This window comes from Oncorhynchus clarkii, chromosome 23 (assembly GCF_045791955.1).
Source record: "Oncorhynchus clarkii lewisi isolate Uvic-CL-2024 chromosome 23, UVic_Ocla_1.0, whole genome shotgun sequence".
NCBI classification, from domain to species: Eukaryota; Metazoa; Chordata; class Actinopteri; order Salmoniformes; family Salmonidae; genus Oncorhynchus; species Oncorhynchus clarkii.
The window spans coordinates 43343055-43415143 of record NC_092169.1 but is presented as its reverse complement, the minus strand read 5'-3'; the positions used below and the strand labels follow the sequence as shown (position 1 = coordinate 43415143).

The following is a 72089-nucleotide window of genomic DNA, read 5'->3' as shown; positions in this document are numbered from 1 at the left end:
CTCAAGGTACTAAACGATATCATAACCGCCATCGATAAAAGACAGTACTGTGCAGCCGTATTCATTGACCTGGCCAAGGCTTTCGACTCTGTCAATCACCGTATTCTTATCGGCAGACTCAATAGCCTTGGTTTTTCTAATGACTGCCTCGCCTGGTTCACCAACTACTTTGCAGACAGAGTTCAGTGTGTCAAATCGGAGGGCATGTTGTCCGGACCTCTGGCAGTCTCTATGGGGGTACCACAGGGTTCAATTCTCGGGCCGACTCTTTTCTCTGTATATATCAATGATGTCGCTCTTGCTGCGGGCGATTCCCTGATTCACCTCTACGCAGACGACCCCATTCTGTATACTTCTGGCCCTTCCTTGGACACTGTGCTAAGTAACCTCCAAACAAGCTTCAATGCCATACAACACTCCTTCCGAGGCCTCCAACTTCTCTTAAACGCTAGTAAAACCAAATGCATGCTTTTCAACCGTTCGCTGCCCGCACCCGCCCGCCCGACTAGCATCACCACCCTGGACGGTTCCGACCTAGAATATGTGGACAGCTATAAATACCTAGGTGTCTGGTTAGACTGTAAACTATCCTTCCAGACTCATATTAAACATCTCCAATCCAAATTCAAATCTAGAATCGGCTTTCTAATTCACAACAAAGCCTCCTTCACTCACGCCGCCGAACTTACCCTAGTAAAACTGAATATCCTACCGATCCTCGACATCGTTGATGTCATCTACAAAATTGCTTCCAACACTCTACTCAGCAAACTGGATGCAGTCTATCACAGTGCCATCCGTTTTGTTACCAAAGCACCTTATACCACCCACCACTACGACCTGTATGCTCCAGTCGGCTGGCCCTCGCTACATATTCGTCGCCAGACCCACTGGCTCCAGGTCATCTATAAGTCTATGCTAGGTAAAGCTCCGCCTTATCTCGGTTCACTGGTCACGATAACGACACCCACCTGTGGCACACGTTCCAGCAGGTATATCTCACTGATCATCCCCAAAGCCAACACCTCATTTGGCCGCCTTTCCTTCCAGTTCTCTGCTGCCTGTGACTGGAACGAATTGCAAAAATCGCTGAAGTTGGAGACTTTTATTTCCCTCACCAACTTTAAACATCAGCTATCTGAGCAGCAAACCGATCGCTGCAGCTGTACATAGTCTATCGGTAAATAGCCCACCCAATCTACCTACCTCATCCCCATACTGTTTTTATTTACTTTTCTGCTCTTTTGCACACCAGTATCTCTACTTGCACATCATCATCTGCTCATTTATCACTCCAGTGTTAAACTGCTAAAGTGTAATTATTCGCTCCTATGGCCTATTTATTGCTTACCTCCTCATGCATTTTGCACACTGGATATGGACTTTCTTTTTTTTCTACTGTGTCATTGACTTGTTTATTGTGTTATTTTCTTGTTTATTGTTTACTCCATGTGTAACTCTGTGTTGTTGTCTGTGTCACACTGCCTTGCTTTATCTTGGTCAGGTCGCAGTTGTAAATGAGAACTTGTTCTCAACTTGCCTACCTGGTTAAATAAAGGTGAAAATAAAACAATCAAAAACACTATGCATATAGCCTCGTTATTGTTATTTTATTGTGTTACTTTTTATTATTTTTACTTTAGTTTATTTGGTAAATATTTTCTTAACCCTTTCTTGAACTGCATTGTTGGTTAAGTACCTGTTATATTCGACGCATGTGACAAATACTGTTTGATTTGATTTGATTTGTTGAGCTACAAGGTCTTGGTGTAGTGCGTTTCTCAAAATACAGAAAATAAAATGTATTGTGTCTCATCTGAAATATGTGATGATAATTCTCATTAGTCAAGTGATACACATGCTGGGATATTAATGTGCTGCCATGATCTACTAAATGTATCAAGTCAAACTTATCTGCCATTATCTACCAAATGTATCAAGTCAAACTTATCTGCCATTATCTACCAAATGTATCAAGTCAAACTTATCTGCCATTATCTACCAAATGTATCAAGTCAAACTTATCTGCCATTATCTACCAAATGTATCAAGTCAAACTTATCTGCCATTATCTACCAAATGTATCAAGTCATTTTGCTGCCATTATCTACTGAATGTATCAAGTAATATTCCTGCCATTATCTACTGAATGTATCAAGTAATATTGCTGCCATTATCTACTGAATGTATCAAGTCATTTTGCTGCCATTATCTACTGAATGTATCAAGTAATATTGCTGCCATTATCTACTGAATGTATCAAGTAATATTGCTGCCATTATCTACTGAATGTATCAAGTAATATTGCTGCCAATACAGTATCTACCAAATGTATCAAGTCATTTTTGCTGCCATTATCTAGTAAATGTAATCTAGTCAAATGTATCTGCCATTATCAACTAAGTGTATCAAGTCAAACATATCTACCATTATCTACTAAACATATCAAGTCATTTTTGCTGCCATTATCTACTAAATGTATCAAGTCAAACATATCTACCATCATCTACTAAACATATCAAGTCATTTTTGCTGCCATTATCTACTAAATGTACCAAGTCAAACATATCTACCATCATCTATTAAACATATCAAGTCATTTTTGCTGCCATTATCTACTAAATGTATCAAGTCAAACATATCTACCAATATCTGCTAAACATATCAAGTCATTTTTGCTGCCATTATCTACTAAATGTGTCAAGTCAAACATATCTACCATCATCTACTAAACATATCAAGTCATTTTTGCTGCCATTATCTACTAAATGTATCAAGTCATTTCTGTTGCCATTATCTACTAAATGTATCAAGTCATTTCTGTTGCCATTATCTACTAAACGTATTAAGTCATTTTGCTGCAATCAGCAGATTTTGCCTGTACTCTCTGAGCATTGTCTTTATTTCTTGAGTGCATAATTTGGTTGTTAGTGACCCAGCATTCTGCCACAAAATACAACATTCTAACTTAATAAAGTGTGCATCTGTTTCTTTAGTTTTTCTGTAATGCATTAACTATTTACAATTCTTTAGATTTGTTCCATGAAAAGAAATTCTGATTTAAATATATATCTTTCCCACAAGCTGTTGTCTCCGTCTATGTTTTGAACCCCTCCCCTTCCCTTTGGAGCTGTCTGTGGGAAAAGCCATCCAGCTAGCAGGGTAGAGAAACCATTGAAATGGGTAATTCAATTTCAGTGTATTGCAATGAGGAGAGAGAAAGGGAGACAGGGAGGAAGAGGGAGACAGAGAGAGGGAGGGTGACTGGGAAGAGGGTGAGAGAAAGACAGAGAGAGTATCTTGTCTGGCTACTGCATTTTGAATTAATAAAATAACTGGTGGATCACTTAAATCATGGAGTTGAACCAATGCGCCACCTATTGGGGATGTTGTGTAACACATTTATTTTTTCATGTTTGTATGATACATTTGCCACTGCTTGGTATAGAGAGGTTCTTACATACTTTGTTATTGGATGAAGTGAGTGACACTACCACAATGTAAAGCACTTTGACACATTGTAGAAATAACATCCCTACATGAATGCAGTCATTTAGTGTTATCACTGTATGATAGTAGGCCCCTCAGTGAACATCCAAACCAGTTCACAACAAGCAGTAAGATTCAGTTGGAGCACCTCTGATACATCTCAATATGGATATGCAAAACTGGTATATTATGACCCCTTGTTGACTGCAGTAGTCTGAAGAATGATGGAATCTAATGCCCAAACAATCAAAATATTACACTTCACTATAAAACTCACAAAGATGTTTGATTTTAGCGAACAAGAATGAATAAGTCAGCAGGAAAGAGAATGCCATGTTGCATTCGGGCTCTACTACTGCAGTAGCTGAGAGAAGGTAGCTGGACCATGTTGCAGCAGGGCTCTACTACTGCAATAGCTGAGAGAAGGTAGCTGGACCATGTTGCAGCAGGGCTCTACTACTGCAGTAGCTGAGAGAAGGTAGCTGGACCATGTTTCAGCAGGGCTCAACTACTGCAGTTGCTGAGAGAAAGTAGCTGGACCATGTTGCAGCAGGGCCCTACTACTGCAGTTGCTGAGAGAAGGTAGCTGGACCATGTTGCAGCAGGGCCCTACTACTGCAGTTGCTGAGAGAAGGTAGCTGGGCCTTGTCAACAGTTAGTCTCTCTTGTCACTGAGTGTAGAAGAGCCCTGATAACAGCCAGCAGGTTGGTGAGAGGTGCCGTTAGAGCAGACAGGGCTGAGCTCCAGCCTCACTCCACCAGGGTGTTAGCCCCCCCCCCCCCAGCCTCTCCCCCTCTGCCCCCACTGCCATGCCCTGTGCCTCTTTAATGAGTGTCAAAAACAGGGATGATCAATATAAAGTGGCCTTGTACAGATACAGTGTGAGAAGTGGGGGGAGCAATGGTGTGTGTGAGTGCAAGTGCATGTAAGTGTGTGTTTGTGTGTGTGGAGGACTGAGACGGTATTGCAGATCAAAAGAGGTCCTGCTGTGGACCTGTAGTATGGACCACAACGTCCTTTACCATCATCCCACAACAACAATGGGCTTCCTGAAGCTGTGGAGGAATACCACAAATAACTGTCTCCAATCAGCCAGTCTGCCTCGGCGTGGAGTGTATGTGAGCCTACAGGTCAACCTGAACCATTGTAACCAAAGTCTATACTTCTAAACAATCATGTTGAGGGAGTGGTGCCTAGAATGGTGTCTGGGAAGTAACAGATATGTGTGGTTTGTTAAAAAAGCTGAGTCAAATATTTCAAATCAAATCAAATGGAATTGGTCACGTAAACATATTTAGCAGATGTTATTGCAGGTGTAGTGAAATGCGTGTGTTCCTAGCTCCAACAGTGCTGTAGTACCTAACAATTCACCACAATACACACAAATCTAAAAGTAAAAGAATGCAATTAAGAAACATATAAATATTAGGACGAGCAATGTCAGAGTGGCATTGACCAAAATACAGTAGAATATAGTATATACATACAGTGCATTTGGAAAGTATTCAGACACCTTGACTTTTTCCACCTTTTGTTACATTACAGCGTTATTCTAAAATGGATTCAATCGTTTTTTTCCTCATCAATCTACACACAATACCCCATAACGACAAAGCAAAAACAAGTTTTTAGACAACATATGGGATAAACAAACGTACAGTCAATAACACAATAGAAAAATCTGTAAACAGTGTGTGCAAATGAAGTAAGGAGGTAAGGCAATAAATAGGCCATAGTGGTGAAGTAATTACAATTTTGCAATTAACACTGGAGTGATAGATGTGCAGATGAGGATGTGCAAGTAGAAATACTGGTGTGCAAAAGAGCAGAAAAGAGGGTTCTTCGGCTGTTCCCGTAGGATAACCTTTTGAAGAACCCTTATTGGTTCCAGGAAGAACCCTTTTGAGTTCCATGTAGAATGCTTTAGACAAAGGGTTCTACATGGAATCTAAAAGGGTTATACCTGGAACCGAAAAGGAGTATCCTGAGGACAGCCGAAGAACACTTTTGGAACCCTTTTTTCTAAGAGTGTATTAACCCATACACGACACGTGGTCCACAGAGGGTGTACACACCAATTGAGCATCTTATACAAGGTGGCTGTCATTTGGTGCATGTGATGCCAAACGAATAGATCAGTGGAGATGCTGTCTGAGCCCCAAGCCACCATCTGCAGTGGAATTCCTAAATCTGGCGTGAACGTGCACCCTCGTAGCTGTGGAGGCTAATGTAGTCAACATGTTTGTGTTGGGGTAAGTTGAGCATCAATGGCCATGGGTTTGAGCCAATGGTTGAGCCAATGGCAAGTTGAGCAAATTGAGGTGTTTAATGCATTTATTTCTATTGACTGATTTCCTTATATGAACTGTAACAGTAAAATCTTTGAAATTGTTTCTATATTTGTTCAGTCCGGTGATGGAGTGATGCTGAATGCATAAACTTACCCCACTCCCCCCTACTCCGAAAGTCATGAAAAGAGAAAATGAATCAGATTGTCCCCACTTTTTCATGTGAATTTAACATTCCCAGGGACTCAGTCCTTAAAAGAAAATTCCACTCAAAAACTATATTTAGATATTTGTTTCAGTAGTCCCTTGTTGATAAAGTCCCAAAATCATTTCAGCGTCAGCAATCAAGTTTTCAAGATACAGAAAGTATCAGTCTCTAAAGTATATCTTGAAAACTTGATTGGTGACATTCAAAACATTTTAAACAGTTCTTAACTTGATATGATAGTTCTAATCTAGATATGTGTTGATGTAGACTAGAGAGGTATTGAGGGAACACTGGAGAGCCTCTACGTATGACAAGTAAGGTAAAGGATATCCTGGAGAGAGGGGTTTGGCCCGTGCCTTGCGCCTGTCACAAATAACAATAAAAAGTATTAATAACTCATAAGGAGACCCCTGATGTCCTGGGGAAGTTGTTAGATTAAAGGCTAAACAACATTAGTAGCTCAACGTGTGTGTGTGTGTGTGTGTGTGTGTGTGTGTGTGTGTGTGTGTGTGTGTGTGTGTGTGTGTGTGTGTATGTGTGTGTGTGTGTGTGTGTGTGTGTGTGTGTGTGTGTGTGTGTGTGTGTGTGTGTGTGTGTGTGTGTGTGTGTGTGATAGATAGAGAGAGAGAGAGAGAGAGAGAGAGAAGAGAGAGACAACAAGAGAGAGGGGGGAAAGAGAGCAAACAGTCCCTTGTCCATTCAAAGACAAAAACTTGGGCGGGCGTTTCAAGTACTGATTGAATAAATGAGCCTAGTGACAGTGTGAAAAGAGACTGTGAATGGAGAAGGGAAAGGTGGATGGCAGTTATTATATTTCCCTCTGGATACTGGTGTTCCCAGGGGATGTAATTGATTTAGATGGATCAACAGTGGGGTTCCCACAGCCTGCGTCTGTTTGTTCTCCAACAGCAGACCCCATTGAGCAGACTGACCCTCTCCACGAACAAGAGGGGAGAGAAAAACAAAAACAACTACAAAACCCGGGTGGAAGAGAGCAAAAGGACTGTTCACACTGGCCCATAAATCGGTCCCTTTCCTCTCCAACATTTGATTGTTTTCCTGCCCCTCCCCACACACCCTTATTTTTAGGACTTTGATAGACTTTATTCTCAGGCTTCTATTTGAGACTGTTTTTATTGAGTTTTTACATGAAATCGCAGTAATGGCCTGTTACATTCTGAATTTGTTGCTGTAGCGTTGATAAAGAAAGAAAAAAGAGAATCTCAGACCACTTATTTTCAATGCAACATCAAGCCGGGTCAACTCCCCTTTGATATAACAGCACCACTAAGCAGTTCTAAGTTAACTGAAATATGCTAAAGTTGCACTGTAAAAGCTAATCTACCTATGGTTCAGCTACAGTAGTAGCTTATGTTAGCATTCAGCTAACTAGTAGCTAATGATCTATGACAATGCAGAAATAATTTTGTTAAGTTTGCTTAGCTCTTTATAAATGGCACGGTATGGTAACATTACTGCACTTTCATATATGAGGGGTAGTAATCGTTCTTTTTAATCAGCTAACGTTATTTGATTGTTAGCCAGCTAGCAGTGCTATATGTGCTATTGTCTTGTAATTTAGCTAATGAGTTTTACGGATGAGAAAATAACCCCTTTATTTGTCTGCACATGCTTGTGAATGGTTGCAATATGGTTAAGATGGGAAGTTGCTCACATAGTTGATTAATAGTTAGTTAAAGCATGCTTACTGGCTATTGTCACAGTAACTGTGATGTTTACAGTAAACATTGCTGCTTAGCAACGTGGTGTTACCAATCCACATCCAAATGTAAGGCAATAATGTAATGTAAATTGTAGAAATCTCTTTGCGACACCTCTCCTCCAACTCTCTTCCAACTCTCCCGTCAGTCTGAATAGGCCCTTGACTATCAGCAGAGGAACAGAAGGGGAAAAACATCTGACCTGCTACTTTTCACAGCAATCTTCTCCAAAACAATGCCGACTCTGCCGGTTAAACAAGAGGTGAAAAAAGCAAACGTATTAAATAAAGTTTCTCCATACTCTGCCAAGAAACAGAGTCCACATTAGCTTAGTACACTGTTATCTAGAACCTTTATTTATTTATTTTTTATTTCACCTTTATTTAACCAGGTAAGCTAGTTGAGAACAAGTTCTCATTTACAACTGCGACCTGGCCAAGATAAAGCACAGCAATGTGACAAAAACAACAGAGTTACACATGGGATAAACAAACGTACAGTCAATAACACAATAGAAAAATCTGTGTACAGTGTGTGCAAATGAAGTAAGGAGGTAAGGCAATAAATAGGCCATAGTGGCAAAGTAATTACAATTTAGCAATTAACACTGGAGTGATAGTTGTGCAGATGAGGATGTGCAAGTAGAAATACTGGTGTGCAAAAGAGCAGAAAAGGGGGTAATTCGGCTGTTCCCGTAGGATAACCTTTTGAAGAACCCTTATTGGTTCCAGGAAGAACCCTTTTGAGTTCCATGTAGACTGCTTTAGACAGAGGGTTCTACATGGAATCTAAAAGGGTTATACCTGGAACCGAAAAGGAGTATCCTGAGGACAGCCGAAGAACACTTTTGGAACCCTTTTTTCTAAGAGTGTATTAACCCATACACGACACGTGGTCCACAGAGAGTGTACACACCAATTGAGCATCTTATACAAGGTGGCTGTCATTTGGTGCATGTGATGCTAAACGAATAGATCAGTGGAGATGCTGTCTGAGCCCCAAGCCACCATCTGCAGTGGAATTCCTTGCATGAGCTCAGTCTGATAGTAGGACACTCAGGTCTGTCACTTTTTAATCCCCTCCATCAACACCCTCGTGTATGTTTGTGTGTGTGTGTGTGTGTGTGTGTGTGTGTGTGTGTGTGTGTGTGTGTGTGTGAATGTTGAATGTTGATCAAATATTTTTTTTTAAACAGATAAGGAAAATGTTATGACTTTAATCTCTTGAAAACAATCATGTTTAAAGCTAATTCATAATGGTTTGATCGTCCTAAACTGAATAAGCCTGTAATAAAATCACTTCTCCATTGCCATGCCCTTTGACAACCCACTGGGCCACCCAACCATAACAATATGTATGGATTTACTCCCACACTTCAAACCAGACAAGAATACCTTGTGGCATGGTCAAGGAAATGGACAGCTTTTTATGGTTAGTTTATTTTTTCCCAAGTACGGCTTTATTGTGTCTAGGAGCTTATGCATTCAAATGAGTCTATCTGCCCTCTTTCTCACACTCTGGCCACAGGCAGCTGGCTAGTGGACAAACTGAGGGTGAATCAAGGGTGCTCTAGCTTTTAATCTTTGTTTTATAGCTATTTCAGCCCAGGCAATGCTTATTTAGGCTTCAATAAGGAGGTGATGGGACACTAGGACTCTTGTATCAGTTTGAGGGAGCATTCAAAAGCACATGACCAACATCAATCACTGATGAATTGTAGGCCTGCTACAACAATGAACGATTGTCACTGGTGCTGTGAAATTCTGTATGTATCATTATCTTATTCAATCCATGTTATTTCCCTCATCAACAGGATCTTTGAGTCTACAACAAGAGCGCCATATTGCCAGAGGGACATCCATCATTGCGTGGAAAGGTGCCTTTTATTTTAGTATGGCACTTAAAATTCTGCCTGATTCTTCTGGTTCAGTGCCTCACGTGCAGACAGTCGTTTTTTTCTAGGTGACTACTGAGGTCATACTGTCCTGGGAAATTTAAGTTATCCATTTAAATCAACAAATGATCGCGACCTCTTCTGAGTATATGAATGTGCCCGGTGGCAGATGGCAGCGTTCCATAACCCATAGACTTAGAGCACTACCCCCCAAGGGGGATCATGCATCCCTGGGTCATCAGTTGGTCACACCAAGGAAGAGGGAGAGAGTGAGAGATAAAGGGAGGGGAGGGTGGAAGAATGAGATAGAGGTGACTCTTGTTCGCCCTTAATCCCCCAAATTGAGCAAATACATTTTAGAGTTCTGCATATGCAAACAGAGGGGTTTAAGACTCTCTCCAACCCTGATTAGGCCTCTATCTTATCAGGGATAGGGATGCACATGAATAATTACGGACAGCCATGTAGACTTATTTTACCCACTTGTCTTTTTGACAGCTGCCAGCAGTATTTTCTATTTCAATTTGACCAGGCAAGTCAAACCCAAATAAACAAGACAGCTAAGTCTATTCTATCCCAAATAAACTAGGTAGCTAAGTCTATTCTATCCCAAATAAACTAGACAGCTAAGTCTATTCTATCCCAAATAAACAAGACAGCTAAGTCTATTCTGTCCCAAATAAACTAGACAGCTAAGTCTATCCTATCCCAAATAAACAAGCTAAGTCTATCCTATCCCAAATAAACAAGACAGCTAAGTCTATCCTATCCCAAATAAATAAGACAGCTAAGTCTATCCTATCCCAAATAAATAAGACAGCTTAATCAAGGCAACCAATAGTGGTGCATCAATATCATAATTTTAAACAGATTGCAACACTCCAGTTATGGCTTCTTTTCCCATGGAGGAGGCACACTGTTGTCTGACACTCATAACATGAAGGAGCCAGTTGTCACGACTTCCGCCGGAGTCGGTCCCTCTCCTTGTTCGGGCGGCGTTCGGCGGTCGACGTCACCGGCCTTCTAGCCATCGCCGATCCACTTTTCATTTTCCATTTGTTTTGTCTTTGTCTTACACACCTGGTTTCAATTCCCCAATTACTTGTTCATTATTTAACCCTCTGTTCCCCCATGTCTGTTTGTGAGTAATTGTTTGTATGTAATACGGTCCGTTATGTGGGCTACCTTTATTGTATTGTATTTGTCTATTTTGAGTAAATTACGTTTATTTACTCATATCTGCTGTCCTGCGCCTGACTCCTCTACACAAGCTACACACAGACCACATTACACCAGTGGTTTAGTGGAGGGTAAATGCAAGTAAATGCATTTTACCCAAACTTTTTTTTGCAAGACAGTTTACCCACCTTCTGAGGTAAAATGCTTTGAATGTACAGGGAGCATTGCTTAATTCACTGCGACCGGCAATCAGAGTTTACTCAGCTATTCCTTTACCACTACATCACTGGTATGAGCCGTGTCTGTGTGTGTTGAGACACATCAGCTGCTATCTCAATTAAAACCAGAGATCTCTGTGACTCAGTAGTTGAAGGAAGAATTTGTCCATCCCCCATCTCTGAGAGAGAGAGAGAGAGAGAGAGAGAGAGAGAGAGAGAGAGAGAGAGAGACGAATCAACAAAAGAACAGTGCAAACTAGAATGCTATTTTGCCCTAAACAGAGAGTACACAGTGGCAGAATACCTGACCACTGTGACTGATCCAAACTTAAGGAAAGCTTTGACTATGTACAGACTCAGTGAGCATAGCCTTGCTATTGAGGAAGTCCGCCGTAGGCAGACCTGGCTCTCAAGAGAAGACAGGCTATGCCCACAAAATGAGGTGGAAACTGAGCTGCACTTCCTAACCTCTTGCCAAATGTAGGACCATATTAGAGACACATATTTTCCTCAGATTACAAAGACCCACAAAGAATTAGAAAACAAACCCAATTTAAATAAACTCCCAGATCTATTGGGTGAAAAAATATCATAGTGTGCCATCACAGCAACAAGATTTGTGACCTTTTGCCACAAGAAAAGGGCAACCAGTGGAGAACAAACACTGTTGTAAATACAACCCATATTTATGTTTATTTATTTTCCCTTTTGTAATTGAACTATTTGCACATAATATGACATTTAATTAACATGTCTTTATTCTTTTGGAACTTATGTGAGTGTAATGTTTAACGTTCATTTTTATTGTTTACTTCACTTTTGGTTATTATCTACTTCACTTGCTTTGGCAATGTCAACATATATTTCCCATGCCAATAAAACCCTTAAATTAAAATTGAGAGAGAGAGAAAGAGAGAGACCACAGATTCCAATTGTCTATACTTAAACTTTAATATCATCCTCAGTTCTGGCATCTTCCCCAATATTTGGAACCAAGGACTGATCATCCCAATCCACAAAAGTGGAGACAAATTTGACCCCAGTAACTACCGGGGGATATGCATCAACAGCAACCTTGGGAAATCCTCTGCATTATCATTAACAGCAGACATTTCTTCAGTGAAAACAATGTACTGAGCAAATCTCAAAGGAGCTTTTTACCAAATTACTGTACGACAGACCACGTATTCACCCTGCACACCCTAATTGACAAACAAACAAACCAAAAAAAGATAAAGACTTCTCATGCTTTGTTGATTTCAAAAAAGCTTTCGACTCAATTTGGCATGAGGGTCGGCTATACACATTAATGGAAGGTGGTGTTGGGGGAAAAACATATGACATAATAAAATCCATGTTCACAAACAGGTGTGCAGTAAAAATTGGCAAAAAACACACACATTTCTTTCCACAGGGCCGGTAGGTGAGACAGGGATGCATCTTAAGCCCCACCCTCTTCAACATATATATCAACAAATTGGCGAGGGCACTAGAAAAGTCTCCAGCACCCTCAATCAACCTACTAGAATCTGAAGTCAAATGTCTGCTGTTTGCTGATGATCTGGTGCTTCTGTCCCCAACCAAGGAGGGACTACAGCAGTACCTAGATCTTCTGCACAGATTCTGTCAGTCCTGGGCCCTGATAGTAAATCTCAGTAAGACAAAAAATAATAGTGTTCTAAAAAAGTCAATTTGCCAGGACCACAAATACAAATTCCATCTAGACACCATTGCCATAGAGCACACAAAAAAACGATACATACCACGGCCTAAACATCAGTGCCACAGTTAACTTCCACAAAGCTGTGAACGATCTGAGAGTCAAGGCAAGAAGAGCCTTCTATGCCATCAAAAGGAACATAAAATTCAACATACCAATTAGGATCTGGCTAAAAATACTTGAATCAGTTATAGAACCCATTGCCTTTGTGGTTGTGAGTTCTGTAGTCCGCTCACCAACCAAGAATTCACAAAATGTGACAAACACCAAATTGAGACTCTACGTAAAACACCAAATAACGCATGCAGAGCAGAATTAGGCTGATACCTGCTAATGATCAAAATCCAGAAAATAGTTCAATTCTTCAACCTCCTAAAAGGAAGCGATTCTCAAACCTTCCATAACAAAGCCATCACCTACAGAGAAATTAACCTGGAGAAGAGCCCCCTAAGCAAGCTGATTCTGGGGCCCTGTTCACAAACACAAACAGACCCCACAGAGCCCCAGGAGAGCAACACAATTAGACCCAAACAAATCATGAGAAAACACAAAGATAATTACTTGAGACAATGGAAAGAATTTACAAAAAAAACGAGCAAACTAGAATGCTATTTGGCCCTAAACAGAGAGAACACAGTGACAGAATACCTGACCACTATGACTGACCCAAACTTAAGGAAATCTTTGACTATGTACAGACTAAGTGAGAATAGCCTTGCTATTGAAAAAGGTTGCCTAAGGCAGACCTGGCTCTCAAAAGAAGACAGGCTATGTGCACACTGCTCACAAAATGAGGTGGAAACTGAGCTGCACTTCCTAACCTCCTGCCAAATGTATGACCATATTAGAGACACATATTTCTATCAGATTACACAGACCCACAAAGATTTAGAAAACAAATCAAATTTGATAAACTCCCAGATCTATTGGGTGAAATATCACAGTGTGCCATCACAGCAGCAAGATTTGTGAGATGTTGCCCCAAGAAAAGGGCAACCAGTGAGGAACAAACACCATGTAAATACAACCTATATTTGTGTTTATTTACTTTCCCTTTTGTACTTTAACTGCATATTATTACAACACTGTATATAGACATAATATTACATTTGAAATGGCTATTCTTTTGGAACTTTTGTGAGTAAAATGTTTTATTGTTTATTTCACTTTTGTTTAACTATTTCACTTGCTTTGGCAATGTAAACATATGTTTTCCATGCCAATAAAGCCCGTTAAATTGATATTGAGAGAGAAAGAGAGGTTCTCACAGAATCACACCTCTCCATCTGGACAGGCCCCTTTCCAAATGTTAATCACAGCAGGGACCCCCATTTTTCAACCTACATCAGGGACAACTCTCTTTAGAAGACTTTGGGGGTAAACAACTGCTGTTTTTTGGGGGGGGGGGGTTGTTGTTTTTTGGTCCTCACTTTCTAGATTCACTTTCTAGGACGTCAATCATCAACTGTTGTCAATCGTCAACAATAATTTCCACATCAAGTTACACTGTGTCTTACGTTTAGACAATTAGTATACGTTACAGGACCATTTATAAGATTATATACGTACTTGTATAAAACTAACCGCACATGCATTCCATGTTTAAAACTTTGTGTTGTTCTTGCCGAGAGATAAAGCAATGGTCTTTAAATACCTATGCTAAACTTTGACCCATGATAAAGCACACTGGGTCCAGATCAACTCAGCCTTTTCTGTGTAAATCTGTGAGTTATATGTGCCACCTGCTACAGTATATCGATCAATGATAAGGTACAGGGCATAAGCCTACAGAGACCCATCAACTTTATTTTACCATAAGATTCAACCTGTTCAGTATAGTCATCTTGACTCTGACAAACGTATATTAGCACTGGTGTGTGTCTCCCCCTTGTGTTTAATGATGAACTAGGCAACCCTTTCAAGCTCCAATAACTCTGTTCCTGTTCCCAGGACAGAACAATCTACCCCGAGAGAAGGGGAATCTCAAATGTTGTAATAGTATTACAGAATTACAAGAAAACGGGAGTCAGAATCGTTAGACTAAACAATAGGAGCAATACCGACAGCACAGGACAAGATATTGGCACTAAAAATCTTTTTTTTTTTTTTTATCTTTTTTTTCCCCCATCGACTGTTATGTATGCTTGGGTACAGTGAAGAAGTGGGTATACTCTCATTTTGTAAAACATTTCCCAAATGGCTCGCCCGGGGAAGGAAAGAAAAATTATTTGAGAACAGTGACAAACACTCTGAATTACCTAAAATTATAAATCCCATATTGGTCTTTCACAGTAATGCCAACCCAAACTGTACTGTGCAAGTAGGCTAACAGTAGGCCTACTATTGAAACAGATAAATTAGGCTTTCAACTGAGTAAAAAAATGGCCGCTGGATTGAAGCAAATAATCATAATATCTTTATGCTAGATAGGAATAGGCTACTTTATAGCTAGTTAACATTTAATTGAGAAGTTTACTGGGAAAGCCTTTCTATCTACCAGAAGATGGTTAGGCCTATCATTAGCATTGCTATATTTTTCCTGTTCCTCAATTGTTTGAAACCTAAACATTTTACTTGTCTTACTTTGCTTCAAAGTAGCCTATAGCCAAAATTCCACCATAGAAACTTGGAGGCAATTATATTATAATGACTTCCTTATATGCATTCTGTTCTATTGGTTTTCTTTCAACTTTCTTTCATTGTCTAGCAGCCAAAGCCATTATCCTACTCATGTTAGCATCCCATGATAGTTATTGCATCTTTAGATCTCCCCTCTTTCTAAATTTCTAATGGGTATTTCCAAATCTGTCCATGAAACCGCTCGCATGTATGGTGCACATTTTAGAACATGTTTCCCTCAAGTTGCATTACCGCCATGAGCACATTGTTGCTCCTTAAATGTGAATAAATAATAGTTCATCAACATTTTAAGCTAAACATTCAATGCAGTCATGCAGTCTTCTCGATTTTCATTTGAAGCTTTTTTTTTTATATGTGGCTTGTTTGTATCAATTGTAAAGACATTGGCAATGTTGTTTCTGTAGTCAACTTTGTTCTGAAGTTATCAGTGGTCAAATCTAACAAAGCACTTTGCTGTTCTACCAGTGGTCTGAAGCGGGTGTTAGATTTTATCATTTTCAAGCGCAACTTTAAGAAGGATGGTTTTGGGAAACAGCTCGGAGATTAACGATGCTCCTATAAAGGTTTTAATGATGAACCTAGCCTTAAAATATAAACAGTACCCTAGGCTATATAGCCTATTTCATATTGAAACACATGTCATAATCAATCAATTGACTTATAATTTGCTTCTTGTAGGCTCTGAAACTTGTCTCAATATATTTCATGATGTGTAGCCTAACGTGCGCAATGATGTGCCAAATTAGTCATTTTGTGCATTTTCATTGGATAAGCTTCATAATAAGCAGCCTCAGTATTTGCAGTCATGGGTGGTAAAATCTCTCTAGGTCTCGTCAGTATTGTGAAATAATTATAATGTTAAGGTAAGATTTGAATGGAGAAAGCTGATCAGAGAGCCTTCATTTCAATCCTATCAGCAGCCCTATCTACACATGCTCCAACTAGCACTTAGCGAACATTCTTTTTGTGTGGTGTTTTGGGAAATGCATGTTAGGCCTACATCTTCAGCGGTTGTAGGAAAGATACATTGTTAACACTCGTAAGTGTTCCATGCCATCGAGAAACCAGGCCCTGATCTGCTCCATCAGCTTTATTAATTCATATGGCATATAGCCTACTTCCGCTACACTACTTTGATATGCATCGTGGGGATAAAGAAGTTAGCAGGCCTATACACAATGCCCATTGAAAAATACGTGGGTATACAACTGTTACGAATCTCTTTTGGCCCAACAGTCTAGGGGGGATGGTAGTGAGACCCGTAACATAACTCATGTAAATTATAATAGTGACAAAGTAAAAGTGAACGAAATGACAACCGAAATAATACCGTCAAACTCAGGGTTTATTATAAACACACGGTAATGGGGGGGGGGGGGGGGGGGCGCAGGAAAAGGGGCTGAGCTGGACCCAAGGAAAGAAACAAATATGCAAAAACACCCCTAAGCTAGGCTAGCCTATTTCAACAACAGCTAACTAACTAACCAAAAATACAGTGGGTGGTCCGCCCAGTTCTAACTAGTGTGTTTTAACAAAGTTTACCTACGGGTAGTGTATGCCCATGGGCGACTTGTCTTGGTTTCCCCTTTTTCCCACCAGCAAACACCATAAACAAAAACAATACTCACAGGAGATGACAAAGTGATTTGGAGGTGCTCAAACAAAAGAAGAGGTTAATTATTACACAAAGAGCGAGTTCTACATACATGGCATTTACAAAGAGATTGTGCTACTGAAATCTATCAAGAGCAGAGATCTACCAACATGTCATTACAAAGATTGAGCTCTCCTGAAAAGCTCTCCTCTCTCCTACAAAGAACAGCTATCTACCAACATGGCATTACAAAGATTGAGCTCCTGAACAAACAAATGATGGGGTTTTTAAACCATGGGGAAGGAACTGTGATAGGGTAGGAAACAGGAGGAGGTGTGTCTTCTGATTGATGGGTTGATTGTTGACTGATTGGGGAGTGATGATTTTCACCTGTGAGGGGAGAAGGAGAGAAAAGAAACACACACAGGATACACACAGACACAGGATACACACAGACACAGGATACCTGTATCCGTAACAACAACGTATACCTGCGTAAACCCTCCACTACACCACTGATTGCGTATTTAGCCTTTAGCTTAGTATTTAGCCTTTAGCTTAGTATTTAGCCTCTCTTTCATGTCTACCGATGAAATAACTTTATGTTAAAAGTAAAAGAAACGAGCAAAGGAAATAGCAGTGGTGGAAAAAGTACCCAATTGTCATACTTGAGTAAAAGTAAAGATACCTTCATAGAAAATGACTCATGTAAAAGTGGAAGTCTAAAAGTATTTGGTTTTAAATAAACTTAAGTGTCAAAAGTAAATGTAATTGCTCAAATATACTTAAGTATCAAAAGGAAAAGTACAAGTGAAAATAATTTCAAATTCTTTATATTAAGCAAAGCAGGTGGCCACATTTTGTAGTTTTTATTTATTTACTGGTAGCCAGGGACACACTCCAACACTCACATCATTTACAGATGAAGCATGTGTTTAGTGAGTCCATCAGATCATAGGCAGTAGGAATGACCAGGGATGTTCTCTTGATAAGTGTGTGAATTAGACAATTTTCCTGTCCTGCTTATCATTTAAAATGCAACGAGTACTTTTGGGTGTCAGGGAAAATGTATGGAGTAAAATTACCATCATTTTGTTTAGGAATGTATTGAAGTAAAAGTAAAAGTTGTCAAAAATATAAATGACAAAGTAAAGTGCAGATACCCCAAACACCTACTTTAAAGTATTTTTACGTAAGTACATTACACCACTGGGAAATAGGGATCTACTCCCACGTTTGTTGGCCACACTAGAATCGGTGGCTTTGGCGACACCACATGGACATCTTCGTTCATTGCAGATAAAGTTTTGGCGCACTTTCTGAACGGACCCTTTCTGAACGCCCCTGCTCACAAATAGGCATGCGTGTTTCTCATTCATCACAGCGTTTCCGCTTCCTTTATGTCTCCCGTTCTTTTTGAGAGGTATGTTTATATCTAGCTAGCTATGTTGTTAACGTTTGCAGTTCACGTGCTTGTATTTTTCCGTACAATGTTCAAATTGTGACTCACAGGCCAGAAATGTTTTGATAGCAACTATAATCTTCCGGTTGATGGTGTTTGAAGTTTCCCATTTGGCTTCTCTGTAATGGAAATGGCTCGTTTGCGAGTAACAACTGTAGCTAGCTAAGCTCGTTTGTTAGCCTAGCCAAGGTTAGCTATCAATAATAATAATAATAAGGAAGCCCTTTGCGACAATTGCAATGTTTATACTCCACTGTATGATATACGGAATTGTAAGATGAAGTTGGAGCATCTGTGTAATTGAATTGATCACCATGTTTGTGTCCTGCTAACGTTAAATCGGATTTTCCAACACCAACCAGATTGAAACCCACTGTTTTGTTGGTAGCTACATCATGGGAGCTTACTTGTCGCAACCCAACACAGTGAAGTCCTCTTCCAATGGTGGAAACCAAAAGATGAGCTTCGGCTTTGCAGCCATGCAGGGCTGGCGTGTCTCTATGGAGGTAAGATGATCTAAAAACATTGCTTGTTGGATTGGATTCATCAGTAGTTCTTTGCCAATGTTGTCTAGTTACCATCTAGCAAAAATACGAATGACATGATTTGGTTTAGACGACAATAAAAAGCTTTATCTAACTGGCTGTAAGGGATAGGTAGTCCTTATATAACTTTAAAGTTTGGCATCTTAGGTAACTAGCTATATGATTCCAACCATTAATGTGTCATAGTGTTAACTTAGTTGAGGCTTAGATATGAAACTCAACGTTGTTGTGCAGGAATACTTTGTTTCTAGCTATCGTTAGCTGGGTAGCTAAATTGTTAGCTAGCTACAAAGCTAACTAGCTAGCTATGTAGCTAACTTTCCTGCATGTACTGATATGGAGATTCCACGCTAAATTTGATTTGGTATGTTCCCCTTTAAAGCCACGTCTGTACGATGTGCATACCATTAAGACTGTGCCAACAAATGCATCCCATTACATTTTCACATTCAAATGGCACTAGTCTGATTTAATGATTTATAAAATCCGATGGAAGGCTCAAAATGTGTCTATTTATTTTACCAGGTAAGTTGACTGACACATTCTCATTTACAGCAACTACTTGGGGAATAGTTACCGGAGAGAGGTAGGGGGATGATTGAGTCAATTGGAAGCTGGTGATGATTAGGTACAGTGGTGGAAGAACTACCGAACTGTCAAACTTCAGTAAAAGTAAAGATGCATTAATAGAAAATAACAAAAGTAAGTCACCCAGTAAAATGCTACTTGAGTAAACGTATTTGGTTTAAAATATACTTAAGTATCAAAAGTAAAAGTGTAAATCATTTCAAATTGCTTATATCAAGCAAACCAGGTGGCACCATTTTCTTTTTTATTTACAGAAAGGGTCTGAAAGCCAGGGGCACACTCTGTCATAATTTACAACCAAAGCGTTTGTGTTTAGTGAGTCCGCTAGATCAGAGGCAGTAGTGATGACCAGGGATGTTCGGTTCATAAGTGTGTGAATTTGACTGTTTTCCAGTCCTGCTAAGCATTCAAAATGTAACAAGTACTTTTGGGTGTCAGAGAATTTATGGAGTAAAAAGTTAATTTTCTTTAGGAATGTAGTAAAGTAACCCAAAAAAAACAAATTCAGTACTTTAAAGTATTTTTACTTAAGTACTCTACACCACTGATTCGGTATAATGAGGATCAGATTGGGAATTTGGCATTCCATGAGAGTAAAATGTCTTTGTTTCTTGCAACAGGATGCTCACAACTGCATTTTAGAACTGGATGATGAAACGGCCATGTTTTCTGTGTATGATGGACATGGAGGTACTGTGTATTCTTACTATCCCTAAGATCAACTTTTTTGAGCATACCACAACCTTGTTTTTGTTAATACCGGAGACTATTAAGCTAGTATTACTTTACTTAAATGAATCATTACTTAAAATGCTTTTGCCTTCACAGGTGAGGAAGTTGCATTGTACTGTTCCAAGTACCTACCTGATACCATTAAAGAACAAAAGGCTTACAAAGATGGCAAACTGCAAAAGGTGAGTGGAAGAATTCATTTGGGCTAGGGAAAGGAATCCTTTTGACATGGGCAGTTTAAAAAATACAATTTAACCTTCATTTAACTAAGCAAATCAGTTGCTTTGGGGAACAATTGCCTTGTTCAGGGGCAGATTTTTACCTTGTCAGCCCGGGGATTTGATCAACAACCTTTCAGTTACTGGCCCAAAGGTCTAACCACTAGGCTACCTTCTGTTGGATATGTAACAATTAAGCAGGCCTACCAATAAATAATGCATTTTGGGAACCCTTAAAGCTACAATGTAACATTTTGGGTGACATGACCAAAATATTTTTTACTTTAGTTTGTTTAGTAAATATTTTCTTTATTTCTTGAACTGCATTGTTGGTTAAGGGCTTGTAAGAAAGCATTTCACGGTAAGGTCTATCTATACCTGTTGTATTTGGCGCGTGTAACAAATACAATTTTATTTGAAATATGCGTAGAAATGTGTTTTTATAGAATGTCAGTCATTGAAAGCAAGTCGGTGTATGTTCTATGTGCTCTATTTCTATGCTTCCCGTAAAGTTTTGTTATTGCTTCTTTTGTCCATCAGCTGTAAATATACTAGATTTTTGGTTATGGAAAATATATTTCACAGCGGTTTAGACGGTACAATGATTTTCTACACAATGACTGCTTGTGTTGTCACAAACTGAAACTAGGCAAACTATTAGAATTTAAGCAACTAGGAAATGGTGGAGCAATTTCTGCAATATTGCATCTTTAAACGATATTAAAGTGAGTACCAATTTTGGTTGTAGATCTTGTGCTCTTTGTCAAACTTTCCTCCATAGGAGCATACATTGTCTTACTGGGTGGATGGATGCATGTCGATGTGTTTCAGGCTTTGGAGGATGCATTTCTGGCAATTGATAGCAGGGTGACCACAGAGGAAGTGATCAAAGAGCTTGTTCAGATCGCTGGCCGCCCACAAGAGGAAGCACCAAATGAAAAAGTTGCTGAAGAAGATGATTGTGAGTAGACTCCAACTGCCCAAGATCTAGTAAAATTATTGGTCACATACGTGTTTAGCGGGTGTAGCAAAATGCTTCATATGTAGTTAGACATTCCTGTGGCTGGAATCATAAACCATTATTCAAAACAAACGATTTGTAATTCAAACCCGTGTGTTCTTTTCCCTCTGTTAGTGGACAATGAGGAGGCAGAACTTTTGCATGAGGAGGCCACCTTGACCATTGAAGAGCTGCTCGTTCGCTACGGACAGAGCCGCAATGCACTCAAACACAAGAAGCTCTGTCCGGAGGACAACAAAGAGTCTGGGGAAGGTGAACCACATTCCTATGGGGAGAAGGGCATCAATGGAGAAGTGGAGGGTGAGATGGACAGCAATGGGAAGGCCAAGGCTGGTGGTGGTGCAGGATTCTCCAAGCTGCGGGCCTGCAGGAGAGCAGGAGCGGACAGCTCTTCAGCGACAGGAGCAGCAGGGTCCTGTGAAGGAGAGAAGGACACCGGGCCTTCTTGCTCTTCGTCAGCGGCCCCGGCTCCGGGAGATACCAGCTCCAAGTTCTTTGAGGACAGTGACGAGTCGGGGGAAGAGGAAGATGAGGGAAGTGAAGAGGAGGTGAGGTGGAAGAACAAGCCTTCAGGAATTACTGTAACTCTGGCCAACCCTCTACCTGAAGAGCTACTGGGTGTGTAGGCTTTTGCCAACGGTTCTTACTCACCTGGTTAAGATAATCATCGTCCTGGTGAGCAGCTATTGTCTGAGATTCTGGTTGGAGAAAATGTCTGCAGAAGGACTGCTCTCCAGGAGGAGGGTTGGTCACCTCTGATGGATCTGATTTCCCCCACTGGATTTGAACAATTAAACAGTCTAAGCTTTTTATACTTTTTTGAAAGAATCGTATGTGGGTTAATGATGTAATTATGTTTCTACAGGATGGCAGTGAGGAAGGTGAAAGCAGTGATGATGAAGAGGAAGACACTGAAGAGGGAGAGGATGAGGAGGAAGAGATGTGCTACCCCGGAATGGATGGAAAAGAAGAGGTAGAATACACAGCTTAATTTAGATCCTGCCATAACCCTAAAGGAAACATAAACCTGAATGGAGAGCCTGAGTAGCCCTGGTTGTTGTAATGGGGCTATTCATGTCTATCTGGAGTAGTGGTCACTTTTTGTCTCACTAATGCAACATTCTATCCTGCCTTTGTGTTTTGACCTGGATTAAACTGAAGGCGGCTATTCTCCGATAAGAGCTCTGTGTCTCTACCCCTCCTAGCCTGGCTCAGACAGTGGCACTACAGCGGTGGTGGCTCTGATCAGAGGGAAACAGCTGATTGTAGCAAACGCCGGGGACTCCCGCTGTGTGGTGTCTGAGAAGGGCAAGGCCATAGACATGTCCTACGACCACAAGCCAGAGGATGAGCTGGAGCTGGCCAGGATAAAGAATGCTGGGGGAAAGGTCACCATGGACGGCCGCGTCAACGGAGGACTCAACCTCTCCAGGGCCATCGGTAAATGGATCCTCCTGCATATCCTAGCCCTGACATTGGTGTTTCGATTGAAATATCAGGCATAGTTTCCAGTAAAGAATGGCCTTGCTGTTGAAGAACGGGCATCAGACTGAAAGGACATAACTGAATGGCCTTTGTTGTGTTTTCAGGCGATCACTTTTACAAACGAAACAAGGCCCTTGGCCCAGAGGAGCAGATGATCTCCTCAATGCCTGACGTCAAAGTGCTCACCCTCAACCCGGAGCATGACTTCATGGTCATTGCATGCGACGGAATCTGGTACAGCTTGTTTGATACTAGCGTTTTATAGTAATGTTTTCTCTTAAATTAGGCCGTACTTCAATAATCAATTTGTGAAATGGAACCACCTCTGAATTCATCCTTAATGAGTGTCATCCACAGGAACGTCATGAGCAGTCAGGATGTTGTGGACTTTGTCAGTCAGAAAATAAAGCCTGATGCCAGTGGCGTTGCCAGGCCTCTGTCCTCCATTGTTGAAGAGGTAAGAGATATAGCTTTTTTAATATATTTTTTTTACTTGATCCATCAGTCCCCTGTATGCATAACATTTTTCATTCTTTAACAATGAACTATGAACTTTTTATTTGGTCTCCGTAGCTACTTGACCATTGCCTTGCACCTGATACGTCTGGAGATGGTACAGGCTGTGACAACATGACCTGCATCATCATCACGTTCGGCGCTCACCCTGGCAACAGCATGGCCGACATCACCAATAAGAGAAAGCCTGAAGAGATTATCCCAGAGAAGAACGGGAATGACAGCAAGAAGTCAAAAAGCGAATAGAACTGCCAACAAGTAGAATAGCTCCAGTCCTTTTCACAAGCCAGGACTTTTTCTCTGGAAACTTTTAAAGACAGTGGTCTCTGGAATAGGATGAGTTTTAGTTAATGTCCCAAGATACAAGAATAAATGGAAAACAGAAAAACATTTTCTTGGTGTGTAATTGATTTTGCTTATCTGCCCCATTGGAAATGTGACTCCTAGTGTACTGTTTGTCACCACGCCCTTTATGTATATACTTGTTCATTGAATAAATGCATTTCTTTAATTATGGATCAATGTGACATTTGGTGCATACTTCTGACACCATTGTAATTACAAATACATTTTAAATGTGATGAGTGACATCTTGTCTACTTTACCAGGACAATCCCTGTTTGCATTGGGCACATGTCCTCTGACAGAACACTAAGAAACTACTCAACAGTTAAATAGATTTAAACATATAAAATGATTCAATTCATGTAACATTTTATACTAGCTGTATTTTAATGAATACATTTTACATTCCTTGCACTCACTGATTCCCGGAACTTAGCCAACCTGCTGAGTTAAGGCCACTTGCTATTTAAATGTCTCTCATACCCTGGTTTGCACATCCTACCTTGGTTTCTCTAACTATGCCTTGAATTTCGCATTACTCGATTATGGTCCAGGTTTAGCAAATGCTTTTGTTAGTAAACTATTCAAGGGACAGAAGCTCCACTTAATCTGTTTTATGCTGGACTAAAAGGTCCGCTCAGTTAAAGGGATACTAAAATATATTTTAGTACATTTATTACTTTCAGAGAACATTGTGAGTTCCACATGAACAATCCCATTAATATTTTTTTCCCTCCCTAAATCAATAAAGTTGACAAACTTGTAATTTTGTTTCTATTTAATCAGTGATGGATATGGCAAGGTTGCACAATCATGTAGCAAAGCACTAAAGCATCATGCCAATAGTTTCATACCTAAAAAATAAATGGTTTGTAACTAGCCTGTTTATACGATCATTCTATGCCGTCAAGGAGTGGAATGAAAGCACAAACTGACTGGTACACAGGCTAGTTGGAACTACTGTTCCCAAAATACGAGTGAGATTAGTTTATTTTACTTGGTGAACAAAGTTTTGATGCTGGTATCCAAAAGCAAATGGAATTTCCATACCATTCAAACTTTCTTCATCTTAGATTTTCAAGATATTTAACAGTTAAAATCCGATACAAAGATGTCATCATAGGTATTCATTAACCAGATGGAATGGAAAGTTCCTTAAACACGTTGGGCCTAGGTGTTTTCTTCTACCACATAGGTGTTCTGATGAACATCCCCAACCAGCTGTTGTGAGAATCAGCCATCTGAAACAATATCCTATATAAAACACAATTTGAATGTCACATAGCCAGTAGACTGTTTGTGGTACACATCTTAGTGCTCGAATCGAGTAAACCCTCATCCTGTATGCAGTAACAGAAAATCTATTTTTTTAATCTGAAAATCACACTGCCCATATTTGTCATCAGCAATGATTACCTGCAGCCTCACGCGTCTTTCTCATGGACCCAGTGAGTGTGAGTACCATGCAGTAACTTACATACACACCGAGATGTGTGTACCATGCAGTAACAGACACTCTGAGATATGTGTGTGTGTGTGTGTGTGTGTTTGTGTGTGTGTGTGTTTGTGTACCAGGCTTGGAACCCAGCAGCAGAGGACCACTGTCACCGCCTCAGCCAGAAGAAAGACGTTGTCATCACTAAGGTCAGAGGTTACATGGCTGGAGGTTGTCGGTAATGTAGTCACTAACGTGCATAGTTTTGGTGTGTAGTCTAGACTGAAGGACAGAGCGGCAGGAACACAGAAATAGAGTTTCTGTGACAAACCAGATATACATTGGTCTTGTTTCTTTAAATATTGCAAACATTTTTGTTGTTGCCCCTGACAAACTCACCTGATTCAACTGGGGTGGCAGGTAGCCTAGTGGTGTTGGACTAGTACCCGAAAGGTTGCAAGATCGAATCACCGAGCTGACGAGGTTCAAATCTGTCGCTCTGCCCCCAAACAAGGCAGTTAACCCACTGTTCCTAGGCCATCATTGAAAATAAGAATTTGTTCTTAACTGACTTGCCTAGTTAAATAAAGGTAACAAAAAAAACTCAAGGTCTTGATGATTATTTGACAAGTTGAATCAGGTGTGCTTGTCCGGGACTACAACAACAACGTGTGCTGTTGGGAAACACTCCTATAGAGAATGGGCGAGGCATGGTTCTACTGTACAATTTACTGACTTGCTTTTCTTTAGAGGCCAGATGAAAATATTCTGAGGCTAAACGAATGTGATTCCTAACAAAACCAAGATCTGAAATAATCTTGATACCAGTGTTTGCTTCCCCTTTTTGGCCAACTGCCATATAATGCTAAACCAGCAGAAACTCACACTGGCATGTAGGCTAGAGGGTATTTGTTGACAACACTTATTGACAATGAATGCATCCCAAACAGTACCTAATTCCCTATATAGTGCATTACTTTTGACCAGGGCCCATAGGAGACACACATATTTGTTTGTAATTTATCAATTTCATATGGCTGTTAGCCTATAACCAGAGAATATTCCCCACTGTAGTTCTAAAGGGAAGTAACAGTCAGTTTGGTCACAGACTCCTAGGAAACCAGATGATGTTTCATAAGGGACTGAATAGAACTATATATTGAGTCACTCCCATTTTTCATAGCTCTCTGCGTGTGTGTTCCTGTTCCCCAGTCTCCATTCTCTCAGTGTTGTTCCTATACACAGTCAGTAGAACAGGAAATGATACAGAGGCAGTCAGGCAAGTTGAAACCTGTGCACACACACACAGCCCGTGGTAGACAACTAGGCTTTATAACCGACACTACAGGAGCTCAAAACTTTCTTGGACAAGTGAACTGTAATGTGATGGAAAATATATGCTAAAAGAGAAATAATTACCAGGTGTAATATGATGGGAATTAATGCAAATGGTAGATTTATTAAACTTACTCTAACGTCTGGGATCCACTGAACATTCAGAGAGTAGAGGACAGAGTTTGTACAAGTCTTCTGGCTGTATGCCCACCTCCAGGTATGAATACCTACTGTATTGTCAAGCCTTGAATTACATTAGTTTTATTGTAAAAGGTTGATGTACTGTTAATGTGCATTATTATTTTAACATGAGATTCTCTTTGAACAACACTTCTGCTAGACCCCCTTAGTGTGGATTACATCATGTTTAATGTATTCTAGTCCCCCTTACTGGGGATGAAATCATGTTTATTTTATGCTGGTCCCCCTTTAGTGTGGATTAAATCATGTTTACCTTCTGCTAGTCCCTTTTAGTGGGGATTAAATCCTGTTTAACTTCTGCTAGACCCCTTGGTGGGGATTAAATCATGTTTACCTTCTGCTAGTCCCTTTTAGTGGGGATTAAATCATGTTTAACTTCTGCTAGGCCCCTTTAGTGGGGATTAAATCATGTTTAACTCATGCTAGGCCCCCTTAGTGGGGATTAAATCATGTTTAACTTCTGCTAAACCCCTTTAGTGGGGATTAAATGCTAGACCCCTAGACCCCTTGGTGGGGATTAAATCATGTTTATCTTCTGCTAGGCCCCTTTAGTGGGGATTAAATCATGTTTAACTTCTGCTAAACCCCCTTAGTGGGGTTTAAATGCTAGACCCCTTGGTGGGGATTAAATCATGTTTATCTTCTGCTAGGCCCCTTTAGTGGGGATTAAATCATGTTTAACTAATGCTAGTCCCCCTTAGTGGGGATTAAATCATGTTTAACTTCTGCTAAACCCCTTTAGTGGGGATTAAATCATGTTTAACTCATGCTAGGCCCCCTTAGTGGGGATTAAATCATGTTTAACTTCTGCTAAACCCCTTTAGTGGGGATTAAATCATGTTTAACTTCTGCTAGGCCCCCTTAGTGGGGATTAAATCATGTTTAACTTCTGCTAAACCCCCTTAGTGTGAATTAAATCATGTTTAACCTCTGCTAGTCCCACTAAGGGGGAAATCATAGTTAATTTCTGCTAGTCCCCCTTAGTGGGGATTAAATCATGTTTAACTTCTGTTAGACCCCCTTGGTGGGGATTAAATCTGTTTTCCATGCACTATTTTACCTTTAGTTAACTAGGCAAGTCAGTTAAGAACAAATTCTTATTTTCAATGACGGTTTAGGAACAGTGCCTTGTTCAGGGGCAGAACAACAGATTTGAACCTTGTCAGCTCGGGGATTCGATCTTGCAACCTTTCAGATACTAGTCCAACGCTCTAACCACTAGGCTACCTGCCACCCCTATCTGACTCCTTATAATTTAGGGTTGGATTGTTACTGTACGCTATATCAAGTTCAAAAAGTTACCCTTTCCTAAAGAAAATATTTAAAATTCACTCTTACTAGAACAATTGAACTAAGTATTATGTCAGTTGACAACAAAAAAACAACTGTCATGTTGACAGATCAGTTGGTCCACTCACTTTGAATGGGTTAGTATGGAGAGGGAATAGACTTGGACTTCTGACCAGTTATTGGTCCTGGTTGTCAATGATGTCACTACTGAAATTAGTTTTCGGAAGTTCTCCCCGTGTTTCTGGAGGCCTTATATGGCAAACTGAGATTGCAGCTTGACAATGGAGTGAGCTGTGCATCATCAACCCAGGTTGGTGCTGGGCTACAGGCTTCCTGTTCTGTGGGCTCTGTGTTGTGAGTCTATAGAGCTCTTTAAGTTTTGACATTCTGAACTGTAGTGACTGCTGGCAGCAACTTCCTGTAGCAATATTTTTATGCACAGCAATGGGAGACAACCTTTACTGATGTCTGTCTGTCCATTGTTCAGGTTAAAATCATGAAACAGAAACAGCCTTACTGGTCACTGCATTCTTTATGATGATAATCTGTAAGGCAGAAGTGGATCATGTTGATTGAGGACAACTATGACGTTAGTAACTGAGTACTCCCACCTCAGAGATCCTATTAAAACACATGTATATAATTCAATGACTCCGATAATGTTGAGGTTTCCAAATGTCTACTACTGTATGGCCGGAGTCCTGTCTCAGTGTACTGGATCTGAATTTGTTTTCATCATGTTTTTAATGTGTGTATGTCCCAAATGCCCACCCTATTCTCTATGTGCCCTGGTTAAAAAGTAGTGCACTGTAAAGAGAATAGGGTGCTGTTTGAGACGCACAAGGTTAGATATGCCCATTTTAAATGTACTGTTTTGAATGTTTCCAGCTCCAAGATGAACTCTTTTGAACCGTGACCATCTGCATTTCAACATAGAGGCTCCAGCCAGCAGAGCGGCTAACTAGGCCTAACTACAGTAACTGTAGGCCTAACTACAGTAACATGGCGATGGTGCAGGTGCAGTTTGAGTATGAGTACACAGCCAAGGACGGGGCTCTGGTCTCCATCAAGCCCAACGAGAGGTAATTGAATTGAAAATCTTTATATTCCAGAAAATATTTCACAAAATGGAAATTAGTCTTTAGGTAAAAAAGTAAAATTACAAAGGAACAGATCAGACAACATGATATAGATGATAGAACTTAACAATACATGCACAGTACACGCATCATTGCACAGCCCAAACACATTCTTCACGTTGCCTTTCTGGGCCTCTAATGTTCACAGGTACATCCTGGTCTCCAGGACCAACAACTACTGGTGGCATGTCCGGAAGGACCAGAGGACCAAACCCTTCTATATCCCTGCAAAGTATGTGAGGGAGCTCTCTGTGAAGACCCAGGGCCCACTGGACCTCACTAATTCTGGGACTCAGAGTCGCACATTCTTGCAGACAACGACTGACAGAGAGCCACTGGACATGTCTAACAAAGGTCAATGGTCAGGTGCTGTGACGAAGGTTTGCATGTCCACGGATCACTCTGCGAGAGCCACCACTCTCAGGATGTCCACGTTCGGGGTCTCACTCGACATTGATGATATCAAGCATTATGAGCACATGAAGACCATGGTGGGACTGCAGACCTCCAATAACGAGACTAGAGATATCCCGCCACATGATCTGAAGAGGCAAAGTTTAGCTCCAGGTTTCTCATTCACCTCAGCCTCAGACGCTCAAGGTCTTGGTGATATGTTGCAGCACTGTTCCCTAAAGCTCCATGTTTCACCTGAGTCCACAAGCGGACTTCCCCAGTTGCAGTCAAGCCCTCCTACACGTATCAAGGATCAAGATAAAGAGCTGATCTCAGATGGCCGGATAACGAAAACACTGCCAGGGGATCCTAGTGGGCTATCTCATTTATCTCAGGACTCAGATATCTATGAGACTATATCCGATGCCCAGCACTCAGAGTTGACAGACTTTGTGGGAACAGAACTGGCTGGATCTTTGGGTTCAACTGAAACACCAGCAGAACAACAGCAGAGCCTGGATCGAACTTGTGGTCTGATTGACATTACAGCCCCTTCCCCTACAGCTCAGGTAAGATTAAGTTTCACTGTAGACATTCATAACATCCTACATACATTTAGAGTATGCAAGTATTTTATTTGACTTTATAATGATTTACATGAGGCCATTTGTAAAGGATGTGAGTTGGATGGGAACGTCAGAGAAAATAACTGGAATTACTAACTTCTGACATCAGAGTGTGCTGTTCAGTCATGGTAGAACTGGCATCCAGACAAGCATTAGAGGTCTGATGGATAAGCACGGAAGTAATCAAGCCTTGCAATGCTCTGTCAATGCTTTTTTCCCTCAGCTTTTTGAAGAAATGATTACTGAGGTTGGGAATCACTATGTTCACTATTTGGTTTGTTCATTGTCGTTACCCTGTTGTGTTTATCTTAAGAAAAGGAGAGATTTTATCCAAGATTCACAGAGGAATTATTGTTATACTCTGGGAAATACTCAATGGTTTGCTTCCCCAATGGCACCCTATTCCTTATATATCAGGGGTACTCAACTCTTACCAGTGGTCCAGGGCCTGCTGGTGTTCTGTTCTACCTGATAACTGATTGCATGCACCTGGTGTTGCAGGTCTAAAGGGGAACAATGAAAAAACTTAGAGGAACTGGCTTTGAGGTCCAGAGTTGAGTTTGAGGGCCATATACAGTGCACTACTTTTAACCAGGGCCTCTGTTCAAAAGTAGTGCCCTTTATAAGGAAAAGGGTGCCATTTGTGATGCACAAATGAATCACAAATGGCACCCTATTCCTTATACAGTGCACTACTTTTAACCAGGGCCTCTGTTCAAAAGTAGTGCCCTTTATAAGGAATAGGGTGCCATTTGGGATGCACAAATGAATCACAAACAGATGAGAACTAGGCATATGACTTATTCTGTCAGATTTCCCAAAAGTTAATATGGTCAACAGGACTAATGAATCACAAACTATATCACATTCAGGGAAATAGTTATACCATCTGGTTTCCAAAAGCATGACTCAAAAGATGCTTTCAGTAAGTGAGCCTTGTGATCTGCATTAAAGATACATGGTGAGTTTATGGATAACAGAATGCAGTGAGTTTGATTGAAGGTTGTGCTGTTGTCTTGTACAGACATGTACAAGTTATCCATGAAAGGGTAAAATCCCTGCTAATGTATGGAAAGATTCCTAACATAGCATATACTAGCTATAGTAGACTCCATGTCTTATTCTGTGGCAGCTCATTTACACAAGCCCTTTTGCTTTTGTGTGCCAGTCCAATGGGGTAAGGGGTGCCACTGCCCGTAGAATGCAACTGTAGGGTCTGGACCAGCTGATTCAAGTGCTCCATCTGGTCCTTTCGGTACACCTGTCTGGAATACGATTCGCAGGACACAATCACTGTTAGGTGTATGGACCTATGCAATTTGATTGGAACATTTGACTATCTGAGATTTCCCAAAAGCGGAATCCTCTTTCTACCTTTTCTTTCCTCTTATTTTTTACTTTCGTGAATGTGGGTTAGGGGAGTTGGTGGGGTAACCACAGAACAGGTTAGAAACCGGTTAGTTCGGCTGGTTCAAATACATACCTACTGTAACCAGAAAGGAAAGAGTTAATCAGAAACTTAGGCTACCAACAAACCACTCCCAAACGACTGGCTGTAGCTTCCAGCTGCTACCTGTTTCCAGAGCACCGGTGACGTTGACGAGAATTATACCGCCGTAAAAAATATAAACATTTTGCAAACGCAAATTACATTGACTTCAGTTGGTTGGTTTGACAGGCGTCACAGTGAAGCAACATCGTTTTTTTGAGAAAGCTGAAACATTCCGTGAGTCTGCTTTTCATCGTTGGTTCACCTGTTCCGAGGTAAAGTGACGTAGGCCGCTCCTAGTATCAGGATGTTGTCAAGCATGGAACGAACATTTTATAACCTTCTCAATGCTGAGAATTAATTTATTACATTGTTGCGCTTGCGGGTGGCAATGTGTACACGTTTACATTTCTGTATAAACTAGTGTGCAGAGTTTGAAAGTAGTCTGTAAAGTAGGCCTACATTGTTGTTACATTTGCTATAACAGAATTTGAACTAGTTTGCTAACTTGAAACTTCCAGAGAGCTGGTTTGTGGCTCTCCACAATCCTCCTCAGTGGAATTAATGACCCCCTCACTTTCCCCTGTTGGGACACTGATTTGCATCCCAAGTGTCACCCTATTCCCTATGTAGTGCATTTAGGACAGACGAGCTGTTACTCATGTGGACTTGCCAGGACCCCTCAAGTGGAGCCCCACTCTCCCACAATAGAGGTTCCGTTTCCATAATGATGTGTGGGGTATAGAGTTGAATTTAGTCGATGAAGCTAGCCAGAGTTTAGGTTAGGTGGCAGTGCCAACCATGCCGTGTGTGTGTGTGTGTGTGTGTGTGTGTGTGTATAGGCTGTGCACACTGGCAATCAAGATAACATTATTGGTAATTTCTCATCGCTACTCAGTACATGTACCTTAGGCTAGTTCCATTGTTTCCTGATTTTAAGGTAAATAGTTCATTTGCATACACTGTATACAGGTATTCTATTGTGTTATTGTCTGTAATTTTGTTTGTCCCATGTGTAACTCTGTTGTTTTTGTCGCACTGCTTTTCTTTATCTTGGCCAGGTCGCAGTTGTAAATGAGAACTTGTTCTCAACTGGCCTACCTGGTTAAATAAAGGTGAAATAAAAAAAAATCTGGGATGGTTGATTGGCTAGGCTGTTCTGGATGATAATTGAATGCTGCTATGCAGCAAGTGCAGAATTCCAAATGGCACCCTATTTAGTGCCCCATAGGGATTTGGTCCCTATGGTCAAGTTCTGTCCTTTCTGGCATTGGATCCATCCACAGTTCATGTGTTAGTGCCAGCTATTTGCACATTCTATACATTTCCTCTCCCAGCTATGTCATTATTTTCATGCATCCAAATCAACATATGCTAAAAAAAATGTTTTTGTAACATTTAAGTTGTGTACAGTACAGTGGATGCATTCTAAATTCTGATGAATAATCTTTAATCAAACAGAATGTACAGAGAGCCTTCAACCTGTATTCACTGTGTTCTAGAGCTGTAATGATGTGCCATGTGCTACAGATTCCTGAAATAAGTAGATGTTTTGGTGCAGCTAGATATCAGTCCTGAAGGCTTTTTCAGGAGTGAATGACAAGGGGTTTTACACTTTGACTCCGTTTTTTCACTTTAAAATGTATGCTAACAAAAAACATTGATTTCAAAGTTTAACAAACCATACAGGTCTATGCACAATGACTACTTTTAACAATTTCCACTGAAAAATGTACAAAATTAAATTTAGTGGAAGAACTGTGCAGATTCAAACTTTGGTAAAGAAATTACAGTAAAATCATGCAATCGCGTTTTCCAAAGAACTGTTAAACATCATGGCAACATGAGTTTGAAAAAGTATCTTTTGGTTATTGAACTACAGTAAGTGAAGTGGATTTACAGTTGACGTTTACATTCACTTAGGTCGGAGTCATTAAAACTTGTTTTTCAACCACTCCACAAATTTCCTGTTAACAAACTATAGTTTTGGCAAGTCGGTTAGGACATCTACTTTGTGCATGACACAAGTAATTTTTCCAACAATTGTTTACAGAAAGATTATTTCACTTATAACTCACTGTATCATAATTCCAGTGGGTCAGAAGTTTACGTACACTAAGTTGACTGTGCCTTTAAACAGCTTGGAAAATTCCAGAAGATTATGTCATGAATTTAGAAGCTTCTGATAGGCTAATTTACATAATTTGAGTCAATTGAAGGTGTACCTGTGGATGTATTTCAAGGCCTACCTTCAAAGTTAGTGCCTCTTTGCTTGACATCATGGGAAAATCAAAACAAATCAGCCAAGACCTCAGAAACATTTTTGTAGACCTCCACAAGTCTGGTTCATCCTTGGGAGAAATTTCCAAACGCCTGAAGGTACCACGTTCATCTGTACAAACAATAGTACGCAAGTATAAACACCATGGGACCACACAGCTGTCATAACGCTCAGGAAGGAGACGCGTTCTGTCTCCTAGAGATGAACGTACTTTGGTGCGAAAAGTGCAAATCAATCCCAGAACAACAGCAAAGGACCCTATGAAGACGCTGAAGGAAACAGGTACAAAAGTATCTATATCCACAGTAAAACAAGTCCTATATCAACATAACCTGAAAGGCTGCTCAGCAAGGAAGAAGCCACTGCTCCAAAACCGCCATAAAAAAGCCAGACTACGGTTTGCAACTGCACATGGGGACAAAGATCGTACTTTTTGGAGAAATGCCCTCTGGGTTGAACTGTTTGGCCATAAATAGATCTGTTTGGTCATAATGACCATCGTTATGTTTGGATGAAAAAGGGGGAGACTTGCAAGCCGAAGAACACCATCCCAACCGTGAAGCACGGGGTGGCAGCATCATGTTGTGGGAGTGCTTTGCTGCAGGAGGGACTGGTGCACTTCCCAAAATAGATGGCATCATGAGGAAATAAATGATGTGGATATATTGAAGCAACATCTCAAGACATCAGTCAGGAAGTTAAAGCTTGGTCTCAAATGGGTCTTCCAAATGGACATTGACCCCAAGCATACTTCCAAAATTGTGGCAAAATGGCTTTAGGACAACAAAGTCAAGGTATTGGAGTGGCCATCACAAATCCCTGACCTCAATCCCATAGAAAATCTGTAGGCAGAACTGAAAAAGCGTGTGCGAGCAAGGAGGCCTACAAACCTGACTCAGTTACACAAGCTCTGTCAAGTGGAATGGGCCAAAATTCACCCAACTTATTGTGGGAAGCTTGTGGAAGGCTACCCAAAACTTTGACCCAAGTTAAACAATTTAAAGGCAATGCTACCAAATACTAATCGAGTGTATGTAAACTTCTGACCCACTGGGAATGTGATTAAAGAAATAAAAGCTGGAGTAAATCATTCTCTCTACTATTATTCTGACCTTTCACGTTCTTTAAATAAAGTGGTGATCCTACCTGACCTAAGAAAGGGACTTTTTACTAGGATTAAATGTCAGGAATTGTGAAGAACTGAGTTTAAATGTATTTGGCTAAGGTGTATGTAAACTTCCGACTTCAACTGTACATCCGATAATGGAAATACGGTAACAGAATTGCATCATGGGTCCTTAATCTGTACCACACAGAAATGCATAATTATGGATATGAATGTCCAAACTTGTGAAACATGAGGAGAATGACATCACAGCAGAGTACAGTACAATGTATTCTACCTTTCTTTACTGTACTGTACTATTAGATTGTGCAGTACTGTGTTCTACTCACTGTATTGTGCTCTACTCATTGTGCTCTACGGTGCTCTACTCACTGTATAGTACACTACTGTGCTTTTAACAAGGCACACCTGTTAATTGAAATGCATTCCAGGTGACTCATGAAGCTGGTTGAGAGAATGCCAAGAGTGTGCAAAGCTGTCATCAAGGTCAAGGGGGGCTACTTTCAAGAATTTGCTTAACAGTTTTTTCGGTTACTACATGATTCCTTAGGTGTTTTTTCATAGTTTTGATGTCTTCACTATTTTTCTACAATGTAGAAAATACAAAAAATAAAAACCCTGGAATGAGTAGGCGTGTCCTAACTTTTGACTGGTACTTTGTGTCATTGTATAACATTTAACATTAATTAGGGTACGGTATGCAAAATATGTCAGCTTTGGAATGAACCAGGTTAAAAAAAAGCTTTTTCTGTTTCTAATTACATTTACTGGCAAAAATAATGCATTTATTTGATCAGAGTTCAAAGTTTTGATTGAATATTGACCTCTGCCTGCCAAAATCAAATGCCAGGAAACTGCTCCAACAGATTATGTGTGAGAGAGAGACCTATCTATCTGATCCTGCTCTCTGACTTAAAAGAAGACTGAACACTGTCTGTTTTTTTTCTCCTCATAAACAGCAACACTGGCCCAAATGGCTCCCGATTCCCTATATGGTGCATCTTATTTGTATGGTGCACTTAATACTTTTTACCAGAGCCCTATGGGTCATTCCCTATGGCCCTGTTCAAAAGTAGTGCACTATATAGATAATAGACAGTAATTTGGGACACATGCTAGGCTTGGCTTCTCACTGGGCACAGACGTCAATTCAATGTCTATTCCTCTTTGATTCAACCAACATTCATTCAACCAGTGTGTGCCCAGTGGGTTCTTACTGAAATCATTGGGAGGTTATTTGAGAGTAAGGATGGGTGAATACATTTAGATGAATCCAACATTTAGGGTAACACCGGATGTCATGATCCCAAGACTCCGTGGAAAATAGTGATGGTTAGACTATCGAGTGGAGTGGACTACCCTAGTTAAATGGACTCAATTTACATGATCAAATGAACCATAAATTCCTTAACTATTGTTATAAACAAAATATGAATGTAAAAAACGGTTGTGATCTTGTTGATATCATCATGTTCATGCATACTTCACCAGATCACTAGGTTATTTGCATTAGTACTGGTAAATTGTAACTGCCAAGGACCGAAAGGCTCCTTAGCAGCTAAGACATAAGACTGCTGAACAGTTCCCCCATCCCCCCTCCTTTTGTTTGTCCACTGCTGCTGCTCACTGTTTATTATCTATGCATAGTCACTTCACCCCTACATACATGTACGGATTGCCTCGGCTGGCCTGTGCCCCCCGCACATTGTCTCTGTTTTCTGTACCCCCTGTATATAGCCTCGTTATTTTATTGTGTTACTTTTATAATTTTTTACTTTAGTTAATTTGGTAAATATTTGTTTCACTCTTTCTTGAACAGCATTGTTAGCTAAGGGCTTGTAAGTAAGCATTTCACGGTAAAGTCTACACTTGTTGTATTCTGCCCATGTGACAAATAATGTTTGATTTTATTTAGTAAACGTACACACACCATTTGAGAGAGAAATGGAAATTCAGCATTTTTCTCTGTGCTTGTTGTGCAAATCTCCTCTAGAGGCTCCCAATGACTGCCCCTCAGCTGTAATGAGACTATTTCATGTTGTGTTTACACAGGCAGCCCAATTCTGATCTTTTTTTCACTAATTCAGATCAGCTCTGAAAAATATCTGATGTGATTGGTCAAAAGTCTAATTCATGGGGAATAAATATCAGATTTGGCCTGCCTGTCTAAACACAGCCTTTGGCCACGTTCCTCTGCCTAGGTGCTGCTGATGCCTGCCAGATCTTACAATGCCTGGGTAGGTATTTTATTTATCAGCTTACCACATATGTTATAGCAATCTGTCAGTCGATGACATGGCACGCAACCATTGGTTGATGCATGCAATCTTTGGTTGATGCATGCAACATCTGAGCAGGGGAACGCAACCATTGTCTAAAGCGGGTATTCCCAAACTGGGATACGTGTAATGCTGTCGGGGGTACCCCAAATAAAAATGTGATTCACATTAAAATATATATCATAATATTACGTTTTTGAAAATTTTTTCTTCTTCACATTTTCAGAGTATCCTGCCTTGGCAAATCGCGCTGTTAAGACACTGATGCCTTTTACAACCACGTACCTACAGTATGTGAGAGTGGACTCTCAGCCCTCACTAGCATGAAAACTAAATACAGGCACAGACTGTGTGTGGAGAATGATTTAAGACGGAGACTCTCTCCAATACAACCCAACATTGCAGAGTTACGGTGCATCCTTCTCGTTAACTTGTGGTGAGTTATTTAAATAAGGTTTTATATGTAAGATGGTTAAAGAAAGAGAAATTATTTATTATTATTATATTATTATTTGTGCCCTGGTCCTATAAGAGCTCTTTGTCACTTCCCAAACTCACACTCATTCTTATGTTTAATAAATGTATAGTGTGTGTGTGTGGCAGTCTTACAATGATGGCAAAAAACATTTGAAAGTGTGCTGACCCTGGTGCTGGAGGGGTTACGCAGCTGGAGGTTGAATGTTTGAAGGGGTACGGGACTATAAAAAGTTTTGGAACCACTGGTCTAAAGTATCTTGTCTCCTTAGTCATAGAATCATATTAGATCTGGAATGTCTTTAATTTCATCTTGATGCATGGTTCTTTTTTATGTACTCTATGTTTGTTATGATAGGGTTAACTGCTTGGGACTTTGCTATCAAAGCTCTTGAGATCTACATATCTGTAAATATGCATTTTAACTAAGCAGCTTTACTGCCCTTGCAGAAACAAATTAGTTCACATGTGAAATGTGTTTTCGGAACACTTCACATGTGATCACGTTTTCACTTGTAGTGTCATTTTATCATGTGTTGCTTTAATGTTATCACATTAACTTCACATAAGTTCACATGAAAACATGGATTTTTGGAACACTTCACATGTGAAATGTATGTTTTTTCCATAAGGGTGTGTACAGTACCGTATGCATTCTTGGACAGCAGTTGTTACCCAACACCTAAGTCAGTTTCGGTATCTTATGTTTCAGACATTGCAGTATGTTCAGAGATTACCATATCTTCTCTTTTTTTCTCTATCCATACATGTAGAATGTATACATCTCTCTGTTCCATCTATGTTCTAGAATTTCTATGTTCTCGAAAATCTATGTTCTCCTGCTTCATATGCGAGCAGGTTCTCTGCCTCGGGGCAGTCAGAAGAGACATGTCAATCAGCCTGGCCTGAGTTAAAGTGAAGTGAGGAGATGGGTAGGGAGCCATAACTGCCGTCTCTGGGGTAATCCAGGATTCTGGGCCAGGAGGAGTGATGTAACGGGTAGGAATCAGACTCCATTAATAGGCCGACTGTGTTTTTGTGGCCTGATTTTGGGCCCCAATTTGCTCCTCCATTGTTTTATTGGATGATTTTCAAAGCAGTGAAGTAATTAGGCAGATTGCTGCTTTGTAGCATTGCTCAAGGCTATAAAGAAAGTTCTGATTATTCTCCTTTAGGGCAATTGGAGGCTATACAAAATATGGCTACCATCTCCTTCTTCAGGAGCTAGTTCAACATCACAACGATGTTTCCTCTTCAACCATTTCCTTCTTCAGGAGCTAGTTCAACATCACAACGATGTTTCCTCTTCAACCATCTCCTTCTTCAGGAGCTAGTTCAACATCACAACGATGTTTCCTCTTCAACCATCTCCTTCTTCAGGAGCTAGTTCAACATCACAACGATGTTTCCTCTTCAACCATCTCCTTCTTCAGGAGCTAGTTCAACATCACAACGATGTTTCCTCTTCAACCATCTCCTTCTTCAGGAGCTAGTTCAACATCACAACGATGTTTCCTCTTCAACCATCTCCTTCTTCAGGAGCTAGTTCAACATCACAACGATGTTTCCTCTTCAACCATCTCCTTCTTCAGGAGCTAGTTCAACATCACAACGATGTTTCCTCTTCAACCATCTCCTTCTTCAGGAGCTAGTTCAACATCACAACGATGTTTCCTTTTCAACCATCTCCTTCTTCAGGAGCTAGTTCAACATCACAACGATGTTTCCTCTTCAACCATCTCCTTCTTCAGGAGCTAGTTCAACATCACAACGATGTTTCCTTTTCCGCAGTACATTGCTGTCCCTCTTTTAGTCAACATTATTCATTATAAGGGATGATATTTTAATTTTAAACACTAATTTGAAATACTATTGGTTGGGGTGTTATTATGATACTGTTGGGTGTTATTATTATAATATTGGTTGGGGTGTTGGGAGTTATTGTGATACTATTGGTTGGGGTGGTATTATGATACTATTGGTTGTGGTCCCTTATGGGAAAAATCACATGATTTCACATTTTCTGATCCAAGATTGAATAGCAGTCAGACGTCTTTGTCCTGTCGTGTCCCTTGTATATATCGTTTTACATATTTTTCGTCGCATATCCTTTAAAATATTTTGCTAAACCTCATCATCTAAATACTCTCATGCAACCCGCCTCACCCAATGTGGCGTGGATCTGCTTTTTTTTTCCTAAAGTATTTATATTTACTTCGGATCTGGAATCCCTCAACTGAAGCTAGCCAGCTAACTACCAGCTATCAGTCAGCAAACCATTGCCAGCGGTCATCAGCTAACCTTCAGCTCGGAAAGCTCTCGCCAGTTCAAACAACGTGACTCTAACCAGAGCATAACGGACCTGTTATTTTTATCCCCTGATTCCTGCAAACTGAACATTTTCATCTGGATCTTCACAACTAGCTAACCGCAATCCCGAATGACTACTCCTGGCTAGCGTTTCCATTCCAGAGCAAGCACCAATTAGCGTGAAGCTAGCTCCTGGGCTCCTGTGCTACCACCGAAGTATACTCCTGGGCTACAATATCCGGACCCCTTCTACAGCCGGTACGGGGCATGGAACCCCGCAGATCCCCTACGACTTGAATACCGACATAATCTGCCCGGGGACTCCAAAAGGGCCCTCAGGTGCGACGCCCGCTGAAGGCCTATTATGCTAACCAGCTAGGCCTGCTAGAGCTACTTGGAACCCTACTAATTCCATGACTGGTCTATCGACGTCACCGCACGAAGAGGCAAAAACAGACTTACCCCCATCGCGATGTCCCCCAAAGGCTAACTTTCAAGCCCCTGCTATCTGCTTGCTTTCTTACCCGGTCTGCTAACTGCAAGCTGCCGGACCCGGTCTGCTAACTGCTAGCTTGCCTGCCCGGTCTGCTAACTGCTAGCCATTGTTAACTGCTTGCTTGCTAACCCGATATGCTAACTGCTTGCTAACCCGGCCTGCTAACTGCTAGCTTGCCCCGGTCTACTAACTGCTAGCTGCCGGCCCTGGCCTGCTAACTGCTAGCTTACCTGCCCGGTCTGTAACTGCTAGCCCATGCTAACTGCTTGCTTGCTAACCCGGCCTGCTAACTTCTAGCTACTAGCTGCTAGCTTGCTTTACTCCCGGCCTACTAACTGTTAGCTTGTTAGCATCGGCCTGCTAACTGTCTGAATCGCCGTGTCCCCAGCCAGCCCAACCACTCACTGGACCCATATGGTCACTTGGCTACGCATGCCTCTCTAATATCAATATGCCTTGTCCATTACTGTCCTGGTTAGTGATTACTGTCTTATTTCACTGTAGAGCCTCTAGCCCTGCTCAATATGCCTTAACCAACCATGTTGTTCCACCTCCTACATATGCGATGACATCACCTGGTTAAAACATCTCTAGAGACTATATCTCTCTCTTCATTACTCAATGCCTAGGTTTACCTCCAATGTACTCACATCCTAACTCACCTTTGTCTGTACACTATGCCTTGAATCTATGCTATCGTGCCTAGAAACCTGCTCCTTTTACTCTCTGTTCTGAACGTGCTAGACGGCCAGTTCGTGTGGCCTTTAGCCGTATCCTTATCCTACTTCTCCTCTGTTCTTCTGGTGATATGGAGGTTAATCCAGGTCCTGCAGTGCCTAGCTCCACTCCCACCCCCCAGGTGCTCTCATCTGTTGACTTCTGTAAACGTAAAAGCTGTTTTACTCACTGCTTTAGCACACTCTGCTAACCCAGATGTCTTAGCCGTGTCTGAATCCTGGTTTAGGAAAACCACCAAAAACCCAATCTACTGCAAAGATTGCCTGCAGAGTTCTGTATTACTATTTAAGTCTGTACCCAAACAATTTGAGCTTCTACTTATAAAAATGTAACTTTCCAGAAACAAGTCTCTCAATGTTGCCGCTTGCTATAGACCTCCCTCTGCCCCCAGCTGTGCCCTCGATACCATATGTGAATTGATTGCCCCCCATATATCTTCTGAGCTTGTGCTACTAGGTTGACCTAAACTGGGACATGCTTAACACCCCGGCCATCCTACAAACTAAGCTTGATGCCCTCAATCTCACACAAATTATCAATGACCCTACCAGGTACAACCCCAAATCAGTAAACACGGGCACCCTCATAGATGTCATCCTAACTAATTCTGTAGATGATGCCTGGCTATTCTTTAAAAGTGCCTTCCTCACCATCTTAAATAAGCATGCCCCTCTCAAAAAATGTTGAACTAGGAATGGATACAGTCCAGACCTGTCTGCCCTTGACCAGCACAAAAATATCCTGTGGCCTTCTGCATTAGCATCGAATAGCCCCCTTGATATGCAACTTTTCAGGGAAGTTAGGAACAAATATACACAGGCAGTTAGAAAAGCTAAGGCAAGCATTTTCAAACAGAAATTTGCATCCTGTAGTACTAACTCAAAAAAGTTCTGGGACACTAAAGTCCATGGAGAATAAGAGCACCTCCTCCCAGCTGCCCACTGCTCTGAGGCCAGGAAACACTGTCACCACCGATAAATCCACTATAATTGAGAATTTCAATAAGCATTTCTCGACGGCTGGCCATGCTTTCCATATGGCTACCCCTACCACGGTCAACTGCCCGACACCCTCCACAGCAACCCGCCAAAGCCCCCACCATTTCTCCTTTACCCAAATCCAGATAGCTGATGTTCTGAAAGAGCTGCAAAATCTGGACCCCTACAATTCAGCCGGGCTAGACAATCTGGACCCTCTCTTTCAAAAATGATCTGCCGAAATTGTTGCAACCCCTATTACTAGCCTGTTCAACCTCTCTTTCGTATCATCTGAGATTCCCAAAGATTGGAAAGCTGTCGCGGTCATCCCCCTCTTCAAAGGGGGAGACACTCTAGACCCAAACTGCTACAGTTTGGGTCTAGAAAGCCAAGTTAACAAACAGATTACTGACCATTACGAATCCCACTTTACCTTCTCCGCTATGCAATCTGGTTTCAGAGCTGGTCATGGGTGGACCTCAGCCACGCTCAAGGTTCTAAACGACATCATAACCGCCATCGATAAGAGACATTACTGTGCAGCCGTATTCATCGACCTGGCCAAGGCTTATTGGCAGACTCGACAGCCTTGGTTTGTCAAATGATTGCCTCGCCTGGTTTACCAATTACTTCTCTGATAGAGTTCAGTGTGTCAAATCGGAGGGCCTGTTGTCCGGACCTCTGACAGTCTCAATGGGTGTGCCACAGGGTTCAATTCTCGGGCCGACTCTCTTTTCTGTATACATCAATGATGTTGCTCTTGCTGCTGGTGATTCTCCGATCCACCTCTACGCAGACGACACCATTCTGTATACTTCTGGCCCCTCCTTCGACACTGTGTTAACTAACCTCCAGACGAGCTTCAATGCCATACAACTCTCCTTCCGTGGCCTCCAACTGCTCTTAAACGCAAGTAAAACTAAATGCCTGCTATTCAATCGATCACTGCCCGCACCTGCTCGCCCGTCCAGCATCACTACTCTGGACGGCTCTGACTTAGAATACGTGGACAACTACAAATACCTGGGTGTCTGGTTAGACTGTAAACTCTCCTTCCAGACTCACATCAAGCATCTCCAATCCAAAATTAAAACTAGAATCGGCTTCCTATATCGCAACAAAGCATCCTTCAATCATGCTGCCAAACATACCCTCATAAAACTGACCATCCTATCGATCCTCTACTTCGGTGATGTCATCTATAAAATAGCCTCCAACAGTCTACTCGACAAACTGGATGCAGTCTATCACAGTGCCATCCGTTTTGTCACCAAAGCCCCATACATTACCCACCATTGCGACCTGTACGCTCTCGTTGGTTGGCCCTCGCTTCATACCCGTCGCCAAACCCACTGGCTACAGGTTATCTACAAGTCTCAGCTAGGTAAAGCCCCGTCTTATCTCAGCTCACTGGTCACCATAGCAGCACCCACTCGTAGCACGCGCTCCAGCAGGTATATCTCACTGGTCACCCCCAAAGCCAATTCCTCCTTTGGTTGTTTTTCCTTCCAGTTCTCTTTTGCCCATGACTGTCACGAATTGCAAAAATCTCTGAAGCTGGAGACTCACATCTCCCTCACTAGCTTTAAGCACCAGCTGTTAGAGCAGCTTACAGATCACTGCACCTGTACACAGCCCATCTATCTACCTCCCTCATCCCCATACTGGTATTTATTTATTTTGCTCCTTTGCACCCCAGTATCTCTACCTGCACATTCATCTTCTGCCGATATACCATTCCAGTGTTTTATTGCTATATTGTAATTACTTCGCCACCATGGCCTATTTATTTCCTTAACTTACCTCATTTGCACTCACTGTATATAGACTTTTTGTTTTCTTTTCTTCTACTGTATTATTGACTGTATGTTTTGTTTATTCCATGTGTAACTCTGTGTTGTTGTATGTGTCGAATTGCTACGCTTTATCTTGGCCAGGTTGCAGTTGCAAATGAGAACTTGTTCTCAACTAGCCAACCTGGTTAAATAAAGGTGAAATATATATATTTTTTTAAATGTGAAACCATGTGTTTTTTTTTGAAACACGTGACATTTCACAAGAAGATTCACATGTGAAACACTTTGTGTGATGTTTTTTCACATGAAGTTTCACATGAGGATTTTCACGTGATCACATAACCTTTCACATGTGTGAGTCATTATGATGCATTGAACGCACAACCTCTTGGTTCACGGCATTCCTATCTTCTTGCTATGCCACCATGTCTGTATCAATGACTGACTGATTTCATCTGTATTCCTACACTATGGACTTAAAAATGTGAAAATTATTATATTTATCATAGGGATTCAGGAGTAGTGGTGCAGCACAAAGGTCAGTGTACCTCAAATTCAGAGGTTGTGAGTTCAAATCCCAGGTGGGGACATATTTTAGCTGAACAGCAATAACACATGAAATAGCACGTGAAAACGTGAACACATGAAATTTCAAAAACACACCTTTTCACATGTGAAATGTTACATGTATAGTGTTGGAGAAAAAAAAAAAGTTTTCACATATGAAATGCCATATGTGGGGTGGCAGGTAGCCTAGTTGTTAGTGTTGGACCAGTAACCGAAAGGTTGCAAGATTGAATCACCAAGCTGACAAGATAAAAATCTGTCGTTCTTCCCCTGAACAAGGCAGTTAACCCACTATTCCTAGGCAATCATTGAAAATAAGAATTTGTTCTTAACTGATTTGCCTAGTTAAATAAAGCTAAAATAAATGTGTGTTTCAAAAGCACGTTTTCACATTTAATATTTCACATGTCATATATGAAGTTTTCCAAAAACACGTGTTTTGACGTGTGAAGTGTTAAGTTAAGAACAAATTCTTATTTACAGTGACGGCCTACCCCGGCCAAACCCGGACAACGCTGGGCCAATTGTGCGCCGCCCTATGGGACCCCCAATCACAGCCGGTTGGGATACAGCCTGGAATCGAACCAGGGTCTGGTGACACCTTTAGCACTGAGATACAGTGCCTTAGGCTCCTAAGTGGCGCAGCGGTCTATCTGGTGTTTTGGCGCTGTCGGAGGTGTAACTGCTGTCGTGTCTCTGACTTCTTTAATGAGATGACATGCTAGTTTCAAATTGATTACATAATGTTTAATTGATTACCTGATTGAATTAAACCATGCAACAATTAAAACATTAACCTGGGCCACCATGGAAGCATTCATTTATATAGAGCAGCTATCTCACAAATCCACTCTTAAAGATCTGAAGATCTTTTATATCAATAGCAGTCAATCAGTCATGAATTATTCTTTAGCTGATATCAGTCTCATCTGAACATCGTAAAATTCTTAGTTATCTGCACAAACCCAGCCTTTACTTTTAAATCATCCATACACAAATTGGCTCAATTATTTATTTACTAACCAATTAAACAATTACAGAATATACAATACATTATACAGTAAATACCGTAAATAGTGTCCCTAGTGGACTAAACAAAAACAGTTCGGGCGGCAGGTAGCCTAGTAGTTAGAACTTTGGGCCAGTAACCGAAAGGTTGCTGGATCGAATCCCCAAGCTGACAAGGTAAAAATCTGTCACTCTGCCCCTGAACAAGGCAGTTAACCCACTGTTCCTAGGCTGTCATTGTAAAAAATAATTTGTTCTTAACTGACTTGCCTAGTTAAATAAAGGTTCAATAAAAAATAAAAGTCATATATGCACTTCTTCTCTAGGTGATCAATAGTTCAGAGTTCATCCCATTTCACGTATGGAGCATTTTTTGGCCTGTAGGGTTGAAATTATAATTATCCTTTTTTAATCCCTCACTGTATTTGGAACTGAGGTGACTTTTTGTCACGGAGGCTTTTATTCAAGAGTGGAAAGGAGGTTGGTTCATAATTTCCAACCAATGTCTATTCACTTGGGCGTGGCTACTGACTTAGTCAGAATTTACATGGAAGGCTAATTCTGTAATTTTAAAGGTTAACATCACTTTACATCATTTCGCAAATAGTTTAAGCTTTACTCATTCATTTTATACAATAATTAGATGCAAGCCTCATAACTGAGGAACCTGTATAAACAGAGTTAGGGTAATCAAATGTATTTATATAGCCCTTACATCAGCTGATATATCAAAGTGCTGTACAGAAACCCAGCCTAAAACCCCAAACAGCAAGCAATGCAGGTGTAGAAGCATGGTGGCTAGGAAATCTCCCTAGAAAGGCCAAAACCTAGGAAGAAACCTAGAGAGGAGCCAGGCTATGAGGGGTGGCCAGTCCTCTTCTGGCTGTGCCGGGTGGAAATTATAACAGAAGATTGCCAAGATGTTCATAAATGACCAGCATGGTCAAATAATAATAATCACAGTGAACAGGTCAGGGTTCCATAGCCGCAGGCAAAACAGTTGAAATTGGAGCAGTTGCACGGCCAGGTGGACTGGGGACAATAAGGAGTCATCATGCCAGATGCCTAGGTTGCATGGTCCTAGGGCTCAGGTCGAGAGAGAGAGAGAGAGAGAGAGAGAGAGAGAGAGAGAGAGAGAGAGAGAGAGAGAGAGAGAACTTAAATTCACACAGGAGAAATACTCCAGATATAACACACTGACCCTAGCCCCCCGACACACAAACTACTGCAGCATAAATACTGGAGGCTGAGACAGGAGGGGACAGGAGACACTGTGGCCCCATCCGATGATACCCCCGGACAGGGCCAAACAGGCAGGATATAACCCCACCCACTTTGCCAAGGCACAGCCCCCACACCACTAGAGGGATATCTTCAACCACCAACTTACCATCCTGAGACAAGGCCGAGTATAGCCCACAAAGATCTCCGCTAAGGCACAACCCAAGGGGGGGCGCCAACCCAGACAGGAAGACCACGTCAGTGACTCAACCCACTCAAGTGACGCACCCCTCCTTGGGACGGCATGGAAGAGCACCAGTAAGCCAGTGACTCAGCTTTCTGGGTAATGTGGCTGTATTGTTTTTCATGAGGTCACAAACATGAAACAAAATGGACCGGGTCGTTAGCTGGCTTCTCCACCGACCGTTTACACATTCTCCAAAATAGGAATATTGTTCAATTCTAAAATTCTGGGATTTAGTAGAATTTGGCGGGAGAGTTCCTTTGTTTCTTTGACCCTTTCTCTTCCATACTGCATTGTCAGGGAGACGAGTCTCTGCAAGGAATTTACAACGACGTGGTTGTAAAGTCATAAAACTGCCCCCCCCCCCTAACAGGAGAGGGGGGGGGGTTGATTCACTGAAAGGGCTAGCTCATGACACTGCATTAGACCTGTCAAATCGGTGAGCAGCTGCTCGTATGGTCATCGCCACAAAGCCATACCAGTCTCACTCGCATTAGAAGTTCAGAAGGAGAAATTGTAGGCTATATAGAAATAACGACACTCAAATTGAACATAATTTAAAGTCATTAAATGGGTGAAAAAATAAATCTATTTAATAAGTTTTGAAATCAGGCTCTAATAAAACTGTGGAATAAGTCAAGGGGTATGAATACTTTCTGAAGGCACTGTATTTGATCACAACCCAAAATATGCTAATGAGCCCCAACCAGTACACAGTACAGAATTATACTACATTTTACAGTAAGTTAAATCAGAATACAGCAGCATTTGATTCAATACTATAATTTTATAGAAATAACACCTTCAGGTTGTTGTATATTTATTTTTACTGCAAAATGCAAAAAAAATTGTGGCAATAAATGTATAGCCATTCTCCATTATGACCATAGACTAGTGGCTCAGTTGGAACTTCAGGTAGCTAGCAGCCAAGAGGTTGCGAGTTTAAATCCTGAGTGAGGTTGAGTCCTCAGTAATCAGAATACAGTCACATACAGTACTTTAACATTAACACCTTTAGCTGTAAAAATATAGTAACTAGTTATAGATTTACTGTATTTTCACCACAACTAGAAAACACCTCCAGGGAACCATAATACAAAGTTCTGAGACCATCCTGAAAATGTCCTTATGGACGTCTCTGCCTGGAACAAACTGGAATAAACAGAGAACTAGACAAAACATGACTGTTTCAATTGAATTCATGTCTTTTAACGTAAAGTATTATTAATTACATTTAACGACTGGGCTTTCACATGTGCTCAAAAGTTGTCACGTGTTCTAATACAGTATGTTGAATTTTTGGATCACCATTTCACATTAATTTAACATGAGATCGTGTTCTCAGATGTGCTCACATGTTGTTGCGTGTAGTTTTATGTTACCACATTGCTTCACATGAGATCACGTGTTCACATGTGAAATTCATGTGGTTTCTCCATAAGGTGTGGTATGATGATACTATTGGTTGGGGTTTCTACTTTTAATGTCACATGCACAAGTACAGAGAAATGCCTTTCTTGCAAGCTCTAACCCCAACAATTCAGTAATCAATAACAATGTAATACTAAAAATAACGAGGTAGAACAAAAACACACAAGAAATAAAAAAAGAAGAAGAACATGAGAAAGTAAGTCAGCATACAGGGTCAGTTCCAATACCATATTTACAATGTGCAGGGATACTAGAGTGATAGAGGTAGATATGTATAGGGGTAAGCATACTAGGGGTGTTATTACGATACTATTGGTTGGTGTGTTATTATGATACTATTGGTTGGTGTGTTATTATGACACTTGGTTGGTGTGTTATGACACTTGGTTGGTGTGTTATTATGACACTTGGTTGGTGTGTTATTATGACACTTGGTTGGTGTGTTATTATGACACTATTGGTTGGTGTGTTATTATGACACTTGGTTGGTGTGTTATTATGACACTTGGTTGGTGTGTTATTATGACACTTGGTTAGTGTGTTATTATGACACTTGGTGTGTTATTATGACACTATTGGTTGGGGTGTTATTATGACACTATTGGTTGGGGTGTTATTATGACACTATTGGTTGGTGTGTTATTATGACACTTGGTTGGTGTGTTATTATGACACTTGGTTAGTGTGTTATTATGACACTTGGTGTGTTATTATGACACTATTGGTTGGGGTGTTATTATGACACTATTGGTTGGGGTGTTATTATGACACTATTGGTTGGTGTGTTATTATGACACTTGGTTGGTGTGTTATTATGACACTTGGTTAGTGTGTTATTATGACACTTGGTGTGTTATTATGACACTATTGGTTGGGGTGTTATTATGACACTATTGGTTGGGGTGTTATTATGACGCTATTGGTTGGGGTGTTATTATGACGCTATTGGTTGGTGTGTTATTATGACACTATTGGTTGGTGTGTTATTATGACGCTATTGGTTGGGGTGTTATTATGACACTATTGGTTGGGGTGTTATTATGACACTATTGGTTAGTGTGTTATTATGACACTATTGGTTGGTGTGTTATTATGACACTATTGGTTGGTGTGTTATTATGACACTATTGGTTGGGGTGTTATTATGACACTATTGGTTGGTGTGTTATTATGACACTTGGTTGGTGTGTTATTATGATACTATTGGTTGGTGTGTTATTATGATACTATTGGTTGGTGTGTTATTATGACACTATTGGTTGGGGTGTTATTATGACACTTGGTTGGGTGTTATTATGACACTATTGGTTGGTGTGTTATTATGATACTATTGGTTGGTGTGTTATTATGACACTATTGGTTGGTGTGATATTATGACACTATTGGTTGGTGTGTTATTATGATACTATTGGTTGGTTTGTTATTATGACACTTGGTTGGTGTGTTTATGATACTATTGGTTGGTGTGTTATTATGACACTTGGTTGGTGTGTTATTATGACACTATTGGTTGGTGTGTTATGACACTTGGTTGGGGTGTTATTATGACACTTGGTTGGTATGTTATTATGATACTATTGGTTGGTGTGTTATTATGACACTTGGTTGCGGTGTTATTATGACACTTGGTTGGGGTGTTATTATGACACTATTGGTTGGGGTGTTATTATGACACTATTGGTTGGTGTGTTATTATGATACTATTGGTTGGTGTGTTATGACACTTGGTTGGGGTGTTATTATGACACTTGGTTGGTGTGTTATTATGACACTTGGTTGGTGTGTTATTATGATACTTGGTTGGTGTGTTATTATGATACTATTGGTTGGTTTGTTATTATGACACTTGGTTGGTGTGTTATTATGATACTATTGGTTGGTGTGTTATTATGACACTTGGTTGGTGTGTTATTATGACACTATTGGTTGGTGTGTTATGACACTTGGTTGGGGTGTTATTATGACACTTGGTTGGTGTGTTATTATGACACTTGGTTGGGGTGTTATTATGACACTATTGGTTGGTGTGTTATTATGACACTATTGGTTGGTGTGTTATTATGATACTATTGGTTGGTGTGTTATTATGATACTATTGGTTGGTGTGTTATTATGATACTATTGGTTGGTGTGTTATTATGACACTTGGTTGGTGTGTTATTATGACACTACTGGTTGGGGTGTTATTATGATACTATTGGTTGGTGTGTTATTATGACACTTGGTTGGTGTGTTATTATGACACTACTGGTTGGGGTGTTATTATGATACTATTGGTTGGTGTGTTATTATGACACTATTGGTTGGTGTGTTATTATGACACTATTGGTTGGTGTGTTATTATGATACTATTGGTTGGTGTGTTATTATGATACTATTGGTTGGGGTGTTATTATGACACTATTGGTTGGGGTGTTATGACACTTGGTTGGGGTAGTTCAAAGGCATCAGACAGTCAGCAGATATAACAGTCGGATCCCGTCCCTTCACTACCGTTTCCTGTGTCAAGTCAAGCACTCACCAACTCTGCAGAACTTCAGATAATCTGGGTTCATCCTTGTGTACTTTTACAGAGATGTTTTCCCCTGAAATGTGTACATTTCACCTCTCCAGTGCACAATTGTGTTTTGCTGTGTACATTTCAGATTTGTTGTCATTGATTTTAAAACCATACTTTATGTTGTTGTAGTTACTTTCAGGGTGATTACAGACGTGATGTTCAAAGGGAAGATGTAACCCAAACCAGAGTTGTAGCAGTGAACACATGAGCTGTGAGGACAGTGGACGAGATAAAGTTCCTTCTTATTTCAGAAAGAAGATAAACCAAGTTTTTTTTCTCACTATCTTAGCTTTCTCTCTCTCTCTGAACCCCCTCCCCCTGTCATTGTAACAGAAAAGGCTGTTTTTTCAAGGAATCTCTAACTGTCATTGGTCACCAGCAGACACAGCTGGTCTGAGAGGATGTGTGTGTTAGGGTGTGTGTGCCTGCCCGCCTGCCTCAGCTCGTGTCAGTTCAGTCCTGTGATAGCTAGCGTAGCTGTGCTCTATTCAGCTGTAGGATTATATGGCTCTACTCATTGGGATTACTTAAACATGGTGGATCTTTATGCAAAGCCCCAGCATGGGTACCGGGTCCGGGGGACCTTGGCTCTCCCAATACCAGCCCAGGTAGGTCCAGAACTAACTGTACACTATACTGTATATCTAGATACAACAGTACAGGCTCAGTAAAACTATGGCTAAATAAGGCTGTCCAGAATAGAGATCAGAGTGTGTTGAGTTTAATTAGGCTGTCCAGAATAGAGATCAGAGTGTGTTGGGTTTGTTCAGTATGTACAATATTGACAGTATTTACGTCTACCTTGTTATCACCTTCCTACTTCCTGTTTAGTCTACTTAGTCTCACCCTACTGTAGATATATTGCTTCAGCTCAACTTTATTTTCCTGTGCTGCAGTGTAAGTCAACCCCAGAGAGCATGCAATAACACAAGCAATGCCTGCTTCAACATGTTTAGCACATAGCTCCGTTAAGCACTCTTAATGTAGACTTGAGGTTAGAGTTTTGCTAGTTGTTAGTTGACACATTTGCCAACACAAAACCATAGTATCTCACATATAGGCATTTACTGTGGGCTGCTTACTGTGGGTGTTGGTGCAATGGGGGTTAAGCCTGCAGTTTATTTTTATTGGTGACACTGACATTTTACCTCACAAACATCTGGTTAGTGTGTGCTTATTGTGGGTAGATATCTCTTTCCAGTGGGCAGGGGAGGGGGCATTCCACAATCAGAGAGATCAATGATGCAGCTCTCTCATTTCAACTCTCTTGTCTGTCTAGTCATGTGTATTGATTACCTTGTGGTGATAATGAGATCAATAATGATGTTATTGAGCTCCCGAGTGGTGGAGAGGTCTAAGACACTGCATCTCAGTGCAAGAGGTGTCACTACAGTCCCTGGTTCGAATCCAGGCTGTAGCACATCCGTCCGTGATTGCGAGTCCCATAGGGGAATTTGTTCTTAACTGACTTGCCTAGTTAAATAAATAAATATATATATTTTTTAAACTAGATGGTGCACCGAGTCCATATCTGATCACCACAAAACATGAAATGGTCAAATATACCCATTACTATACATATCTGCCTTCCGACCATTGACCTAAATAGGTTTCCGACCTGTCACCATTCCTCAATCCAGTGGTTGGTTGAGCAGGGAGAATATTTAACAAAAAAACAGTGCAAACTTGAATGCTATTTGGCCCTAAACAGAGAGTCCTCAGTGGCAGAATATCTGACCGCTTTGACTATGTACAGACTCTGTGAGCATGGCTTCGCTATTGAGACTGGCCGCCGTAGGTAGACCTGGCTCTCAAGAGAAGACTATGTGCACACTGCTCACAAAATGAGGTGAAAACTGAGCTGCACTTCTTAACCTCCTGCCAGCTGTATGACCATATTAGAGACGCATACAGTGCATTCGGAAAGTATTCAGACCCCTTGACTTTTTCCACATTTTGTTACATTACAGCCTTATTCTAAAATGGATTCAATAGTCATCAATCTACACGCAATACCCCATAATGACAAAGCAAAAACAGGTAAAAAAAAAAAAAAAAAAGTATCACATTTACATAAGTTTTCAGACACTTTACTCAGTACTTTGTTGAAGTACCTTTGGCAGCAATTACAGCCCCGAGTCTTCTTGGGTATGATGCTATAAGCTTGGCACACTTGTATTTGTGGAGTTTCTCCCATTCTTCTCTGCAGATCCTCTCAAGCTCTGTCAGGTTGGATGGGGAGCGTCTCTACACAGCTATTTTCAGGTCTCTCCAGAGATGTTCGATTGGGTTCAATTCCGGGTTCTGGCTTTGCCACTCAAGGACATTCAGAGACTTTTCCCGAAGCCACTCCTGTGTTATCTTGGCTGTGTGCTCTGGGCCGTTGTCCTGTTGGAAGGTGAACCTTCGCCCCAGTCTGATGTCCTGAGTGCTCTGGACAGGTTTTCATCAAGGATCTCTCTGTACTTTGCTCTGTTCATCTTTCCCTCAATCCTGTCTTGTCTCCCAGTTCCTGCCGCTGAAAAACATCCCCACAGCATGATGTTGCCACCACCATGCTTCACCGTAGGGATGCTGCCAGGTTTCCTCCAGACGTGACACTTGGCATTCAGGCCAAAGAGTTCAATCTTGGTTTCATCACACCAGAGAATCTGGTTTCTCATGGTCTGAGAGTTCTTTACTCCAAACGGGCTGTCGTGTGTCTTTAACTGACACCACTACCATAAAGGCCTGATTGGTGGAGTGCTGCAGAGATGGTTGTGCTTCTGGAAGGTTCTCCCATCTTCACAGGTGTGTGCCTTTCCGAATCATGTCCAATCAATAGAATTTACCACAGGATGATCAACGGAAACAGGCTGCATCTGAGCTCAATTTCATAGCAAAGGGTCTGAATACTTAAGTAAATAAGGTATTTCTGTTTTTAATTTTTAATACATTTGCAAAAATGTCTAAAACTTATTTTTGCTTTGTCATTATGGGTTATTGTGTGTAGATGGACGTGGAACAAAATGAATTGAATCCATTTTAGAATAAGGCTGTAACAAAATGTAGAAAACGTCAAGAGGTCTGAATACTTTCCAAGTGATGCACTGTATTTCTCTCAGATTACACAGATCCACTAAGGATTTGAAAACAAACCCCATTTTGATAAACTCCCATATCTAATAGGTGAAATACCACAGTGTGCCACCACAGCAGCAAGATTTGTGATCTGTTGCAACAAGGGCAACCAGTGGAGCACAAACAACATTGAAAATACAACCTATATTTATCTGTTAATTTATCTTCCCTTTCATACTTCAACTATTTGCACATTGTTATAACATTGTACATTGCCAATAATATAACATTTGAAATGTCTCTATTCTTTTAGTGTGTAATATTTACTGTTCATTTAGTTTATTTCCCTTGTTTCTTACCTATTCCATTTGCTTTGGCAATGTAAACACATTTCCCATGCCAATAAATCCCTTTGAATTTGAGGGAGGGAGGGGGGAGATGGAGAGGGAGAGCACTCTCACAATGCCATGATGAGGATATCATAGGCAGCAGTGTTCCCAGGGGGACCCCCCAGGAGTCATAAAGTCAGGCAGAGACCTCTCATGGGATACAGGAGGTGAGACTCTGGCCTCTAGAACAGATGAGAATCCAGGTGAGACTCTGGCCTCTGGAACAGGTGAGACTCTGGCCTCTGGAACAAATGAGGCTCCAGGTGAGACTCTGGCCTCTGGAACAAATGAGACTCCAGGTGAGACTCTGGCCTCGAACAGGTGAGTTTCCAGGTGAGGCTCTGGCCTCTGGAACAGGTGACACTCCAGGTGAGCCTCTGGCCCAGTTGAGACTCTGGCCTCTGGAACATGTGAGGCTCTGGCCTCTGGAACAGGTGAGTCTCTTGCCAAGGTGAGACTCTGGCCTCTGGAAGAGATGATACTCCAGGTGAGACTCTGGCCCAGTTGAGTCTCTGGCCTCTGGAACAGGTGAGCTCCAGGTGAGTCTCTGGCCCAGTTGAGGTTCTTGCCTCTGGAACAGGTGAGGCTCCAGGTGAGGCTCTGGCCTCTGGAAGAGATGAGACTCCAGGTGAGCCTCTGGCCCAGTTGAGTCTCTGGCCTCTGGAACATGTAAGGCTCTGGCCTCTGGAAGAGATGAGGCTCCAGGTGAGCCTCTGGCCCAGTTGAGACTCTGGCCTCTGGAACATGTGAGACTCTGGCATCTGGAACAGGTGAGTCTCCAGGTGAGGCTCTGGCCTCTGGAACATGTGAGACTCCAGGTGAGGCTCTGGCTTCTGGAACAGGTGAGGCTCTGACCTCTGGAACAGGTGAGACTCCAGGTGAGGCTCTGGCTTCTGGAACAGGTGAGACTCTGACCTCTGGAACAGGTGAGCATCCAGGTGAGACTCTGGCCTCTGAAACAGGTGAGTCTCCAGGTGAGGCTCTGGCCTCTGGAACAGGTGAGACTCTGACCTCTGGAACAGGTGAGACTCCAGGTGAGGCTCTGGCTTCTGGAACAGGTGAGACTCTGACCTCTGGAACAGGTGAGCATCCAGGTGAGACTCTGGCCTCTGGAACAGGTGAGTCTCTGACCTCTGGAACAGGTGAGACTCCAGGTGAGGCTCTGGCTTCTGGAACAGGTGAGACTCTGACCTCTGGAACAGGTGAGCATCCAGGTGAGACTCTGGCCTCTGAAACAGGTGAGACTCTGGCTTCTGGAACAGGTAAGCCTCCAGGTGAGGCTCTGGCCTCTGGAATAGCTGAGACTCCAGGTGAGGCTCTGACCTCTGGAACAGGTGAGCCTCCAGGTGAAGATCTGGCCTCTGGAACAGGTAAGCCTCCAGGTGAGGCTCTGGCCTCTGGAATAGATGAGACTCCAGGTGAGGCTCTGACCTCTGGAACAGGTAAGCCTCCAGGTGAGGCTCTGGCCTCTGGAATAGATGAGACTCCAGGTGAGGCTCTGACCTCTGGAATAGATGAGACTCCAGGTGAAGATCTGGCCTCTGGAACAGGTGAGACTCCAGGTGAGACTCTTGCCAAGGTGAGACTGCCCTCTGGAAGAGATGAGACTCCAGGGGAGACTCTGGCCCAGTTGAGACTGTCCTCTGGAACAGGTGAGGCTCTGGCCTCTGGAACAGGTGAGACTCCAGGTGAGGCTCTGGCCTCTAGAACAGGTGAGACTCCAGGTGAGACTCTGACCTCTGGAACAGGTGAGGCTCCTTGTGAGACTCTGGCCTCTGGAATAGATGAGACTCCAGGTGAGACTCTGGCCTCTGGAACAGGTAAGACTCCAGGTGAGACTCTGACCTCTGGAACAGGTGAGACTCCAGGTGAGACTCTGGCAATGTGGTATCAGTGTGAGTGTGCCAATGTTTACTGGAAGGATGGACACTCATTTACTTCTCTCATTTATTAAATTAAAACAACTTTATTTATCCCAAAGGAGCAATTACTTAAGGCAGCTGCAACAATGACAACAAGACTAACATTTATGCTAACAAGGTTAACTCGACAATCCTTACCATGTGTATTGGCTTTGACTAGACCTATATTTACATACTCTGAATTGCGTTTTGTGCTTCATACGGTAAAATACTGGAACTTTCTATAGCTGTGGGTTCCAGATAAGAGGAAGAATAACAGGTATTTTAAGTTATATTCAGTCAGCTGTTTGAGTCATGTAAGCATTCTTGACATAGTTTTTTGACTGGCTTGAATTAGTAACCATTGTGTCAGTAACCATTGTGAACTGTTGCATGAAACCTGAATATTGGCCTTGCGTACAGGGTTGGGGAGTAACTGATTACATGTCATCTGATTACAACAAAAAAACAAACTACTGTAATCAGATTAGATACTTTTGAAAAACTACATGATTATTTATTGGATTACAGTTCAATTCAGAAAGGATGTTTGAGAAATACATTGATACCTTTCTGTTTTCTCAATGACATTCAAATCAGCATCAAACCAAGGCGCAAGTTAAAATGTATTCCACCTGAGAGAGTCGACCAGAAGTCAGAGACCTCTATGATGGCACACAAAATGCTTTTGATGGATATTTTTTGTCTTCTAATGCCATTTAAGGGAAAAGTAATAAGATTACCTTATTTAGTTTGGGTAATCCAAAAGTTACATATACTGATTTACAATTTTGGACAAGTAACTGTTATCTGTAACGGATTACTTTGGAAAATAACCTACCCAACCCTGCTTGCATATTTCTTTGTGGACAGCTGTCATTAATCTTTCTTTTCACTGGAAAACCCCACCTAAATGGAAGACAATGTCACATATGAATGCCTCGGCAGTATTGTGAAGCAGTACAGTTTCAGTTTGTTGAGTGGTGAACTTTGTACATCCCTGTTGCACCTCCAGTTTTGCAATGCAGTTTCAGTGTCTGTAGGTAACTGGGCAATCAATCAAATCACATTTTATTTGTCACGTGCTGAATACCACATGAAATGCTTACAAGCCCTTAACCAACAATAAAGGATTTTTTTAAATTAAAGAAAATATTTGCTAAAAAATAAATGAACTAAAATAAGAAAAAATAGCAACACCATAAAATAACAATAACGAGGCTATATACAGGGGGTACCAGTACCAGTACCGAGTCAATGTGCAGGAGTACAGGTTAGTCGAGGTAATATGTACATGTAGGTAGGGGTGAAGTGACTAATCATAAATAATAAACAATCAGTAGCAGCAATGTATAAAATGGGAACAATGCAAATAGTCTGGGTAGTCATTTGATTAACTATTTAGCAGTCTAATGGTTTGGGATTAGAAGCTGTCGGATGCCGAGCAGTTGCCGTACCAAGCGGTGATGCAACCAGTCAGGATGCTCTCGATGGTGCAGCTGTATAACTTTTTGAGGATCTGACTACCCATGTCAATTTTTTTTCAGGCTCCTGAGGGGGAATAGGTGTAGTAATAGTGGGCGTCTGTAAATTTAGACACAAATGAGGCGTTGGTTTGTGGTCTGGAGCTTGATGCTCTCTCTTCAGCTTTAGAATTTACTTCCTGAGCTGACTGCTCCGGAAGACCGTCTCTGTTCTGCTCTGTCACCCTCTCACTGAGTGCTATAAGCCTCTTGTTCCTCCAGAAAAGAACAACTACTTTTATCTACACAGAACCAACTGACTGTCTGTAGAGGTGATAGACTAAAGTTGATTTTGGTTATGTTGTTCACAGGCTTGGCTCTCTGTTGCGAGAAGCATTTTGACCGTCTAGAGTGACTCAGTGTCACTTAGCCTCAATCTGGTCCCAGATCAGTTTGTGTTCCTGCTGTAAGTTTGTTGTAAAGACAGTGCAAACAGATCTGGCATCAGATAGTGTTCTACCTACTTGGTGTCACACTTTAGTTCAAAACTTTTCCAGCTGACCTCTGTCCCCATATTATCTGCTCTTCCCATAGGTCAAGGAGAGTGTCCAGAACGCTGTGTACGTTAATGTAGCGGAGCTCGGCAGAAACATCTCTGAGTCCCCTCCCTCAGCCTTCTCCCCTCCCTGCACTCCTCCATACCTGGACTCTAAGGGATGGGAGGTGCACACTGACCAGGAGAGTGGACGGGAGTACTACTACCACCCCGAATCGGGGCAGACCACCTGGGACAACCCCCACATAGACCCTGAGGCTCCCGCCGAGGTGTCTGTGTGTTCGCCCTCCTCTCAGTTCCCCTCCCTGTCCCCCACCTCCGCCTCCCCCCCTGCATGGACCTCTGACTGGGAGCAGTGTTTGGATGTGACCAGCGGCTGCCAGTACTTCTACAACCCAGTATCGGGGGAGACGTCTTGGGAGTCCCCAGAGCCACAGTGCCCCTACCCCGCTCTGATGGAGCCTCTGAGTGGGCTCCGGTCTCTGGAGGAAGGGCCGGTAAGGCCTGCTCCACTTAAACACCCAGTCTATTTTAGTTTCATCATGGGACGTCTACAAATAATACGCTCATCTTTTTAATGAAGTTTAAGCTCCTGCTAAGTCATACACCTACCCTTTCCATAGCAGACAGTTGGTTTTCATAGATTATGTAATTATCCTCCTGCTAAATCCTACACCATTCCATTCCATTCCTACACCATAAAATTACCAATCAAAATATTACAGATATAAATAAAAAAGCACAGGTATCATCAGGCAGCAGTGGCCCACATTCAGGTTAAAAAAACATGAGGGCAGTGGAACACCATTCCACTGTCTGTACATAGCAGACAGTTGGTTTTCATGATTATGTAATTATCCTCAAACTAGTAGGCATTCTGTACATTCCCACATTGAACTTTTTGCAAACTGCATTGTTGAGTTTTCACCATTCTAAAGAGGCTTGTGAAAGAAAAAGCTGAAAGCTGTTTAAACTGTTCAGTTGAATTGAGGATCTTTGAAAAGGTAAAAGGAAGCTAGAAGGTAAGTCATCCATTGTCCTGGTCTCCATCTGTTTTAAAGTAGAACACTGAATGTAACATTCTCACAACGTGTGTGTCTGTCTGTGTACATGCGTATGGGTGTGTGCATGTGTCTGTTTACACACCTGCGTGCGTGTGTGTCTGACATGATGTTTGTGCAGTGCATAATGTGTGTGTGTGTGTGTCCAGCCTCCCCTGCCTGAGGAGGACTACCAAGCAGATGACTACACAGCAGATAACTACCCAGCCGAGGTTGACCTACCAGAAGAGGAGTTGTTGGCTGTGTCCCCTGTGACCCCTCACTCCTTCCCTAAGGACTACACCCCCAGCCACGTGACCCGGGCAGTCATCCCCAGGGCCAGCCTGGACAGGAGTGCCCCGACGGGCTGGAACCTCAACATAGACCCTGATGGGACTTGGGTGTTCTCCAACAGACACTCACCTGATCAGGTACACAGACTCTTTATTTAGACGTTATTTATTCTGGTTAGTCTTATTGACCCTTTATTTAGACGTTATTTATTCTGGTTAGTCTTATTGACTCTTTATTTAGACGTTATTTATTCTGGTTAGTCTTATTGACTCTTTATTTAGACGTTATTTATTCTGGTTAGTCTTATTGACCCTTTATTTAGACGTTATTTATTCTGGTTAGTCTTATTGACCCTTTATTTAGACGTTATTTATTCTGGTTAGTCTTATTGACTCTTTATTTAGACGTTATTTATTCTGGTTAGTCTTATTGACCCTTTATTTAGACGTTATTTATTCTGGTTAGTCTTATTGACTCTTTATTTAGACGTTAATTATTCTGGTTAGTCTTATTGACCCTTTATTTAGACGTTATTTATTCTGGTTAGTCTTATTGACCCTTTATTTAGACGTTATTTATTCTGGTTAGTCTTATTGACCCTTTATTTAGACGTTATTTGTTCTGGTTAGTCTTATTGACCCTTTATTTAGACGTTATTTATTCTGGTTAGTCGTCTTGACTCTTTATTTAGACGTTATTTATTCTGGTTAGTCTCATTTGAGAAAAAAATGTACTTTTCAAGTGAGAGCTGTCCATGAATGCAGTCTAGGGGTAAACCGTGTCACTCAGCTTGAAGGAATATCACGGCTAAATGCACCGTTATGCTATTAGACTAGAAGATGTCGTAAGTGTATGCACTACGTAATATGCACTACGTTTTCTCTAGAAAGGTTCAGTAAAGTCAATATTTAACCGGAAGTCTTTGTCATTGTGTGTGTGGTAACAGTGGATCAAATCGTTGGATGACAGAGGACTGACGTACTACTACCTTAGAGATGGCTCCAGATCCCAGTGGAACCTGCCTGAGGTAGAGATCAAGATTAGAAAACACCCATAACGAGTATGAAATGGAAGATCTCATTCATGTGAATAGATTGATCTAAATTTGCCTATAGCAAAGACAACATTCTGTTATTATTACTCCTCTTCATTCCCATTGGAACACAAGGCCACAGTGAACTCCTCCCCTTCTTCATGTCCTCAGCAACATGTTGTGCATGACTTAAAGAGAGGTTCATCTTGGCCGGTTTAGATCAGTGTTTTCCTCATGTAGATGTGAAAGATTTCTCCTCTGTGAACATGCATTTCTCCGTTATCATTTGACCAACCAAGGCCCCTGTAGTGTCAGGCCAGTCCAAGGTGGGGAACGGTGTTGAGCTGGACGGGGTCTCTTTAACGGTCATGAAGAACTGGAGACACACCATGGGTGCAACTTATGTCAGCTCAGCCCTGCAGGAGGTGGTGAGGACTAATAACACATACTGGAGCATTAACATACCTCACGTCCCCCTACCCAGAGCCCACCACAGTAGAGCTATGAGGTATAGTAGGTGTGTCAGCTGGCTCTGACCACAGTGTTCAGTAAGGCAGAGTGAAGTGACTGAGCACCTTATGAAACCCCTGACCCTCAGCTTTCATACTGAGCCACCCTGACACCGCTTTCTAAACGAGAGTGCGCCCAGCACCTGGGACATTTCAGTCATCCGTGTGTTCAGTGTACCACAACAGAGTAGACAGTGTACCACAACAGAGTAGACAGTGTACCATGACAGAGTAGACAGTGTACCACGACAGAGTAGACAGTGTGCCACGACAGAGTAGACAGTGTACCGCGACAGAGTAGACAGTGTACCGCGACAGAGTAGACAGTGTACCACGACAGAGTAGACAGTGTACCACGACAGAGTAGACAGTGTACCACGACAGAGTAGACAGTGTACCACGACAGAGTAGACAGTGTACCACGACAGAGTAGACAGTGTACCACGACAGAGTAGACCGTATACTCTGGGGTAAGATTAAGTGATTGCAGACACTAGGAAGTTAGGAATTAAGTAAAAGTAAAGCATCCATTATTCTTCTCCTTTTGGGCAAAAGTTCTCCCCGACTCACAGAAGAAATGCCTCAGACTACGGCTCCTGTGTGAACAACTCTCCAGAGATGAGGCAGCACCACGTGAGTTCTCCTCCTCCTCTCCTGTCCTGTCCTCCTCACCTGCCCTCCCCTGCTGATCCTCATCAGATTAGATCAGTCCTGTTCTAGCTAAAATGACAGTTCTGTGATGCCCCAAATAGAGCACTGTTTTGTGTTTTTTTTCCTGAAGGCCTAATTGGTTGAGACTCCAAAGAAGCCTCTCCAATCAGAGCCCAGAGTCTCAGCGGCACAATGTGTTTAAAAAAAAGAGATCTAATTTGTTTTACGATTTTCTACATTGTAGAATAATAGTGAAGACATTACAACTATGAAATAAAACATGGAATCATGTAGTAACCAAAAAGTGTTAAACAAATCAAAATATACTTCAAAGTAGGCATCCTTTGCCTTGGTGAAAGCTTAGTGAATGACCTGCAGCGAGCTGGGACCAAAGTAACAAAGCCTACCATCAGTAACACACTACGCCGCCAGGGACTCAAATCCTGCAGTGCCAGACGTGTCCCCCTGCTTAAGCCAGTACATGTCCAGGCCCGTCTGAAGTTTGCTAGAGAGCATTTGGATGATCCAGAAGAAGATTGGGAGAATGTTATATGGTCAGATGAAACCAAAATATAACTTTTTGGTAAAAACTCAACTCGTCGTGTTTGGAGGACAAAGAATGCTGAGTTGCATCCAAAGAACACCATACCTACTGTGAAGCATGGGGGTGGAAACATCATGCTTTGGGGCTGTTTTTCTGCAAAGGGACCAAGACGACTGATCCGTGTAAAGGAAAGAATGAATGGGGCCATGTATCGTGAGATTTTGAGTGAAAACCTCCTTCCATCAGCAAGGGCATTGAATATGAAACGTGGCTGGGTCTTTCAGCATGACAATGATCCCAAACACACCGCCCCGGGCAACGAAGGAGTCGCTTCGTAAGAAGCATTTCAAGGTCTTGGAGTGGCCTAGCCAGTCTCCAGATCTCAACCCCATAGAAAATCTTTGGAGGGAGTTGAAAGTCCGTATTGCCCAGCAACAGCCCCAAGACATCACTGCTCTAGAAGAGATCTGCATAGAGGAATGGGCCAAAATTCCAGCAACAGTGTGTGAAAACCTTGTGAAGACTTACAGAAAACGTTTGACCTCTGTCATTGCCAACAAAGGGTATATAACAAAGTATTGAGATAAACTTTTGTTATTGACCAAATACTTATTTTCCACCATCATTTGCAAATAAATTCATTAAAAATCCTACAATATGATTTTCTGGATTTTTTTCTCTAATTTTGTCTGTCATAGTTGAAGAGTACCTATGATGAAAATTACAGGCCTCTCTCATCTTTTTAAGTGGGAGAACTTGCACAATTGGTGGCTGACTAAATACTTTTTTGCCCCACTGTATCTCATTTATTTTTCTAAGCCAATGAGTTCTGTTGTGACAAGGTAGGGGTGGTATACAGAAGATAGCCCTATTTGGTAAATTTCAAGAAATGTCAAGACCTTTGAAAGTTTCTTCAAGTGCATTCGCAAAAACCATCAAGCGCTGTGATGAAACTGGCTATCATGAGGACCGCCACAGAAAAGTAAGACCCAGACTTACCTCTGCTGCAGAGGATATGTTCATTTGAGTTACCAGCCTCAACATTTGCAGCCCAAATAAATTATTCACAGAGTTCAAGTAACAGACACATCTCAACATCAACTGTTCAGAGGAGACTGTGTGAATCATGGTCAAATTGCTGCAGAGAAACCACTACTAAAGGACACCAATAATAAGAAGAGACATGCTTGGGCTAAGAAATACGAGCAATGGACATTAGACTGGCTGAAATCTGTCCTTTGGTCAGATGAGTCCAAATTTGAGATTTTTGGTGCCAACCACCGTGTCTGTGAGACGCAGAGTAGGTGAACGGTTTATCTCTGCATGTGTGGTTCCCACCGTGAAACATGGAGAAGGAGGTTTGATGGTGTGGGGGTGCTTTGCTGGTGACACTGTCAGTGATTTGTTTAGAATTTAAGACACACTTAACCAGCATGGCTACCATCCCATCTGGTTTGGGCTTAGTGGGACTAGAATTAGTTTTTCAGCAAGACAATGACCCAACATACTTCCAGGCTGTGTAGGGGCTATTTGACCAATAAGGAGAGTGATGGAGTGCTGCATCAGATGACCACAATCACCCAACCTCAACCCAATTGAGATGGTTTGGGATAAGTTGGACCTCTCAGTGAAGGAAAAGCAGCCAAGTGCTCAGCATATGTGGGAACTACTTCAAGACTGTTGGAAAAGCATTTCAGGTTAAGCTGGTTGAGAGAATGCCAAGAATGTTCAAAGTTGTCAGCAAGGCAAAGGGTGGCTACTTTGAAGAATCTCAAATGTAAAATCAATTTTTATTTGTTTAACACTTTAGGTTACTACATGATTCTATATGTGTTATTTCATGTTTTTGAAGTATTCACTATTATTCTACAATGTAGAAAATAGTAAAAATAAAGAAAAACCCTTGAGTGTGTCCAAACTTTTGACTGGTACTGTAATACATGCATGCTATCTATCGAAGGGCTAATGGTGTGACGTACTAATGGTGTGTTGTACTTGTAGAGTAGTAGTTGCTTGGGACTATTCTGATATGGCATAGCTACCCCTGGGAGAGTGGAAAACAGATGTCACTTGGGAAATGTAATATTTCCTGGTATATTAATTGATTTCCCTTCTGAGGACAGCTGATGTCACATCACCATTGGCAAACTGTTAGCCAAAACCACGAACTGCCACACCCCCTCATCACACCTCACTACACCCTGAAAGAAAGCATGCACTAGTCAGAAATGTCTGTGCTTTCATCCCCGCCATGCTGTTCATTATAAAACATAGAGGTAGAGGTGTCTGTTCACGAGCTAAGACAAAGTAGCTTGTTGTGAGAGTTTAGCCACTGTTGTCAAATCCGCCTGTTGCTTTTTTGTGCATTTCTATTAGTAGAGCTTAAGGTTAGTATCAAGGCACCAATAATGATGTCTCACTTGAACACTTGGCCTCACATCCTTAAAAGCATGTTATGTGTGGATCCTTTTTCAGGTGCAGAGTTTGGAAAAAGTTGGAATACTCAACAAAACTAAAGTGTCAGAGAACGGGAAAAGAGTAAGGTAATTCTGTCTGGGCATAGCTGACATGAAAGACATGGAAACAAGTGATGGAATAATCAGCCATCTACTTGAATGTATAGTCATCCATTATCCATTACATCCATTACATTACCAAATGACTTTCTACACTGCAACATTCCCTGAAGTACAGTACAGCTCACACTCAGTGACTTTCCTGTAGGAAAAACTGGGCCCAGTCATGGACGGTTCTTCACGGAGGGGTTCTGACCTTCCATAAAGAGCCCAAGTCTGCAGCCACGGGAGCCTCTGTGAGTGAGAGGTGTACATGTGTTACCTGCACAGAAAAAATATTTCTAACATCTCCTTGGTTACACATTCCCTCACCTGACTATGTGGGAAGTCTACATTCCTGTTCTGGGACATTCAGTACATTTCTGAGGGAGTGAGGGAACTAACAGCTTTGAGACATTAGCACTGAGCTGAACACCTAGACATGGTATCAGAAACATCTACAGTAAAATGTTTCACTGTGTCTTATTAGAAGGAATGAAAGAAAATGCTGTTAACATCTTAGAATACAACATACAGGATGTTGTGTTGAAGCCATGACAGAGTGACTGCTCAGCACAGACAAGCCCTGAAGGCTCAATGAGGCATGACAGTCAAAGCTTTGTCCAGCTGTCTGATTTCATGGAATGTAGTGCTGCCAGTTTTCATCAACTGGTCCTCCATGATGTCTTTCTCTCTTCACAGATCAAGACCAATCAGATCGTCCCAGAGGTCACGGTGGATCTACGAGGGGCAAAGATTGGCTGGGCTCTCAGGGACAAATCCAGCAAAAAGAATGTTGTAGAAGTGAGTTGACAGTTGGTTGCTATGGAATCATAATAGGAGTTGTACTAGATACAGAAAAGACAATCCTGACAGGATAGACTTAATTCAAGCATACCAATTTCCTGCCCATTGTGATAAGTGATTCTGGGAAGCAACATCATGTGAGAATACATTTGCCATTAATCCAAGACTGTTACCCTCTGTATAAATCTGTAAAGCAAATGTTTAATGTATAATAACCTCTCTATGTTGTCTTCAGTTAAAAGACAGAAATGGCGTTGAGTTTCTGCTACAGTACGACACTGAGAGTATCATCAACGACTGGCACAAAGTTCTAATGGACACCATACGACAGCTGGTATGTTTCTTTAAGTGAAATAACTCGCACACGTTAACGTGCTACCAGGTACATGGAGACAAATATGTTCTGGATAAAAAGAAAAAACAACTCCCTAATGAAGGTTAATTTAGGTCGGTTAACTTAATGGCTGCTGGTTCAAACATCATGCATGTTAGTCAATGACATTGCAGGACCAAGAACACCACCAATCTGAGGAGGAGGATGGGGACGTCAGTGAGAAGTCCTACAGTACAGACAGAGATCAGAGGTCACCAGGTACCATGGACAGGAGGAGGAGGTGTAAGTTATCCTTGCTCCAAATATACTGTAGCAGACGTTTCAGCTGCAATAGCCTCCGCTAGGTCAACTTGCTCATGTTTCGTGACTGTGTACCCCCCCTCATGTACCCTCCCTCCTCTTCCTCCTCCTTGTCTTCCTTCTCCTCCTCCCCAGCTTCCAGACCGAGCACGGCCACCTCCTCTGGGGGAGAGACCGAACAGAAGAAGGTTCGTACCAAGCTGATGAAGTTCCTCCTGAAACGACCCACACTGCAGTTCGTCAAGGAGAAGGGTTACATCCGAGGTGGGCTCATAGGGTCTTCCTTCCTACAAAGCAGCACATGTCTAACTGGCTCCAAATCAGGCTACATAACATTTACTGTCAGGATTTGTCACGACGATGTTACTAATCCAGAGAGGGATCATATGTTCATATCTTCTGTTGTTGTGATATGGGTCACGGTTGGGGTCAAGAGAATTTAATCATTGAAGGAATTGGAATGTCAATGTACTTCCTGAATTGACTGGAATTGAAATGGAATTGACCCCAACCCTGATACGGGTCAGCATCACAAATATACACTGTACACACTAACCTCCATCATCGTTTCCCTCAGACAATGTGTTTTGCTGTCATCTGGCTGCACTGTGTGCCCAGGAGAACACTACAATCCCCAGCTTTGTGGAGAAATGTATTCGAGCAGTGGAAAAGAGAGGTAATGATTAGTAGTCACACTGATGATGACTGTTATATGCCAGCAATAACATTATAATAGCAGTGTATTATTCAGCACAGTGTATATGGTAATAGAAACAAAGGTTACCACAGTAGTTGATTGACCCATATGCTGATGTGTGTGTGTCTTCACAGGTCTGGACATGGATGGACTCTACAGAGTCAGTGGGAATCTAGCTGTCATTCAGAAACTACGCTTCAAGGCAGATCATGGTAATGCCTTTACATTTACTGTGTGTGTGAGAGACTGTGTTCTGTGACTGTGTTCTGTGAATGTGTTCTGTGACGTCCAGAGGGTCATTATACGTTTTATGTTAGCCTCCATATTGTTTTATGGGTTCCACTGGTGTGGCTGAATATTGTTTTATGGGTTCCACTGGTGTGGCTGAATATTGTTTTATGGGTTCCACTGATGTGGCTGAATATTGTTTTATGGGTTCCACTGGTGTGGCTGAATATTGTTTTATGGGTTCCACTGGTGTGGCTGAATATTGTTTTATGGGTTCCACTGATGTGGCTGAATATTGTTTTATGGGTTCCACTGGTGTGGCTGAATATTGTTTTATGGGTTCCACTGGTGTGGCTGAATATTGTTTTATGGGTTCCACTGGTGTGACTGAATATTGTTTTATGGGTTCCACTGATGTGGCTGAATATTGTTTTATGGGTTCCACTGGTGTGACTGAATATTGTTTTATGGCTTTTACTGGTGTGGCTGAATATTGTTTTATGGGTTCCACTGGTGTGACTGAATATTGTTTTATGGGTTCCACTGATGTGGCTGAATATTGTTTTATGGGTTCCACTGATGTGGCTGAATATTGTTTTATGGGTTCCACTGGTGTGGCTGAATATTGTTTTATGGGTTCCACTGGTGTGGCTGAATATTGTTTTATGGGTTCCACTGGTGTGGCTGAATATTGTTTTATGGGTTCCACTGGTGTGGCTGAATATTGTTTTATGGGTTCCACTGGTGTGGCTGAATATTGTTTTATGGGTTCCACTGGTGTGGCTGGATATTGTTTTAAATGGACAAATAAAACATATATCAAAAAAGTAATTGTGTTCCACAGAGGAGCTGGACCTGGAGGATGGCCAGTGGGAGGACATCCACGTTATCACAGGGGCTCTGAAGCTGTTCTTCAGGGAGCTTCCTGAACCCCTTTTCCCCTTCAGTCACTTCAGCCGCTTCATCCAGGCCATCAGTAAGCAGCAGGCCGGACGCTGTCCCCCTAATGGAACCTCAGTTTCCTCATTCAATGTCGTGTAGTCTGAAACTGTTAATTATTAGCCCCACAATGCCACCTCAGTTTCCTCACACAGTGTAGAATAGTCTGAAACGGTTAATTATTAGCCCCACAATGCCCTCTCAGTTTCCTCACACACTGTAGAATAGTCTGAAACTGTGCATTAGCCCCACAATGCAACCTGTTTACTCACAGACTGAAACTGTATTAACCACAATGCCACCTCAGTTTTCTCACACAGTGTAGAATTTTTATTTTACCTTTATTTAACTAGGCAAGTCAGTTAAGAACAAATTCTTATTTTCAATAACAGCCTAGGAACAGTGGGTTAACTGCCTGTTCAGGGGCAGAACGACAGATTTGCTCGGGGATTTGAACTTGGTTACTAGTCCAACTCTCTAACCACTAGGCTACCCTGCCGCCCCTAGAATAGTCTGAAACTGTATTAAGCATTATCCCCACAATGCCAACTCAGTTTCCTCACACTGTAGAATAGTCTGAAACTGTGTTGAGCATTATCCCCACAATGCCACCTCAGTTTCAAATCATATCAAAGTGTATTTGTCACGTGCGCCGGATACAACAGGTGTAGATCTTACAGTGAAATGCTTACTTACAGGCTCTAACCAATGGTGCAAAAAAGGTATTAGGTGAACAATAGGTAAGTAAAGAAATAAAAACAACAGTAAAAAGACAGTGAAAAATAACAGTAGCGAGGCTACAAAAGTAGCGAGGCTACGTACAGACACCGGTTTCCTCAGTGTAGAATAGTCTGAAACTGTGTTAAGCATTATCCCCACAATGCCACCTCAGTTTCCTCACACAGTGTAGAATAGTCTGAAACTGTTCATTATTAGCCCCACAAAGCCAACTTAGTTTCCTCACAGTGTAGAATAGTCTGAAACTGTTAAGCATTAGACCCACAATGCCACCTCAGTTAACAGTCTAAAACTGTTAAGCTATTACTTCACTATCAAGGAAGGACTAATCGTGTTTACCACCTCACTTCCCTTTTTAATAAGCAGTGGAGATTGTAACACACTTGTGCCCTTGAATCTATACATTAGTAAAAATGTGTATTGTTCTATCCTGTCTTGTTTACAGGAACTGTTGATTACCACCACAAAGTGTCTTACATGCGAGAGCTTGTTGAGTCTCTCCCTCGGCCAAACCATGATACCATGGAACTCCTCTTCAGCCATTTACGCAAGTATGTCTTTCACACACTCACATTTAGCCTGTGCCCTATTGTATTGATGATATTATGATAACTAATGATAACTGGTTGTATTCTGCTTCTCTCTCTTGTCTTCTTGCTCTCTCTCTCCCCTCTTTCCCCCCCCCCCCCTATCGTCCCTCGTTCTCTCACTCGCTCTCTCTCGCTTTTGCTCTCTTCCCACCCCCCCCCCCCCCCTTAGAGTGATAGAGTATGGAGAGGAGAACCGTATGACTGTGCAGAACGTGGCTATCGTCTTTGGTCCCACGCTGCTCCGGCCAGAGATGGAGTCAGCCAATATCACCATGCACATGGTTTTCCAGAACCAGATAGTGGAGCTAATCCTCAACCAATACGAATACATCTTCCATTCCAGTTGAACCAATGGTAAGCATCTGTCAGTCAGAGGACAGGGGTCAAATTAAGCAATATTGCAGGAGGGGAAAAAACACAATCACTACCGCACAGAGGGTGCATCCAACTAATCTTTCCTTCTTTCTAAAGTGTGCACTTGTTCACTACTCCTCACAAATTGCATTGGTGTAGCATGGACTAGAGGGAGTTTAAATATAGGCCTACCTGTCATTTCCTTTCAAATCCATGAAGGGAAGGGAACAAGCGCACACTACAGGAGAAAGGAGAGATTGGGAGGCAACCACGGAGAAGCTAGTTGAAGGGGATGTCAAATATTTGCACTGCATTTATTGTAATATCTGCATTTGATAATCATTAACCAATTCAGATTGTTCTCTGAATTTCTGCAACTCATTGCATTCCTCATTGTGAAATAGCACACCTGCTCAAGGCATCACTTATGTGCAATCTAAAAAGACATGTGGGTTGCTATAGGCCTACTTTGAAATCTTCCTTTCATGTAGAAATGTAACATCACAATAACGTGATTTTATCTTAACACCCCAATTCCCAAGGCAACCTGGAAAGACACTTTGATACTTTGTTTTGACCACAGATCAGACAAACCATTTCAGATGTATTTTTAAAGATTACATTGAAATGTTTAAAGGTGGATCTGATGTTGCTGTGTAGCTCAGAAGTCCTGTGTTATGAATGTGTCTTATTCAGTCAATGTATATGACTCATTTAGACATTTATAAAATACATGCTTTGACACTGACTTCCCTTGTACAGCCTCTCTAGATGTTGTACTGGATAATCAGATGACATCTTTTTTTAAATACATTTAGTTTTAACTTACAATGAGAATTTGTTTAATTAACACAGAATGATAATAACGTATGGTGGTACTATTTAAGGATGTTTGTTAGCCTTAATAGAGTCAAGAAAGACCAAAATGAAAAGACAGGTGTGATAAGCATGACATTAGGTTTTTGTTCTGTACATAGAAATAAATATCATATTTATGCTGTAAATTACTGAAATTGCACAATGTGTTTCTTTAATAAAATAACTGCACAAACGTGTCAAGTAACATGACTCACTCCTTTCTCAATATGTCTTGTAATATAAATCAGTTTTTCATGACATAATGTAACTTATCCACAGGTGTGTGATAGATGTGTGTGATATATAGCCCAACCGGCCGCCAGATTGCGCTATTTAAGCAATAAGCATGTGGGATATGACACAACACAGAGTGCCTGGATACAGCCCTTAGCCATGGTGTATTGGCCATATCCCACAAACCCCTGCGGTGCCTTATTGCTATTATAAACTGGTTACCAATGTAATTAGAGCAGTAAAAATGTTTGTTTTGTCATACCTGTGGTATACGGTCTGATATACCACGGTTGTCAGCCAATCATCATTCAGGGCTCGTACCACCCAGTTTATAATATTCCTTTTACGTCATTTGTCATCGGATGAGTTGAGGAATAATATCATCCGATGACAAACGACAGGAAGAGCACGCTTGTTTGAAATGGAATAGCGTTGCGGTAGCTTTTGATAAAGAAGAACATCAAGACGAAGCGTCTGCTTTGTAAGTGGGTTGTACTGTTGAGCGTTACATTGTACGGAGATTGTGACAGCCGGTTAAATGCATCTCTTGAGAATGCAAGAACAAGATGTATATCAGGAGAAGTGCAGTATTATCACAAGGAGACGTATACTTGGAATACGGAGGAGGAATGGCAGGAAAAAGAGAGGCAGAGGAGGTCTAAGAGAGAGGAAGGAAGAGGGTGAGCTTGAGTCGGTTAAAAATGCTGGAGAAAAGGGAGATGGTTTCTTAAAGAA

General features: G+C 41.5%; 2 protein-coding genes across 5 annotated transcripts; both read left to right on the top strand.

The window, feature by feature from the left end:
- Positions 1-18310: 18310 nt before the first annotated feature.
- LOC139381548 (protein phosphatase 1G-like) lies at positions 18311-24035 on the top strand. Of its 3 annotated transcripts, none has more exons than XM_071125179.1 (11): positions 18311-18375; positions 18777-18920; positions 20168-20237; positions 20376-20461; positions 21329-21458; positions 21633-22066; positions 22384-22491; positions 22724-22958; positions 23108-23237; positions 23361-23460; positions 23577-24035. In XM_071125179.1, the coding sequence occupies exons 2-11, from the start codon at positions 18810-18812 to the stop codon at positions 23763-23765; spliced, it is 1593 nt and encodes a 530-aa protein (XP_070981280.1). In that variant the 5' UTR covers positions 18311-18375; positions 18777-18809; the 3' UTR covers positions 23766-24035. The 3 variants fall into 3 exon arrangements, with proteins under 3 accessions (XP_070981280.1, XP_070981279.1, XP_070981281.1); XM_071125178.1 differs by having other exon boundaries at positions 18332-18375; positions 18803-18920; XM_071125180.1 differs by having other exon boundaries at positions 18371-18603; positions 18803-18920.
- A 2586-nt stretch (positions 24036-26621) lies between these two features.
- On the top strand, positions 26622-71322 carry LOC139381455 (rho GTPase-activating protein 27-like). Of its 2 annotated transcripts, XM_071124998.1 has the most exons (19): positions 26712-26851; positions 29014-29207; positions 29413-30226; positions 58688-59146; positions 59860-60120; positions 60930-61010; positions 61316-61444; positions 62081-62158; positions 65196-65263; positions 65445-65532; positions 65978-66079; positions 66318-66416; positions 66590-66698; positions 66852-66980; positions 67294-67392; positions 67548-67625; positions 68486-68617; positions 69764-69869; positions 70078-71322. In XM_071124998.1, the coding sequence occupies exons 2-19, from the start codon at positions 29128-29130 to the stop codon at positions 70253-70255; spliced, it is 3090 nt and encodes a 1029-aa protein (XP_070981099.1). In that variant the 5' UTR covers positions 26712-26851; positions 29014-29127; the 3' UTR covers positions 70256-71322. The 2 variants fall into 2 exon arrangements, with proteins under 2 accessions (XP_070981100.1, XP_070981099.1); XM_071124999.1 differs by lacking the exon at positions 61316-61444 and having other exon boundaries at positions 26622-26851.
- Positions 71323-72089: the final 767 nt, after the last annotated feature.

What these genes read in the sequence shown, in the direction of transcription:
- LOC139381548 (XM_071125178.1), top strand. Translation starts at nt 18,353, where the DNA reads ATGTCTCCCGTTCTTTTTGAGAG. An exon ending in TCTCCCGTTCTTTTTGAGAG is followed by an intron (nt 18,376 to 18,802) that starts GTATGTTTATAT and finishes TTTTGTTGGTAG; the next exon opens with CTACATCATGGGAGCTTACT. An exon ending in ATGAGGGAAGTGAAGAGGAG is followed by an intron (nt 22,067 to 22,383) that starts GTGAGGTGGAAG and finishes ATGTTTCTACAG; the next exon opens with GATGGCAGTGAGGAAGGTGA.
- LOC139381455 (XM_071124998.1), top strand. Translation starts at nt 29,128, where the DNA reads ATGGCGATGGTGCAGGTGCAGTTTGAGTATGAGTACACAGCCAAGGAC. An exon ending in CAGAGATGAGGCAGCACCAC is followed by an intron (nt 62,159 to 65,195) that starts GTGAGTTCTCCT and finishes ATCCTTTTTCAG; the next exon opens with GTGCAGAGTTTGGAAAAAGT. An exon ending in TGGACACCATACGACAGCTG is followed by an intron (nt 66,417 to 66,589) that starts GTATGTTTCTTT and finishes ATGACATTGCAG; the next exon opens with GACCAAGAACACCACCAATC.